This window comes from Strix aluco, chromosome 4, assembly GCF_031877795.1.
Source record: "Strix aluco isolate bStrAlu1 chromosome 4, bStrAlu1.hap1, whole genome shotgun sequence".
Lineage (NCBI taxonomy): Eukaryota > Metazoa > Chordata > Aves > Strigiformes > Strigidae > Strix > Strix aluco.
Window position 1 is genome coordinate 65,041,778 of NC_133934.1, and position 71,165 is coordinate 65,112,942.

The following is a 71,165-nucleotide window of genomic DNA, read 5'->3' on the forward strand; positions in this document are numbered from 1 at the left end:
TCTGCAGCTTTATTCCCTTATCATAATCCTCCCAGCAACGGCACAATAAATTGTACTTGCAACAGATGCTTAAATGAGATGATCCCAGGTCTTTGCAACTTGAAACAAGGGCGGGAAATTCATAGCTTTGTGGTGATCTCCAATTCATTCATTATACGATCAGATCTTAATTGCTTCAAGAATATGATTCTAGTAAATCTGGCCTCTAGTACCACTCATGTTAAATACTTCAGTTGCTAAATCTCCACTGCTATACACAGTCAGTTTATCACTTGTGGTCTTTTTTACTTCAGTGGGGTCTAAAGTATTGAATTATCTGTAGAAACTAATGCTGTGTTTGCCCACCCCATATTTACCCACTGAGTGGATAAGTACCAAACTTAAGTTAGCTGTTTTGAGATAGTGAAGGAGAAGGCATTTCTATAGGGAAATTAATTTAAAATGAGGTACCTAAAATAATCCAGATGAATTATCCACTGGAGATGTTTCTTTCTATTGGCTATAGAGGAGGATAGGCATGAGATGCTTAATTTATGGATTACTGAAGTTGACTCCAATAAAGCCCACCTTATGTGCAGAGACCCAAGTATGAGAATAAACAGAAGGTTGCTTCAGTGTAAGATCTGATGTGAGAAGTGCAAGGGGACTGATGACTCATCCTAACACAAGGGAAGAAGTCTTCAAGTGGGGAGATCAGTATCATTTGCCTGACTGGTAAAAAGTTCTGTGAGTATGCATGGGACAGAAACAGAAATGTGCACATTTCAGCAGCCATGCAATCAATGATCTGCATGACCAGACCAGGAAGCATGCAGCTCTGAGGAGGCACTTTCTAAGTCGAATGAGTTCCTCACAGAGTTAAAAACTTATTTGCGAGAGCTGGAGACACAGGAATTACTCTATGTCTGTGTATGTGTGCGTACTGACAGAGATCAGAGAGAATTCCTGGCGACCAAATGCTTTTAATCTCAAGATTTTGAGAGTGGGGGAGAAAAGCTCTTATTTTCTGATCTTTTCAAATTGTCAAGCATCACTTCAGACAGAACACCGGCATTTAAAGCACAGGAGTGTTTACCCGATCTACTGTGCAGTTGGGTTCCCCAGTATTTCATCTGGAGCGTAACTCTCAGCAGCATTTTTTAATAGCTCCTGTGGAAGCCCCATGTTAGGAACAGGTAACATAGAGTAACATCCTTGGGGTGGTTTTGAAGATGATTCTTTCTTAAAAAGCAAGACCGCATAGAGCAAACCTCAAAGGCAGGTTCAGGTGTCACTGGAGGCAGCTCTGGTGACTCAGTAGGTGGCAGCCTTCCCCTTGACTTTGCAAGGACCTGTCACCCTGCGGAAGGTGTTGGGGTATCGCTGAGCACTGGGGACAAAGGTGCCCCTCTCCTGGCACAAATTGCGGAGCCTGGACAAAGCCAGCTGTGAGACTTCACCCCAGGGTGTGAAGAGCCCCATGACAAAGTGCTAGAATAACTGACCTCCCGGACAACAAGTGGTCTTGTGGGTTGGCTGAGATTTACAAGCCCAGGAGGTACTGCCAGCATCTCCGACTCCAGCACACTCCAAAGGATCTTTATGTACAACCAATGCAATTAAAAAGACAGACTGAATGAGTCTGGCACTTTGGAAGAGGTTTGGATCAGCAGGATTACTGCTCATTCATATGGTAAGCGGGAAGAGGGAGCAGAATAGTTTTTCCCTAGTTTTTTTCCGGGAAATTTGCTACAGGGAAGAAAATGGAGCCTGTGAGAACTGTGTTTTGGGAAAGGGACAGTTTGGGGAGCAAACAGAACCTAGCAGACCTTTATGTGGAAAGAAACTCACATGTCCATGAAGAGGGGAACACTTTCACCATGCAAGTCAACATTCATTCCTCAAGGAAAGTGGAAGGAGAAAGTGGGGGGGTGGAGTCTGGCCACAGAGGAAGCCAGACAGGCTCCTGCTGGTGAATGAAATTGCTGCTTTCAGCCTGCCTTCTCCTGAAGCCAAGATCAGGGACCAGCCCCAAGGGACCAGTTTGGTGGGGGGCAACATCCTCCACCTGGGTGGGAGAGTGTTGAGCAATAGGGGCAGAAGCCTCTTTATGTGGTTCAGCTGCAGCTAGACTGGTCTAGCTAACCCCAGCCTTGGCCTTCACATTGTTTAAAACCCAAAGTATTCCCAAGCATGGTAGTTCTGATTTGAACTATGACACTGGACCCCTTTCCAAAAGTTTCAGGCACTGTCAAGCTGAAATGTTTTGAACTGTTCACCGGAAAATGAGAGGAGGAACCATCCTGGTTCCCTCAGTGGATACTGCTAACACCTACCTTACTACTCAGCATTACGCCTGCCTACCCTTCTCTCTACCTCCAACAAGCTTGAACGAAATAGCAAGGATATTTTCTCCTCTTACTGAGAGGCAGATTTATACTCACACTCCTGACATTCTCTCACAATACCTTACATAAATCACCACTGTTTTTGGAGAGATGCCAAAACAGTTTGAAGGAATGTGTACAGGACCTATCAGAACAGGGTTTCCCCATCTTTCTGACTCTATAATCCCCTTATTCAGAGCTAAACCAATAGGTTCACACCTCCTGCACAGAATACCTTTTCCAACTCCATCGACTGCCTTTAAAAACAAACAAGGAAACCCACAAACTCATGCTCAGCTATTACCATAAAAAACAAGAGACACAAAGCAGAAGAATTTGCTGCATGCAGATCTATAAATGTTAAGTACACGAGGAGACATTTGTTTTCGTTCCACGTAGTCAAACATGTCTTAATCTTTAAAACACCTTAACTCTAAAATTGCAGCTGATTGCTTAGTCACAGGGGATTTGCTATTTATGCAAGGGCCTTTACTGAGGCCCCAAAGTGGTGATAATGCTAGACTATAAATTTAGGCATGGACAATGTTTGGGGAAGAGACTTCTGTGAAAAGCTGCCTAAAGTAAGGGAATCGGCAGGACTTTCCTGGGACTGCCATATTGCCATCATAGATCGCAAAATTCAAAGCCGCAGCTCAGAATCAGCTCTGCGGGGTGAGCGTTAGGTATGGAAAACATTGGGTATTTACTAAATGCATTGGTGACTAGTTTTGTAAGCAGTCCACTGACTGTCAGGAAAGACGCACTGCCCGGAAAAGACCACAAGTTGAGACTTTTGCAGACAAAGAGGGTAAGTGGCCTGCCCAGTTCCACAGAAGAGGACTAATGACAGGGGTGATGTCAGATATAACAGTACCCAAGCATTCTCAGTCAGCTCCTACTAGCTCTATCTGCTGGCCCTTGCACTTTCTGGCAGACTCTCCTGCTCCTTCATTATCAGACTTCCACTTGAAACAACCACAAAGACTGCTTCAAGCTGGCACCCCCTGACTCTGGGAACTGCTGCTCTGAATCCCGTTGCCATTCTCCCGTATGAAGAGGGAGGGTCTCGTTAGTGCAGTTATTCCAAAGGAGCCAGCTGGTGTGAGGATTACTAGGGGAGATGTGATAAAAGTGGGGACTTGCCTTCGCTGTCATCTTTCATCTTCCACAGTCTGCTCCATCCACAATGACACTGTCTTCATCTCTATGTCAGTTGTTTGCCCTGGGAGGAGAAGGTACAGTTAAAACATGAACGTCAGAGCTAATCCCTCTATCTTGTTTCCTTCTTCAGTGATTGCTGGTTCTGGAAAATCCACAGACCTGCTCTTGCATACTTTCTCACAACCCAGGTATTTCCTTGATCACCCACTACCTGAGGAAACACACCGTACAGCCCCAGTGTGTCCATCTGGGTGCAGCCATCTACAACCCAGACTGGAGATGTCAATGATAGCACTGAGTGTGGCGTGACAGGAGCAGACCTGGGTTGAAGTGGTTCGTACAGAAGGCCCTTGCATGTCCTTTATATGCAGCTGGATCCCTGGGCCCAAGGCTTTCTGAAGAGAAGCTGATTGAAAAAAGAGAACCTTTGCTTTTTCAGTGTCAGGCCCCAGCCAGAAGCACTATGCCATCCTTTTGCCTGCCTCGTGGATAACACCAAGATATTGATGCACACACCATGCACAGAAGGCCTCACACAGGAAGGTTTTATTTCTGCCTTTTCTTGTGCTGCTTCTTTGTGACACCAGCATGCCTGCCATCCAACTCCTGTCCGCACCAGTGCTTAGCTGTATAGCTTTAAGAAGTTTGAAGGTTGCCACCAATAAGCCATTATTTGCTAGCACTTCCACAATGAATAGAGCATATTCCCCTAAAATTTAGGACAGGAAACAGTGAAGGTTTTCCCAGCCCTTTGAATAGTAAGTATATGGGCATATGAAACCATCTGAACATGGAGGTTTTCCTGTGGGACCTACAAGTCAAACTCTCCTTTGACAGCTTTTTGTGGAGAGGTAGTTTACTTCAGACCAGAGACATGTGCCTCAGAGCACGTCCATCCCAAGACAACATTGAGCATATGTTTTTTTTGCTGACAATGGGAGCTGGGAATACACATGTAATTCTATATACGCTGACTATGCATAAGTATACAGATCTGGGAATATTTCCCACAGTCATACCCAGCATGGAGGGCTGCAGAGATTCAAAATGGGAACTGAAGGCACATTCCCAGCCCTACAGAAGACTTTCCTCCATTTTCAGTGTCCTCTCTCACTTCTTCCCTTGCAATACTCAAATAGAAGAGTATTTCCAAACAACAAACACCTGTGAACAATGAGTACCTTGTAAAACTGTGCATGCCACACATCTCAGGAAAATAGTACTTGTGGAGAGTCCACAGCCTCCTCTGTGTACACACAGCAATCTCTGTTTTGGGGAGATTCACCTTCCCGGAGCTCAGACTACTGTCCTTGAATAGTCATATGACACAGGGCAATGAACTGCCCTCTGGGTGAACCTACGTCCTTTCCACCGACAGCAGACAACTGGCAGAGACCCGATGTCTCCTCTTCTGACGACTAATGTTAGGTTACCAAGTGTGCACTACACAGCTACGGGGACTGCACTAATGTATACAGACTACCAGAGCTCATGGCTGAAATGGTGGCCTGATCCCTGTCACTGCACACTAGGAAACAACAAGCGAGAGGTGGAAAGATGCTGATGGAGGTAGGGTTCCCTCCATGCTAGCAGCCATCCAGCTCTGACCCCCCCTAAAGTGGAGCTGTCAGTGACACTAATGGTGGCAGAAATTGGCTAACATCAGAAAAGCTTGCCTACATGTCTATAATAACAGCTAAATATCTGCCTGGAAAAGGTTATAATCCCTGTGGGGCCTAAAGGAGGTACTTAGAGAAGGGCAGGCCTGGGGTGGCACGCTTAAGGGATGGCTTTTTGAAGCTGATTCCCCTAACCCAAAGGGAATAGGCAAGCAGCAGTGGATATACTCAGGGAGTCTCCTCTAAGCACCACCTACTATAGCACTGATGTGGCAGACAGCCCTTCATTAAGCCCTGAGTGCTTAACCTGCTCTGGTGCTTCAGAAAATCCCTCAGCTCTCTCTCAGCCCTTCAATCTCTGTAAACACCCCAAAGTAGCACAGGGTCCTTGGGTGTCACAGACCAAGTTAAGTGTAGACAGCTAAATGCACTTCTGCAGGCTGGCTAAGGAAAACAGGATTGCTCAGGCTTGCAAAACAGCGTGAGAACATGTGAATGAAGTCTGCAGACTTCTTCCTTGTTCCCAGTTTACTCTGGAATAATTGTTTACTTTAGCCAAGTTCTTCCTGATCTCTATCCATAGATCAGCATTAGGCTCAGCACTGCAGCCCGTCATGCAGTATCTCCAACATGAAAGCAGACAACAGAGATACGACAGGGCAATTTTCTCCTTCGCACTGCTCTGCGACAGCTTTGAGGATGTCGTGGCTTTTAGGCATGAGGCAGTGAATCGGAGGCTGGTACTGGGTTTGAGTCACTGCCTTTCAAGCCTGAGCATCTGGCCAGCTGTTTGGCCCCAAAAGTGCACTGCCATTTTCCTGAGCAAGTGTGGTTGTTTTGTGGTTTCTATTGTTTACGTGCTCAAGAACCCCAGCTTTTATTCTCTGGTTACTTGCTCGCCTCCCACCAGTCTTTCAGGTCTCGTGTTTGGCCAAGTGCGTCCTGGGAATCTCCAGTTGCATCTGGCTGGTCCCAGTCACGTGGTTGGTCTGGGCTCCTGCCTGCACTTGTTTGATGTGTGACCCATGCACAGGCTGCCCCTTACCTGAGACGCTTTCATGCAAACAAAGGAGTGACCCGTCTCTTGGGGTGCGATACAGGGGAAGGCTGCACTCAGACACCCTGTCCTGATGAGAGGCTCTGATGCTAATCACTTGCCTTTGATCCATTTGCCTTTCAACTAAAACTACAATCTTCTCCCTTGTCTCCCTCCAGGCTCTTCTCCAAATGAAGACCTGCACAGCTGCCAGGGCACATGATAGGAAGTGCCACATCCAAGCAGATCAGAAATCTCAAGCCTTGGCGAGGATTTTCTACAGGTAATTGAGGGTGTTTGCATTTTGCACAAGCAAAATCAGTACCGGTTTGTGCAGCTGAGTACATGGCTGCACCACTGCCTAGTCTGGACATGCAAATAGTCCTTGGTGAGAGCAAATGCAGCCTTTGGAGAGACAATACAAAACTGAGACCTCAATTTCATGTCTGCCAGCCCCAGAAAACTGGCGTTTACTATGCTAGTCCAAAACCAAGTAAGAAGTTCAGTCACTAGAAACCAGTGCCAATTTCTTGACATCAGTGATCTATTAGAGGTGGGTGAAATTACACTCACAGCCCCCATAGATCTTCCTTTTAAAGCAGGAGGCTTCTTCTAAGTGTAATTTCTGTACACCGGTATTAGAAATGTTAACATTTGACAGTTATTTTCATCTTTCTCAAAATAAGGATTACATGAGATTTCCACATCAGGTTATCTTCATGGTCTGGGGGTGAATTTTATTCTGCTCTTTAGCTAATAGGTTTTAAATATTTGCTTTAAAATTTATCCCCTAGATTCACATCTGGTTGAATATCAATCTCATCAGCATTTGGGAGACATTATTCCTAACCAGGATCCAAATTTGACCCTGGACAGAGGCACCTTTTTTCCTTCCCCCCCCCCCCCCCCCGCCCCCCTTTGAAATTCATGGCTGAAGACCAGACCCACGTCTGGGTTTGGAACCAGGTATCCCATAAAGCATCAAAGTACACAGGTCCCCTCTGCTCCATCTAACTCCTCTAACTAGTCCAAAAGAGTGTATTCCCAGGCAGACTGCTTCTAGGAACAGTATCAGTATATTAGCCTTGTAACTCATTAATGCTAATAGCAGTTGCATAACGCACAGCTGAAATGTGGTTGTACAGTAAGCTAAGAACATATTTCAACTATATGAGGTACGATTGCCAGTCAAAGTTTTTAAATGAGTAGCTTTCCTTACCATTACATCTGAATTTATCTTTGATTGTAAATGCTCTGAGGGGGGCCACGTTTCAAGGTATCACAAAGTCATGCCACTAACACTAGCATAATCCTCTGCTTAAATGCTGCACGCTTGGCCATGGTCTGGAAGGAGGTATGAGCTCTCCTTGTCATTGCTCTCCCTGTCCAAAAGCTCAGGAGACCTCCAGAAGGGCCTTGGTCACTCATAACACCTAACTGACAGGGAGCTCAAGCATCAAAGATGGCATGTTGTCCTTGAACCCTCAGGGAGCCCTGAGCATGGAGATTCAAAGCAGGAGATGGTGAAGGGAGATCTAGGTCCAATGATGTGACCAGCTATTCAGAGGGAGTCTCCAAAGCCACACAGGCAGTAAGCCAGCCACTGACGTTAGGCAGCTGCACGGTCACTCGCTTCTGTTAGCCCTGGTAACAAGTGTAAGCAGAACCATGCTAACAAAATGGAACTCTCAACCTTTACAAAAATTGCTAAGGCCTGGTGTGTTGCACACAAGTGCAGAATTATTTTCTTTCATATTCGGCAGATTTGGTCCGTTCTTATGACTCAGTGCAGCTGTCTCATCAGGTTGGCTAATGTCCTCTTCAAGGCCCTGTTTCTCTTCTTTTGTCATAGCCTCATTTAAATGCTCTTTATTGTCTTTAGATAGACAAGCTTTGGACAGTATTTAAAATACAAGGCCAGCTGTATCCTAGGGCCATCAGATAACATCTGATGGAGCTCTGTATGTACAAGCTAGACTGAGCCCCTAGTTTCTATGTTGCATTGAATAGCAAACAGCTCTCTACTGCTTGCTTCCTGTCAGCAAAAGTGTGCAGGGTAATTCCCTCTGGAAACACTTCTCTGTGTCTTGACCCTTGAGCTGCCAGTGGTCAAACTGACCCTAGCAATTTGGTGACAGGCGTCCCAAGAGTTTTCAGCTTTGCTTTCCTTTGAATCCCACTTACCTTGGCTGCTTTGTCAGGTCCCCTGGCTTCCCCTAAAGTACCAGAAAAAAAAGCTTAAAAAGGGAAGTCATCAAGCAAAGAAAAAGGGCAGAATTCTTCATGATGTTTTTCTGAGCTATGTCTGTGTGCTTTCTGGCAGCTGTTCTCACTCTGCGCTTTGCTGCTCCAACAGCCAAGGATTGCCATGCTGCCAGTAAGGGTGGATGGAGCTTCTGTGTGACCAGCTCTCACTCTAGGGAGTGAGTTTTCCTCCCTGGAGAGCGAGCTGCTTTGCTTCAGGTGAAAGCCAAAGTGCCAGGCAGCTTGTAAACAGTACAGATGACAAGCGAGTGAGATGTAGCCTTCAGACACTGATGCAGTGTAGGCAAAGCCAGAGCAACTCCACGTGATGCAGCAACAACACAGACAACAGACTTGGCCGTTCAAGGTTCCTACCCTTTCGCCTGTTTGGGCCAGTTTGGGGGGCTCCTGATGCCACTGTGGTACCCGGGAGGGCCATGCTGGTTCATACTGACCTCTGTCTCTGGCTGGGGGCTGCCCCATGGCAGACTTTGGTGGGGGGTTCCCCCACATGTGTACCCAGAGAAATTGGGGCTCAGCAGGAAGGCAGCTCCCTGGCTCACCAATCTTTCCTGTGTGCTGTGCCCACTAGCTCAACCATGATGCAGTATGTTGCTCTAGATGCCAGGGTTTTGCCCAGAGCCACAGAAAGTAATGTTTAACTGTGCTGAAGGTTGTCCCCTCCCAACATCTGTGCCTGTTGCAGTGTCACTTCCATTTGGGAATGTGTCCCGCTTGTAGCTGAGTGAAATGAACGATGGGGTTGAATTATGAAGACATGGGGTGGTGGGAGGATGAAGAGTGCTGCTGTAACTTGGAAACAATGGAAAATATGAAATAAATTCTAACTCCCTGCTGGCACATATACACACTATAAATAAACATTATAACTATGTAAATAGCACACAGATCCTAGGAGCTGGATCACCTTCTGAAATAGCAGGCAGAGGAGTCTGCTACGCTACAATAGACAAATCATGTTTGGCTAAATTATGCAATTAATTTAAATGCACACTGTACAGTAACATCATTTTTGGAAACCATATTGTTTGGCCCTCCTGAGCGATTCCCAGATGTAATTCCTGCAAGGAGCACACACCCAAGCCAGTCAGAATTTCTGGAATGACATTCCAGTTGCTCAACACCTGGTTATGCAGATAGAAAACAGAGCGACGCCTTAGCCAGTATAATAGATAAGGGTGTGAGAATTCAACTTGCTGGCTAGCACATGAAAGTGTGAATGACCTCGCCCCACGTCCAGGATTGCTCAAGCCATAGGAGATGTCAGTATCAATACACACATCTTCGTTTATAGTCACAGGACAGCTCTCTTCTCAATGTTTGCTTCTGCCCTCAGATCTTAACCCCAGAATGGAGAAAAAGTGTGACGCTTGTTGAACAACGCGCTTGCAAAGTCGTTCGTTTCTGCAAACTGACTGCAGAAAAAGATTAATGAAATTCCCTCTTCTATTATTCCATCTAGCAGAACACCTTCCACCTCTTCAGATAAACTCACATACAATTAGAGGGAGGTCGAAATAACGGGTTCTCTGTTTTCTTCAAATTGAGACTAGTGGCTCCACTATATTATCTTCTATATAATGACTAGGTGACCTTCCCTGTATTAAATAGAAAGAGGCTCCTCTTGATCATAAAATGACTGAGTGTATTCAACTTCTTTTTATAAAGCAACAAGCAGCTTGAAGCAAATGCCATTTTGCAACTGTGTCCTCAGTATCTGTCAGGAACGGGCCAAGAATTCTTATTTTGCATCCATAACCAGAAGAAAAGATGTGTATCATTAGTCAACAACTAATTCACTGACTAGCAGATTTTGGCAGTTTTGGCAGCCCAAACTCACGGGTAAGGTAGGAAGGGTGAGGTGGTGAGGGGAGTTTCATGATGTGAATTCCTCCTTGTCCCAGCTGAGATGCAGAGATGATTTTGCAAGAGCAAGGTGCAAGGAAATAGATGGCAGGTAGAAGTTGGGGATAGGTGCTGGGTGAAGGGGGCACCTAAATCCTCAAGCCAGTGACACCCTGGGAAGTTCTGGAAGGAGTAAGAAACCAAGAAGTCTGGTGCTAATACAACAGGCCCAGCACATGTCCTGCAAAACCACAAGTTGAAATAAAGATAACAGTTAAATGGTTGCAGGGTGGGTGTTCACGTTTCAGGTAAATGTTTTCCCTTGAGCTAGACGGAGACCTTCAGCAGCAGTCAGTGCACCTTGTGTTACAACTAGGTTCCTAACCTGGCTATAATATTGATTAAAGTGATTAATGTAACCCTGTAAAGGCAGCTTTGGTAAACAAAGACCTGTGAGTATGAGTAGGCATGATTAGATGAGAGGAAAACCTGGCAAGCGGTGCCTCTCCCATAGGATGGGAAGATGCTTGTGACAGATGCTAGTACCTGTCCCAAAAGTACTAAGGAGTCCCTCAACTGGGAAGCCAGCTTGCAACTCCTGGTCTTGTTTCTTAGCAATCAATCAAACCCTTCATTCCCGATCCAGGAAATTCCTAAGGCACGTTTTTCTACTGACTTCTCTGTGCTCCAAGGAAGAGACAGTAAAGGTGACAAAATAGGAAAGTAGTCTTCTCTTTCCTTTTTCTTCTTTTCATTTTTTTCAGCCTTTCTAACAGCCCCACAATAACTGACACACAAAAAATTATGGGAGCCTCCTATGACTTGAGACATGAGGTTATATTAGAACACGTTTGGGTGTCTTGAAATTGTAGAAGGCCCAGATTCTCAAAGATAGTAAGACCCTTAATTCTTGCTGGAAGAAAAGGATCTTTGAGTATCTGGACCTGGCTGTCTAATGTCCTCATCCTAAATATATCTGTAACTTGTCACACAGTAAGTGACATTTGCCAAGTCTCTTAGTTTCTCACTAAATTCAGCGGGGCTCAGATTGGCCTGGTATAGACTAGCAAACGGTTCTCTGGAAGCATTTGCCTCAAGCCCCAGTGAGATAACACATGTGAAGTTCCCTCTCCCAGCCTGCTCTGCAGTATTATTGAGGTTGTCACGTCAAGCACTCAAAATTCGTAATGAACTTCACTCTGCCTGCTCACATATTGCTTCACATAAGGCCTTGGAGTATGGGCTACACCAGACCATGCGCACAGTTTTCTTCTTCGATTGAAGCTAATGGCCCAGACTGTTTCTCTGAAGGAAGCCTTGCCTGTTCAGCAGGTAAACACTGGGAAGTCCACAAAGGCATTCAGTGAGAGGGCATTTGAGTATACAAGGTCTGTATTTATGGGTACAAGTATTGGATAAAAAAGGGAAAAGGAGGTGGGAACAAACAATTCTGGGTTCCTTTAAAATATCATCTATCATTTAGCCAAGATAGTGAGTGAGTAAAGGAATGATCTAAGACATTATGACTATAATGGTTAAATAATGACAATGTGGAAGAAGGTGTTAATTGTAAGTACAGCTGTAGTACAGCCAGGGAGTCCCAACATACTCAATTAGAGAGATCCTTAAGCATAGTGGATCCAGCAAGCACTCTCCACCTAGTGCAAAGGTGGGATTTGGCCTTCACCTGAAATTATCCATCTTCTCTTTGAAGAAATGAGCCAGACTTAAACAGACTTCAGCCTCTGAAAGATGCTAGGGCTAGGGCTCTGGCCAGAGAAAATCATGGGTGCACAGAGATGTATTTCCACCAGTTAATGATGGAGTCCACAGGATATTGGACTGAGAATAGACTCACCAGCTCCTCTGCTGTGAAACTCTGATCTTCCCTTTTACATCGCAGCTGCACATGTCACATGCAGTATGGCTACGGCTATAGCTTGTGCCAGAGACCTGCCTTGCCTCTCTCACATGGTCTGAACCCTTTTTATGAGCACTGCTAACTAAGATCAGTTCATACCTGCTAGCAAAGGGGGTTCACTGAGTCTCTCACACCTTCTGCAACACACATGATGGCAATGCAGTTGACATCTAGTTACAGCTGACAGCTTATCTCTGGAGTACCCACTTCCAACCATCCCTTTCTTTTGAAGTTCCACCATTGCCAGCAAGCAGATTGGGATGATCCCTTACTTTTACAAGTGCCACAGAGGCTACTAGAGAATAGGTCTGGGCAACAATGACTCAGAGGTTTGTTTCAAGACAAACACTACTCTTATTTCACACAGATGCAGACGGGTGCCTGGTCATTTGGGCTAGGCACTCAGGGGCAGTTGGCGATAGCCAGCTCACGCTCATGTGTGCTCCTGGCCCAATGTGGTAAGACCATCCAGGTATGAAGCTGTTCAGGTGTCTCTCTTGGGAAGAGGCTGTGGGCCATGGAAACCCATGTTTTTCTGCTTCATGCTACCCATGGGAATGAAACTTGTTCCACCTCAGTTTAGCCATGTTAGAGGTTAAGTAACAACCTTCATTGGTCTGGGTGCCAACCCCAGGCTGCGGGCTGCCTTCCCACCTGAGCTCAGACCTGCCTGATCACCTTGGACTTGCCCAGTGATCTGGACTCTGGGCTGACCCTGGCTGCACTATAACAGAAAGATGTGAGATACCGAACAGCTAAGGAAACCCCCTTGGCCAGGACTAAAAAGCCTACATATAGCTTTTTAATGCTTGTTAGCCAGATCTCTATCCAGAAGGTAGAGCATGGGACAAGTGACCAAAGGTACTCATTTTATCAGATAATTCCACTGAGAACAGAAATATTAAAAACTCCTGTGATTTAAAATTTAATAAAAGATATTAAGTCAGTAAAAAGGTTTGGGTTTACCTCAAAACATTGCTCTGCTTATTAGCTGAATGACTATGCAAGGAAGCGTCACTTTAGTATCGCATTGGTTATATATGCTTTCTGGGAACAGCAATGGTGTCTTGGCAATTAAATATTTGTCTGCACGACCAATGTGTTCTCCCTCCTGCTCACCTCCACTGCTAACGTACTTTCCCCAGGAGATGGAATGTTTGCCATACCAAAATAGCAACTAAATGAATGAAAGTTCAAGTAGAGCTATAAATAGAAAGGGCACCAGGTTTTCACAGTGCGCATATAAGCTACTTCACACCCACTTCCTTTTGTCTGCTATTAACTCTGAGATCTGAAGTGAAATAACCTTTCTGTACTTTGGAAGAACAAACAGCAAAACAATAAAGAGACCAAGCTGTTATGAGGAAGTCACTGAAGTGCTGTGTAGGAAAGATGGACAGACTATTGTATATATATAGTGCTGTGCCCCACAGCTGGAGTTGCCAAATACTAATACCCAGTTTAAATTTTAGCAATACTTATGTGGGAATTTCGGGATGGCTGAATGAAAATGCTTTGAGTGGAATTTCACTCTGCCCGTTCTTCTTTAACAGTCCCTCTGCGTGACATGGAGCCAACTGCTCAGTCTATGGGTAATGCACAGTGGCACCTCCTGGTGGAAACCAGCTTCCAGGGCTGCTGGCAGCAAAACAGGGATAAAAACATATGATGAGAAGTAAAACAAGAAAGAAAAGTTAAAAATACCCCGATTTTTTTTCAGAGGACAAAACCCGCCTGCTTTTCATACCAAAGACAGAGTACACCAGCACTAGCCCAATATTACTTTTCCATGTAAATAAATGCCTTTTCATGTTGCCACAAGGTGTGTTTAGGACAACTATGGGCGGAAGGGAGGGGGTTACAAAGGCAAATGGGGTGGGGAGGTGCTCTAGGAGGCAACCTCCACTTCAAGACTCAGTCCTCATTAACAAAGCTCACAAACCCTCACATTACACAGTATTTTCCCATGTTTCCCCTGGACTGGCACTGTCTAGAAGTTCTCTTGTGGAAGACGGTTAATATTCAATAATGGACATTGAGATAAAAAACAAACCTGGAAGAAAGTAGCTGAGTCAGGCTAGATTAGATTAGGTGGTAATTTACTATTTTTAGTTTTAGCTGTTGGAAATGGATAACAAATAAAATCTCGCTAAAAAGAAACTCCTGCCCAAAATGTAGGCTCATAAAAATGTAACAAGTTCACAGGTTGGGTTTATTATTGTTTCAGTGTGATATGAGATCTGCATGTATAAAGAGATGCCCTTTTCTCTGTTTATGGAGGTTCCTTGGAGGTTGGCATGTGTAACACTTGGCCTCTTCAGAGTTTCATGCTGTTTCTAGGTGCAAACACGATAATGAGTAATAAAAGAAAGTATCACAACATGTTCCAATGTGTCTCACCTTCTGCTGAGAACTCCAGACCATTTCTGCACAGCTGTCTGAACAGAGCTCCTATCTGATCCTTATCGCTTCACTCCTAGCAGTGGAGGTGGCTGTATTTTTTTTTTTTTACTTTAAAAATGTTGAGGAAACTAGACGGAAATGCTGACAAAACAACTTCCTGCCTTTTCTTCAGAGCAACTGGACATGCTAGGTATTTTCTCTATCATCTCATTTACCTCAGTGTGTCTTGTGCTGGGGGCTGGGTGGAGAGGTGCCTGCAGCTCACACGTGCTGAACGGGTCGCTCCTGCAAGCCCCTGTCGAATCACTACTTATTAACCCTAGGACTAGATTTACCAGGTCAGATGGTCACTGTGAGTCTGTTTTCTCTCTCATCCATCCCAAAACACCCCCAAAGGGAAGCAGCCTGGATGAGAAAGGAACTTTAGTTGTGTTTATAAAAGTGCTGCAGCATGAAGCTGCTTATCCCAGGACTTGCACGACTGTACACAATGTGAGCAAGGAAATAATCTGTCTGGGAAGATGTTGCTGTACATGAAAGCATCTGCCTGCAGCTAGATTCCATCAAAGAGCAGATCTGCGGATTGATTTTCCCAGTATGACATCTTCCATCTGCAGAGCATTCAAAGGTTCTTTTATTAGCCCCGCTGTTTTTCGTGATTCAAGCAACATGATGAAACAGCTCATGAAAAGGCACTCGGTCTCACAAACACTGCCCCATAAGCAGTACAGAAAGTCCCAAGCTGGGGTGGTGGCAGAAGCAGAGCCGTGGTAACAGGGGCAAGGGAGGAGCACAGGAAAGGCTATGAGCACTGTGAGGTCCAGCGCTGGCAATGGCATTTCTCAATCTGTCTTTTAACAGAAGCCCACCTCATCTTCCAGGGACAAAGTCCAAGAATCAGCTTGTGCCAGTGCAGCTCACACAAGCAAACAATACCAGGAATGTTGCGACTGCTGTCAGTTAAAACTTGCACATTCATTTCCTATTTCCATCTCTCCGCTTTGGTTCTCTGCATGCATGGGCATGTTTTTATGCATTTTTATTTTATTTGAAATGATGTCACAGGCAACCTTTTGACGACTTATGACCCACAACAGGCTAAGTACCACTGGCTTATGAAACAATGAAGGAAGAAGAAAGTCAGGAACAAAGTTGGAATAACATTAAATAAACTCAGCAACCAAAAGGACAGAAGTGGCACATAATTTCCACAGTGACCTGTCATGGGTATTTCAGGAGAAGCCAGTGAATGAGGGAGGCTTTCAGAATACCTAAGAGATTTGGACACAGCAGAATGCATTCCCTAGGGCTGAGCACCTGAAGTCTGAATAGCCACATCAAACATTTTTGGGGCATAGCACACAGCATGTCAATTTGCTGGGGACTGGGCTCTGCCACAGGATATGCTAATACTACACAAGAGGTCGGAACACATCCCTGGAGTAACCACACAAATTTGCATATCCTTCTTCAGAAATGGATTTTATTAGATGGCCTGAACAATTTATTTAGCACAAGTGTGCTTTTATGTCCTCAACCTATTAGAAAGCTCTATTAGACCATTACGCTGTTGAAATAATAGTTTCTGAGTGTTGGAGGGAAGCTACTCCTGAGCCATTCCTTGTGCTTTTAATTGATGGGAGAGGAATATGTTGTTCCCCAAGAGCATTTCCTACTGATTCACTTCTCCTTATCATCTGATTTACAGGTCTGATCTTGACTTTTCACCACACCCAGATCTCCCATTGACTTCAAGGAACAGGGCTCTGTGGGGGCAGTGTGAAAGTCATCCAATAAAGGTTTTCAAGAGGAAGCTGCTGAATTCATCAACACGAGAATTTACATAGATCTAAAAGATGCTAACAGGTTCACTATGGCAAGTATGACGAGCTGTGTCAACTGAAGTGGCATGATGGAAGGAAGAAGGACCATGCAGAATGGCCCACATATTTGCTGTGACAATCCTTTCCATCCCTTGGCAGAGTGTGGCTTGTCCACTGCATGCACTGTCTGCATCTGGGCGGACCCCTTTCTTTCAGTCCCAGGATGCAAAGGGGCTCTAACATACAATATTTGTGGCTTATGAGGGACTGCGATGTGTACAGATTCACTGTCATTTCCCAAAATGATACCAGAAGCAGTTGTCTCTAAGAGAAGCCTGAACACACTGTGATTATGTTGTTTCCTCCATGAAGAATTTGCCACAGACACTTAGCTAGAGTGGACAAAAACTAGGACAATTATAAAGGGCTATGAGACAGTGCAGAGAACCACACACAGTGTTGCAGCAAGGGAAAGCCTGATCCAGCCCTCCACTCCATGCCGTCCCTGAACTGGCGTTGGAGAGACACTGGGACACAGTGAGGCTTTGCCAGTGGCACCCTTAGTACATGGTACATTCACAGCAGAGTGATCTTGTGTCTGGACAAACCTAATACTGCAGTGATTAACCATAAACACTACTTCTGTAAGATTTGGAGGGGAAGAAATCTTTTCCTTCTGCTGAGGAGAAAGAGAAATGATACCCTTGAACAGCTTCATTTGTATAAATGATTCTGTTTTTTACCCACGGTTCACCTGCCAAGTTTTCTTGTTTGGGAGGAGATGTGTGCGTTTTGATGTGCAAAGTAGGATAATGGATTATCATTATTAAAGGGCTTACAAACTGGGCAGGCAAGGCCCAGGTGAGAGGTCACTCTGACTGTACAAAAGAAAAGGTTTGAGCTGAGTGAGGAAGCTTGGGTTTGACTGAGAGGACAGGCAAAAAAGTTTTGTTCTGCAAGACTGCAGGTCTGTCTGGCTGTCTGAACAAAACTAGCTCACAAGCTCTTTTTTTTTTGATCTGAACTTCTTAGTCTGCCTGTTTGTAGAGTGTGTTGAGCGCATGTGATAACAACACAGCTGATTCCACCCTGCACCTTTAATAAATCCGGCTTCTGCAGAGAGGAATTGAAAACAGGCTCTTCATATTGTGGGGCTGGGGAGGGGTAAGGAGTAGGAGGAAAGCTGTCCGAATGACTAGGAAAGTTGCAGCTGGCCTTCCCAGAGGGTGAAGTCCTGGCATGAAGATGGAGCCTCAGTTTCATTTATTCCAGAGAAGGAGCCCTAGACAGACTGATGGTTTCCCTGGATATTTGGCTGAAGGGTCACATCATAATGACAGCGATGATACTTTTTTAAAGTATGTCAAGTGTTGCAGTTTAAAGGGATGCCGGGTCCTCAGGAAAAAAATGCATCGTTGCTGACAGAGAAGGCAGCCAGAGCTAATGAATACACATTGAGGCACTGTATAATGGGATGTCTGCTTACCAGCTTGGAGCCTATTGCTGCTCCCCCTGATCTCAGGTTGATATTGTCATCAGTTTCAGGGGTGGCAAACAGAGGCTTCAACCACAAAAGAGAAGTCTCGTGAAACAAAACTAGAAAGAGGAATCAACAACTTGGGTTTCCCAGAAAGCTGAGGAGAGGCCTAGTCCAGCACTTCCCAGAAAATAATCTGTAGTACCACCAGCTACGGTGACAACGCTCTTCATCTCAGAGCAATCTTCCCCTTTTACAGCTGCAACTCCTGCAATTATATGAGATTCCCACCTTTGATTTTAAAGAAAGGAAAAAGAACTACCTTTCTAGCCCACAGGGTTACAGAAATATATTAAAATGCTTGACCCCTGAATTCTCAAAGATGATTAGCAAATAAATGCAGTACAAATATGACAGCTAAAATACATTGTCTCATCAAGTTTACACCAACCTTAAGAGTTTTTTGAGGCCTCTACTTGTGATTTCTGAGTACAAGGGTTTAGTTACACTGTGCTGTGTAACAGCAGGCAAGAACGCCCTGCTTTTTGTCCTAGCAATCCCATATCAAATATACTTCATTTACAAATAAAGAAAAGCAAATATAACTTGTGATTTGAGACTCCTGACTGTGTCCATCCCCTTTGTGCACTCTGTAATGCAGACTAATGAAAAACTGCCTTTGCTTATCCCTATGCAACACCATGGACTTTAATTACTGACTTTCAGGAGGCGTTTGCACAAGGACAGTTTAATAGAAACTTGGCGGCAGAAGGAAAAGAAGCTCTTAACAGGAAGGGAGCCACTCCATTTTCTTTTAGCTCTCCAGGACTTAGGCCAAAAGGAATTCAGCACATTCAAAGCAATGGCAATTCTTATAGCAAAAGCAACACGGCAGCAGCTACTCTGCTTGGGCTGCCCATTTCAGAGGGGACCACCGCTCTGAAAAGAGCATCTCAAAAACACTCCAGGCCTGGGGAGAAAAGGTGTCCATGACAATTTACTTAAGTTTATGTAATCCGCTAGCAACAGAAATATCACACTTTATGTATTTTAAGTGCTTGGGAAAAATGTTTGCAGTGACCTCCCTGCAGGGAGCTGCATCAAGTGGCATGAGAAGGATCATTTTCCCTGTGTTCCTGAAGCTGCAGGAAAGGAGACAGTATGTACGTGTCAGGTCCCTCCAGGACATGACACAGTGTGGATCTGACCACCAGAGGTGTGCTGGCAGTCCCGGATCTGACAGTGCTCTTTGGCCCAAGCCGTGCTCTGGCAGCGGTAGTCTAGACAGGACAATTTGGGATGGCAGCTTTATTTAAGGCCTCTGGAGAAGCCTGAGGTACATTCAAGCTTTTGATTCATATTCAAGCTCTTGTGTTCAGCCCTACCTCAGCCCAAACCAAAGAAGCTTTGTTTAGTTTTTTCCTCCTTTCCTTTGTGAACCTCCCACAGATGTCTTCCCAGATCAGAATCCTCTCCACCCCTAGACATCACTGTTCTCCAGGCTGCCAAAAGCTTTGCCTATTCTTTCTTTATAGTCTCATCAGACTGCGGCAGTAAAACTCAAAGACCTTCCTAAAATTGTCCAGCCTGGATGCAGTATGAGTCTTCCTCCTCCTACATAGTGCACTGCAGAGGCCAAAAAAGCCCAGAGGATATTAGAAGGTGTTAAGAAAATACAGCTGTGCCACACCGTACTTTAATAATGCGGTAACATCTTGAATCCACTTACAGTCTTTTTAATCATCCCATTGCTATGACCTCTTTCTTCTTTGGAACTAGGAAAGTCTAAGGTGACACTGTTGATAAGGGACTTAAAATGGCTGTGGCAGCAGGAGAGAAGAAACAGATTAGGCCTCTCACTTGAAAAGACTGAAAGGGAGCATGCTGGAGCTTTGGGGTGAAGCAGAGAACATGATCAGGGAATGATTTTTCACTTCATCCTGTAACACAAGAAGTAGGCAAAAATAATTGTAACTATTAGGCTGCAGGTGTGAAATAGAAGAGCTTTTCCACACAGTGATTGGTTCCAAAGCTGCTACCTGAATGGGCTCACTGGGGCCACTATTCTTTTTCACTTTTTTTGTGCATCTTTTTCCCTTTTTTTGTGCATCATTTACCTGTGGAACTCATTGCCACAGCCTGAAGTGAAAGTCAAAAGTATAAAATGGCTCAAAAATTGCCTAAAAGGATTCAAAAAGGGATCATCAAAGTCTAGTGAACATAATGGTGTGAATGTTACATTATTGTTTCGATTTTCTTTTTTTTTTTCTCATTCTTTCCCTGCCTTCCCCTTTTCCTTTCTTCAACGTATATCCCATTTACTGTGACAGGTAAGTTTTCAGTGTTACTTCTGGGTTTGAAGTGATGGTTTCTTTTGTTCGCCTTTCACCCATAGGGCACAATTACGTGGCACAATTACATTTCACAATAGTAAAGAGCCAACGATGAGGTGTTAGGATGTGATGAGATGTTTTTCTCCAGAAAGTAGATTTCAAGGTACGAGAAAGTTTGGCAGAATCATGCGCTGTCAGCAAGAAAAGGGAATATATTGTCCCGAAAAGATGGGCTCAGCCCCAGAAGTGTTTCTTGGGTGTTGCAAGTTTTCATTCATTGGAGCCTTCTTTATTTTTCAACTTAGTGCATCATCGTAACTTGGATTTCAAGTACTGCTGATCACTAGGAAGGCATGTGACCACGTCACCGTAACATGTTTGGTCCTGGACTCATAAACTAATAAACATTTGACCACCGCCTCTGCACTGACGTGGTCATTACCAGAAATGGTCCGAGATACAAAACGTCAGTGTCCAGCCCAGGAGAGAGCTACTATCTACTGTATGGCAACACAGCTTCCCGTGGGAAGAGGACTCTCACAGACCCACCAAAACCAACAATGATAGTCTATGAAGTTACTCATTTATCTCTATTTCCAGCACCCCCACAGGGTGGTTTATAGTTTGTGAAGTACTACTCAAACACTCAAATACACTGCAGTTTTACACCAGTGACATTAACTCTTCTCTATCCCTTGCTCCCCATCACAGTCCCATGGGTTTGCAAAGAGGGGACTGGCGTTAGTAAGTGGTAAGAGAGTGAGGAGAGAGCACAGAGAGATTGGTTGCCCCAGGGCAAAACTCTAAATCCTCCAGACAGGAGAAGGAAGCAGCATGCCAGAAAACAATTAAACCTTGTAAGACCCTCAAATGTTTTGTCTGAGGCAGTGTTGAAAAGTAATGCTGTTCTTTCCCATAGCAGAAAGAGAAATTGGGGTGGGGGGAAGAGCTCTCCGCCACCAACCAGATGCACGTGATTTGTGAAGGACCAGTTGCAATGCGTTAATAATATACTTGCTTGTTCTGCCTGAATAGCTCGATGTAGCGGACAAGCCTCATCAGTGAGATGAATGCACTGATGCAGTTTCACTCAGATGCTGAAAGACAAGTCTACACTCAGCGCATTTGCAAGAGGTTTCTGCTGTGGCCATAAGGGTAGCTGAGGGTGACTGCAGCCCTGCAGCATTAAGCTCAGTTTTTGACTGGCAAGGAGGTTCTACTGTCTGAAGAGAAAACGTTAAGACGTGGCAGGGAGGTGCCTTGGTGCAGGCCAGAAGGATGAAAAACAGGGGATGCAGTACCAGGCTGTCTGTGCTGGGGCGCTGCTTCCCAGCAGAAATCCAAATGGTCCTCGCAAAAGGCAGAGATCCCTCTGCAAGAGTCCGTGGAGAAGGAAACCTAGCTGAGGGGTGCAATCTTCCTGGCAAGACCTCATGCCTCTGAACTCAGCATGAGCCTGCTTAGCGAGAATGATTGGAGGGGATTAGACAGTGATTTTACCTTGCATTTAATAAACATTCAAACAAACCAACAAACCCTAAAATTATTAATTTCTCTACAAAATTTGAGTGCTCAGGTCTGCAGACACAAGAAACTGCTTTGTTATCATTGGAAGCCCAGTAGAGAATTTTCCACAAACAGGCATACATTAGGTAATGCCAGAGTACAAATTGATCTCTTGTTCTCTTCATTTCTAAGTCTAGCTGCAATCACAGTGAATAACTAGGAAATTTCATGGATAATCTGGGTACTGTGTGTCCAACTCTAGCAGCTTGATGTCTAATTTATTCTGCACTTTCAATGCAAAACCTACACACCGAGACAACAGATAACTTGGTTTTGGGTTGCTATCTGTGTCAATGTATTTTGTTTATGCTCTGTCAGACTTCCCCAATGGTTACAGAGCTGTGTGTATCACCAGTAATATGATACAGAGAATATGGAGACTGCTGAACAGGTTAGAGGTTTCTGATAGAGAAGGTAGTTCTGAAGTATCTTGTTTCACTTGAGAGTCCTGAGACAGAGCTCAAAATTTAATTTGTTCTGTCTCAGTGACAGAGATGTGAGATCCCTTTGCTCCTGGTGGCAAGATGGTGTGTCTATGTAAAAACAAAACTAAACACAGCCCTCTGACACTTTCCACCAGCCCAAACATAAGAATTGCAGAGCCCTTCCATGCTTCACAGCAATTGCTCCCTCGTGAGAAAGAGACAGTCCCATGACTTGTAACACAACCAACACTTACTTTCTGTGGAACGTGATGGTGAAATGTGTGCTTTGATATGACTGAAGTAATTGTAATTCAAAGCTGTACTACATACAGTTAAACGTTGGATTAGCAGCAACAAACTCACTCAGAGGGTCTAAATGATTTGGGGCTTGAGATGATTTCCTGGCATTAAGGTCCAGCCCTTATCCTCTTGGTCTTCAGCAGAAAAGATTTCTGGGCATCACTCTGGTACAAATGGACAGTTAAGTAATTGCACAGGGTCATTGGCTGCAACCTGTGAAATCCTGGCTTGGAAAATATTTGAACAACTAGACGGTTCATATTCAAATGGTTTCAAACAATGAAATCCCTTCAACTTGTGGATGTTAAAGCACTTCCAGAAGCAATAGAGAGAAACTGGCCCTTGAAGTATGCCTGTAGGGTAAAGGCTGCAAGAGTAAATTGCAGCCAGACTTGTCCCATTTTTCCAGCTTATAAAACCAACTCATACAGAGCTGTGTCTGGGTCAAGAGAAGCAGCAACCAAGAAATCCTTCTTCCTATCCCATCCAGAGGAATAAGCTCTAGTAGTGGAGGGGCTTGTGCAGCTTGCAGGAGGTAGCAAAGCTGATGGTGCTCTGCAGGCAGCTGGTGCACCAGTAACTTATTCTACCTCTTTTACCCTCTTTAGCTACAACAGAGAGAAAAAGAGATGTTGCTAGCAGAATTCTAAAGGAGGATGGAAGACTAAAGTTCAAGGTTTTGTCTCCTCTCATGCCAAAGCAAAGATTACAAATCTTCATTTAATCATTCCCCAGGTGAAAACACACTGCAGCAATTATCCCTCTCAATGCACTGTTTGAGGGCCTCTCCCTGTCTGTCAGGACAAAGAGAAATACCTGCTCCTGCTGCCTTGACGCCCTACAGGTGCTGAGAGTTGCAACATGTCTCAGAAGCCAGCACTGAAGGCCTCGGTCCCCTGATGCTATCACTGCACCAAACAGAAGAGCGAGAGGTGATATGGAAGAAGGGGACCACGACCTGGGAGGTCAGCAGCTCCATCACTCTAAGAGATGGCTCTGGGAGAAATTAATCACTTGAGATCAAAAACTAGCAGAACAGGACTTGAAGCAGTGCTTCATCTTAGGCACGTGCCTAGACCAACGAGCTGGAAATTGGGGCTTTTTCTCTCTCCCTCAGACTTTTCCGCTGGAGCTTCCCTTCACCATTAGGTGTTTAGTGGTCTGTTTTACCTTTCTGACCCTACAGTCCCACAGAGCTGTCAGGAGCTAGGCTGCTGTCACAGCCAGCATGCTCCTTGCTCACTAGAAGATAGGAACAACCTGCTCCTCTTACAAACATGGCACTCTCAGGGTAGTATCTTCCAATCTAACTGTTCCTCTCTACTAATATCAAGAAGCAGAGCTTAGGGTAAGAATTCAGATATGTGTGGGCCTGGTTTGAGGGAACACGGCACAGCTATTTATTACCCCAGGGAGTGACCCTGAGCATTGCTCAGATCTTACAAAGAGCTGATGAAACCAAAGTAGAAGCACCTCAACAGGAGAATAAGAGACGTAGAATTGGCTCCTTCTGGGTTAACAGCCTGCTGATAAACATGTTCTCGGCATGAATGACAGGTAGTTCAAGCCTTAGTCTGCACCTCACTAAGAACATTTCAACGTTCGGCAACCCTTGCAGCTACCAGCTGTTCCCTAGATTATGCTGTTCCCTCTCAGTTGCACCAGCATACTTGCTAGCGCAATGGAGACCAGTTATAATAAAATGAAAAAAATGAGATTAACTGCTTTGGAGGCACCAGAAGCAGCACACAGGCAGAAGCGTAGGCCACCAATACTATTGGTTGCAAAGGTCTTTAGATATATAGAACCTGCATCTCCTATGTCTGTAACAACCTTAGTTATCACAAGAACATATACAGGTGGGGTAATTGTATTTTTTTCATGTGCTTTTGTTGTAGCTCTCCTGTTTTGGTCTAAGTGCTCACTCTCTAAAGGCAAAGCACATCTAACTTTGTAGCATCAAAGTGGGCCAGTGGTCTTCGAATTGTTGGGGATGGTGAGGTCCAGGACTGAAATCTAGGAGCAGCCTGCATTGTACAGCAAAGTGGGCTCAGCAGTAGTGCAGAACCCAGAGGAAGATCCTCTGCTATAGCTGCTGTGCTCCAGACACACAAACTAGGTTTAAGAACCAGTGGTTTGGAAGAAGCCTCTTCCAGGACCAACCAAGCTGAGCTGACAGATGTTTTGACTAGTGTCCAGGGCTTTTTCAGTTCTGATCCTCTCCTCTCCCTCTGGGACCAGTCACAGCACCGCTATACAAAGGTGCTGAAGTATGACTACCTAAGGAATGGCTCAGCGGTCTAAGACAACCACTCTCATCCACCATACCCACTCCCGAGCTGTATAGACTGCCAAGTGGTAAGATTCACCCCAGAGCTGGTTAGGTCACAAATCTGTCCAAATAGGGCCATTATAAAGGAAGTAGGAAGCTTCATTTATTTGAGTACCTTTGGAAATAGCATGTCTGTACAACCCTCATTTGGCTGTCTTGTGTGTATGCATTATGAAACAGCCTCATTACACACACAGGTAATATTTTATTTTTGCCTCCTTTCCTACACAGGATAGGGCCTGCTCTAAGGATGAATCAGAGGAGACAACTATTGTCTGTAGCATCCCAGCTTCAACAGCTGCTGAATTTGGACAATAATGTGTAAGTGAAGCAGGGAACTGTAGGAAGAGAAAGGATTAGGCCAGCCAATTGCTGCCCTGAGGACTTGGCAACTATCCTGCCCCTGCTGAGCAAAGTACTGAACTGGAATTTTTCAGGGTTGCTCACTAAGGATGTGTGCACGCACCCCTTTGCTGAATGCTCACCTCCACAGCCTTGCACTAGTCCTGCAGAAAGGCAGGAAACTCAGTCACTGAAAGGAAAGAACATTCTTTTTTTAAGCTTAGTGTTTACCAGTCTCAGTTTAGTCTGTACAATGAGGGCCAACGTCTCTGGGTTTTTCAACAAGAGACTTGCGAAATACATAGGGATGAAGGGCACAGAAAAGCTCAAGGAAAAGATAGATTTGGTCTGCAAGGTACAATTTGAATAGTGGATTGCAGCAAGGCCTAGAGATATGCTCACATGCAAAATGAGAGAACTTACACCAAATGCTGGCTCATAGCACCCTTCTTCCACGACAGTTGTGTCTCTCTCACTAGAGAATGAGAAGCTGCTTCCAGGATCAGGCACAGGGGTGTATCAAAACCACCTATGTTTTAATCTAGCATTTTTCCATCAGGAGATCTCAAAGCACTCTGCAAAGGAGATGCCTGTTACTGCCGCTTTACTGATGTGGAAACTAGGGCACAGGGAGGTGCAAGTCAATTAACAAAATTGGCATCCAATACATCAGGATGGTCTCATTATACTCCAGGCCCTGGGCACTGATGCCCCCTTCTCTCATGGGTGGCTGCAGGGTTTCCAGCTCCCGCAGCACATCTCTCCTTTGCCATTTCACCCCGCAGCCACTATTACTGTGCCCTCTTTCAGCTCTGTTGTTCCCAGTCACTTTTGCCTCTGTTCAATTTCATGAGGCTTCTCCAGGAACCTTTCTCCGTGGCTGTCTGTTCCTGGGCATCAGAAAACTTCCTGCCTCCAGAATTTGTATTCTGGACGATCCACTCCTGCAGAGAGACAATATTGAGCAGACAGCTGGGAAGACAACCTTTTTAAGGCAGGTCTCTGAGCCAAGCAGTCACTGAAGCATCGCAGATGTATAGGACAGGCAGGACCATCCATAATTTAGGTCATTACAATAGCTGAGGAAGGGAGTGTTTTGTTTAGCTGTAGCTATGGTTACAGCAGCCTATAACTGCACGCATTTCCGTTCTGGAGCATTCGTGGGGTAATATAAATTTCCTTGATGCCATGGGCCTGTTAAAACGCAATACAGTTATTTAGTGCATCAGTGACATACTGCTCTTTGGCATGGCAGGCTGTATGTGGGCTAGTGTGCAAAGTGAAGTGTCACCAAAGGTTTATGGGAGGAAGGATTCCTTCTGCTCGCCTACTTAGGAAGGGAATTAGGTAAGAGGTGCTTGACTCTTCAGTTGCCTGAGCATGAGGAGACCTATGTTCTCAACACACTGAAACAAGCAGCCCTGGAAGAGACTGTGTAAAAGCCCTGTAGAGTTAAGGGTGAACCACCCGGTGCCTACAGCACAGAAGTGCAAAGCTAAGCTTTTGTTTTAAATGGGTTTTTGAATTTTTTTTTTAGTTTGGGATCTTAAGCTGGAATTACCTAAAGCCTTAAAAAACACAAAAAAATGACCAGTCTGGTTTGCGGCTTCTGCCTTTAGTCCCTGCATGTCTAAGCTTGCTGTGGAGTTATGCTGAGGTAAACTGCAAAAGCGCAGGGGTGAAGGTTACAGTAAGTAGAATATAACAACTTTATTACATTAATGATACATCCAGGCAATGAAATTGATGCAAGCGGTTAGTACTTTTCAGTATCTTTAAAGGACAACTCCTTGAGCAGGTGCAAGAGAGTGGGCGTAGTCTTTGCCTCACTGATGTCAGTGGGAACGCCCAGTGCCTTCTGAAGCAGCTCCGATGTGGAAATGCTCTTCTGCTCCCCTCCTGGGAGCGTGTGAATTCTCAAGAATCTATGCTGCCTTTTAGCTGCAGAGGTGACTGATTTACACAAAACCGGATAGCAAGAACTTCCTGAGATGACCCTGTTTTGTGAGGAGATTCTAATCTCATGACAAGTTTGTCTAGCCAGATAATGACAGTAATTAGCCAGGAGGCAAGAAGGTGGATCTAGGTATTCTACTTCATGAGTAAGAAGGATGTTTTATGGCAGTGGAATTAGGAGGAGGATGGAAACTGCTAATATCCTTCAAAACGGAGTTGTAACAGCACAGCACAGAGGACTGCTCTTGCGAGAAGATTCCCCAACCTGTTTTCCTCCCAAAGCAGAGAGGCTCAGAAAGAAAGAGGTCCTTTTCCAGAATGAGCCAGTGCTAAGCCAGTACCGGCATTTAACAGTAGCAGCATCACCCTTATCATTCCTCCTGATACGCAACCCAGTTTGTCTGAAACATGGAGTGGGGGACAAAAAGGACTAGTACAACAAATAAATGTCAGCATTTCAGATATTCGAATGCAAAATGCTTACATACTGGGTAGATAACAACCCACAGGAATGGAGAGTACAGAATACTTAATTCAAAAGTGCATGAATTTTTTTTTCACTTGAAAAAAAGGTCTTTATAAACCAAAGGTGAGACATTCCTTGCAAACAGGTAGCTCTGGTGGTATCAAGTGATGCAGTTTTGTCTTTCTGGGGTGCTGCCAGACACCCTGAAATGATAGTGAGGAGAGGAATGTGAGATTTCCCCCTTTCATCATAATGGTTACTTTGAAGCCTAATTACAGCCATTTAAACACCAGCCTATTAGCCATGCTACTGCTGATTGCTGCACCAAAATGCACAGCCTGACGGGGAAGTTCTCTCCTGGAGCTGGCTGGGCAGCTCAGGCATCACATCGGAGTTTGGAAAGGGCATGGAGCAACGGCAGGGGACCTGGGCCTGGCACCTGTGGCTGCTCCAGTGCTATGGGGAGGATGGGAGCACCACGGGACATTCTGCGGTGTGACCCACTGCGTGGCCATACTTCACATGCCACAGAGGCTAAGTGCTAGGAAGGTACACCAGAGAGCTTGGCCACTCCACCTCAGAAATTCTGCAGTTCAAGACTGTGTCAAAAGATGACCACAACAGTAAATATAACCAAGAGGCAGCACATCACCTACGGCTCCTCCTGAAAGACAAGCACCCAGAGCCACTGCTGATCCCTAGCCACTGCAAGATGTAGGCCAATCCCCACCACTTCCAGTAGCTGCCCTGGTCACATTTGGTGTCACTTTGCTGTTGCAAGACTCGTCCCCTCCATTATGTTTTGTATTTCTGTCTCTGCGCACTCCAAAAGCCAGTCAGCTAGCCTTAAATCTTGAGTGTCCAAGCACTCTGACTTTTCCCAAGAGAACTTTAACTGGTAACCTATCTTTAAAATAAAGGCCTAGCACAGTGGTGTCCCTTCAACAGGGGAGAAGGAGCAGAGAGCTGAGAACGCTGACTCTTTTACAATCTCATCTTCTATTATGAGTTACACCAGCTAACTTCTGCTTGGTTCCTAACACTGCTTCTCACAGGTGGGCCACCCAGCACGAGCCAGAGATTCACCTGGTATAACTGGAATAGCTGTGTCTACTTGATGTCTTAGGGGGATATTAATGAGCTAAAGATCTGACACTAATGAAGTTCTTGTGCATCTGGTCACATTGTAAGGTAGGTGAAACCAGTGCGGCTTTACTTTAACTTGTTTGGTTATAAACTGTGGCAGTTCAGCTGCTTCATGACCGACCGAGACACCCCTGCAGCGGAGGCGGTATCCTCTGAGGGCTGGAGCAGAGAGCTCGGGCAGGAATAACAACAGCTGTCCCAATACAAAGTGTTCCCACTTGTGAATCAAAGACCTTACTAAGATTGTGTCATGTCCAGACATGTTTGATACTTATTCTTGCAGACATAATATGAAGGCAAGTATCCATCCTTTTTCAAATGCATCTTTTTTTTTTCCCTTCTGCAATGGGAGAGAAACAAACTGAAACATGCTCTTGCTGAAAGGTTGGAAACAGGAAGTCCTGTTTAATTTGCACATTCCGCGTTTCTGATGAAAAGTAGGAAATATAAATCATGGCCTCTTATTTCAAATTTGGCATAAAAATTTCCCTTCAAGGTGATGTCAAATAACAGACTACACACCGCTTGGAATTAGGCTGATGATATTCAGTGAGAAGTGCAAGGCAAAGGCTTAGTTCTGGGAGCATTTAATTTTGTTACATTCCCTCATTCAAATCGCATCTTTGAGAAACCCACAAAGATAGCAGCAGCAGCAAGATAATAAATAATAGCTATTTTACATGATTTTCACCTTTAAAATTCATCTTCCCTCTTTCTGCCTCACATCTTCTAAGTGCTGGGGAAAAGTTCCTAATTGAAATATTTTTACAGAAAGAAAATCAACTTTTTTTTTTCAATCACTTTTTTCCCCTTGTTTGCTTTCCACCCCTTATGTAATTTCACCTTGTTTTTAATCTTTTCTGGTCTCCTACTATTTCCATCTAGGAACACTTCTGGTTATACTGGAAATTCAGACAAAGACATTCAGCAATCCAGAAGTGTCAAGTGAGTTTATGTTTTGAATCTGAAAGAACAAAAGCAACTTTGAACTATTCAGTGGAACTATAACAAAATCATTCAGTCCTATGTCAGGTGTACACTTAAAAGTTTCCCTGAAAAAAGCATTATTTTGTTACAGGTGTTATCTTTTTTACTAAAGTTATTGTGGACAAAACTGTATCTCATTTATCTGACTTATCCACAGACACAGAGAGATAAATAAAGGATCCTGCAGCAGAATGACAATTTCCACATCTAATGGGAGGAAAAGAGACTACACTGACTTACTGGAGAAATTAAAGGCTACTAGCTTGCGAGCAATGAGCACCTAGATCCCCCCTTATCCACACTGGGATCACAAGTGAAGTTTTACTTCACTCTGGCCTTGAGATTGAGCAGATGAGTGGTTGTGCACAAGCAGCATCTGAGTATAAATGAGTCTGCTGTTCTTACAGGAGGACACGGTGACCTTTTGTCACTTTGCGAGCAGTGTTCACTCCAGAGTGGACTGCTCCTGCCATCTGAAGTTAAATCTCTGCTATATTCCCTGCAGATACAGACCTGATGTTTGTGCAATGACAATAAGTAATTTGGCTTCACGTAAAAACTAGATGAAATTACTCCAAACATGTGACACTGGTATTTAAAAGCAAGTACTTCACATCACTTCTCATTAGTTTCCACTTCATGACTGTAACTGCATTGCATAATTATTTGGGAATCTGTAGTGTTGCAGAAAGGGAAAAAGCCTAGAGACCTGATCATCTACTGTCATGGTAATGGTCATGAACAACTTCGTGGTCTTGAGATGAGAAACTGGTCTGCAATGTGATGTGAACCTCTTTGGAGGAGCTGCAAACTATCAGCAAGCCGTACCTGATAAAAACAGTCTCTTATTCTACATGAACTGCCATATTTTGGCTATTCTACTCACATTCAAAGGCATCTCACTTCAGTTGGCCTGTCCACACAGTGGTCACAGCTACTGTACGCAGGTGTAGACCTTGCTAAAAGGCATGGTTACATGCAGTGTCCTCAGCTGGGAAGGTATCCATCACCATTCAACTGCTCCGGTTCCCCTTTCTCAGCCGTGACAGCCATTTCAGGAAACAGGATTGCTGCATGGTTTTGTGAATACCTGCATCTTCCAAACTGAAAAAGAGGAATATGTGATTTAATCTTGAGGGACGAGGCCTCTGCAAGTTCTGTCTAACTACTAACAGCACTAAGGATCAGCAGTTTCTAAAGATAAAATTGTATTTATGTATGGTTGCCCTATTCTAAAGAACAGACTAGTAGTTCTTCCTGATCTTCCCCCTCTAATCCCTCTGAGCATAACACTTGTAAGAAAGCGCCTCCTCTCTGAATCAGCTCAGGAATTTTCATCTGATTTGGCTTTCCACAATGTAACAAACATGTAAGTGAAAATCTGTTTTGGAAGGTAAATGCAAATGTCCCTGTCCAGCAAACTGAAACAGAGTAATTCCCATGATTTAAGTAAAACATTGTCACAATCACCATATAATTGCAGGAAGGTTTGGGCCCAGTGAAAGAGCATTTCCTGAGGTTAATTCCAAACAGGCTGTTCTTTGAGCAGTGCAATTAATGAGTCCTAGTTCACCAGGTACCTCTGTCCTTTGTCCCTTAATCTCCCCACCACAAAAACCTCTATCCCTGTGTCAAATGTAGATGAAATTAGTCAATGCCTTCAAAAGTTATTAAGAGGAGACTGACAAATGATGAGACAGATAATATACTCATGCAGGCTCACCTCCTCCAGAATCCAAGCTGAAAATGACCCATACAGCTTCTGCCCAGCCCAGCAATTATCATCGCTCACAGTAAATAGCAACACAATATAAACAACGTAAATTCATTTGTATGCAAATATTACATTGGTGTTCCATGCACAAGTATAATTCATGTTGTTGGGGCTATAATAATTCCATGATTGATTTTAATAACTATTCCTCTTAGCGATACATGATCTATTAATACCTGCATTGTTAAGCCTAATAAAGGAGATTATGGACAAAGGAAACAGTGACACAAATTTTAAACAACAGAAGAGTTCCTGTGTCTGGCCATCTGTAAATAACACAATGAAACTCTTGACACAAGCAGCAAGTGGCTCTTCCCTTGTCTCATACCTAGGCTCTATATGAACAGCTAAGTGAGAAGGAGTCCCATGGTAGTCTTACCTAGGAACTGTTCCCTCTGTGAAACCCCAACTAAAAAAAAACACCCAAAAAGAGATTTTTCCTGAAGAATTTGCCCAACTCATGTGCAGGAAACATCTAGATCATGAGCACTGCAATACAAGTATGTTGGTAGGGAGTAACTTTAATGATCTGACTTGGCAGACCCACAAAAGCCTGAATATATCTGAAAAAGTTTGCTCCTAAGCCATGATTCCACCTACTGAATGGGAAACCACCCTTTTGCGTTTCTTTTCTACTGGTGGTTGCTCAGAGGGCTTGTTTCACAGAATTTGTTTTAAAAAAAACTGTGTTCATAGTCTTCCCTTTTAACATGAATCTATTAACCCTCATTTATACATTGCTATGGAAATGGTTGTCATGAACAGAGAATCGTGACTTCAAGAAGAGGATATGTATGAGCAGATGGCCATCAGTCTGTCCTTTCCTTAATCATTACACAAGCAAATTTCTAAGATTTTTGCCATGGTTTCAGAGTTCTGGACAAGGTTTCTACAGCTGAATTTGCTGAACGGTCAATTTATCAAGGGGCTGATTTAAAAGTGCATTCCAAGCTCCTGAGCTATGGAAAATATCCCCTTCTGCATAGATTCCAAATGAAGACCCTGGGTTTTTGTTCTACTTGATTCTAGCCACAAAGACTGGTATCGCTAATCACCTCCCTACTGCTCACACTAGCAGAAACTTCTGCCCAGGTACAAGTACAGGCAAATCTTGGGGCTGTGCACAGTGCAGCTGGCCTTGGCCTTTCCTGCTGTAAGGCCCTGCCACATGCTGCAATCAGGCCTGAGCCAAAGCCCTTTGATTAAAACAGGGCTTCCTGAGGCATGCTTTAGGTGTGTGTGTCCTCTGCCTGCCAAAGAGAATCCAAACAAAATTCGATTCCCAGTACCAAGTCAGATCAGCCTGTGTGCATTCAGAATTAAAGCAAGATGGGCCATCAGTCCTCCTCCAAGCCTCCTTTGTTGGCTTAGGTGTTGTAATTCCCTTTTCATGTCACCCATGCAAATTTTTATTCTGATGGTTTAAGTAAAGGCATGCCAGAATAAAGGGACTGTTTACAAGAACAGCTCTCAGTGCTCAGTTGGGAGAGCCCTGAGGATGAAGGTAAAGAAATACTAAGGTTTATGAAAAGAAAGAGCACAAAGTGAGGAATGGTGATGTGGACCATTTTCACCTGTGCAAGCACTTACATGTGTTTGCAGAGGGGAAAACAGTCTTTCCAGTGCAAGTGAGCAAAAAGGGCAGTTCTAGAGGTAATTCAGCTACGGATCTGAAACCAACACTTGGAAGCACAGGTAATCTGCTCCTGTTTCTCAGTACAGACTCTGTGAGTAACAGTCTCCTTGGCACACAGGCATTAGAAACACCAGGTGTGTTGGTCTAGCACCTAAGCCTCTTTCCACTCTCATCCTTTTCCTCTTCCAGGAAAGAGCTTACAGGACAAAGATTATTACTCTGGTTTTTCAGATGGGGAAATTGAGGCAGCAGACAAGGAAGCTGAAAGGAAACCTGCTGCCCTGAGTAGCAATCCCTATGCCAGCCACTGGGTCTGGCAGTCTTGTTTTCTCTCCTCCAGAAGGGTTTTGTGCACGGGAAATCATGAGCACGAACAGGAAGCACTCTTCCAAGTCCCAGGAGAGAGGATGCTTGGATTTTTCACTCCCAGACGATGGTGCAGCCCAAAGACACACAGCCAAAGAGACCCAGCAGTCTTTGGAAGAAGCATAACAAAGTTAATGAAGCCGGCTACATCTGCGATCTTTATCTGAGTCCTTCTGATCTCCCCATACAGCTGCAAGGCCAAGACAGCCCTGTCTGTGGGGATGCTGTGCTCCTCCACCGTGTCCTCTGTGGGCCAGCCCCCACCTGCCAGCCAGCAGAGGGCAAGGAGCAGGAAAGTGTATCACACCCTGCCACGGCAGCTGCCTCTGAAGAGCCCAAATCCAACATCAAACCATGCTGGACTTGCAGTCATTACAAATGGAAACATTAGCATTGCTAGCTCAGACTACACTCTGACACCAAGGCAAGAGGTCTGTAAACTTCAGCTTCTCTCCATTTCCCTTCATACCCTTTGTTCCAAAATTCTTAGCAGATACATTTAAAATCCTAAACTTCTTGCAGTCACTGTTGCAAATGTAGTTTCTGCAGATTCATAAGTTTCCATTTTTCCAAGAAAAACATGAGCTGATTAGTTCAGGAAAAACAAACTGATTTTTTTCCCTTCTGAACTTCTAACCAACAGAGCAAAATACACCACTGGATTTCCCTGCTGGACTTTGTTTTAATTGAGTAACAGATTAGGTCCTCATTCCCCTCTTTGAACTCCATCAGCTGTATAATACACCCCTGAGGGCAAGGTCCCCCACCGTGCCCTGCCACCTCCCTCAGCAAGGTCCTGCCGGGGAACACATGGCTTTGGGTACCTTACGACTGATGTGGTCAGTGACTTGGTTCAGGGAGGATAACAAGCTGGCAAGCAACGCTCAGAAAGCAATGTACTGCTGTGGGAAAACCTGGCCTAATATTGATCTGACTTGCACTGAAGTATTTCAGGTTGGTGTAAGCTAGACAGAGTAGTCTTGAGTTGCATTCCCACATTCTTCTCATGCTATAGTTTGTTGGAAATTTGTATTAAATAAATAAACAGCAGCTGTTGGACTTGATTTGGGACAAGAAAAGTACAATTATTTTTTGAGGGAGAAAGACCTGCTTGTCAAAGCATCCTCCCAAGTCACATCTCCACGCAGGCCCACGCAGGCCCACGCAGGCCCAAGCAGACCAGGACACCCGCATCAGTTTGTTCCAGCTCAGGATGGGGTGTTAAGTCTCTGGAAGCCTGAACAGAGCTGGACTGATAGAGGTGTTCACAAAAATTGCTGCACCTTTTTTTCCCTTGAGGAGCTGGACACCCATGTTTACCCAGACCTCCTATGCTAAGGCACCTGGCCTGCAGAGTCCTTTGAGGGTACAGCTGCAGATTGTATCTTGCTAGCATCGTTTTGATTGCCTCTCCCATTTCTGAGTCTCCAGCTCACATTACACCACAGGTACAACATCTGATCCTACAATAAATTCCCTGCAGACAGACCCTCTGAGCTTTCACAGTATCACACAGTATGTTTACAGGGCTCCAATTTGCCAGAGAACCCAGAGCAGGACTGTGAATACACACTAGAGAGGCCATACAGCCGAGAGGATAACCTGCCTCCAAAAGCTGCATCTGAAGGAAACAAGTGGGTTCGCACAAGAGGCACCCCGATCCCAAATGGGGCTTCAGGAGATGATCCTAATAAAAAGATGAGATAGCACGTAACATCTATAAATACAAACACAGACGCAAGCACTTGGGTAGGGATGCAGGAGCTGATGGAAAAAATAAAAATGGAAAAATGCGGTTTCTTCAGGCTGAAGTGAGAGAGAAGCAGCTCTTGTCTTTCCTGTGCTAACAGTGCTGAGCTGTGCCTTACAGCATGTCCCAGCTGAGGATCCACTGAGCAGCTCAGCCAGCGTGCTTAACCAGATTTTCCACCACACCTTTGGGCTGCAGCACACTGTCATTATATCATGCATGCCTGAAATATCTCAGTAAAGCCAGGTTAAAGGAACCAAGGGACCTGTTTCTCACTTTGCTTGCTCAAGCTTGAAACAGCTCTGTGTGGTTTCGGGGGGGGGGGTGGGGGGGGTGGGGGGGGGGTGGGGGGTGCTGTTCTGGAGGGGTGAGGCCAGCCAGTCCCAAGCATGCAGGAAGACAGACTGACATCCTAGGGGGGTAGCATCTCCTCGCTGTCTCTCTCTGTAAGCAAGCCCAAGCACCTCTGCAGAAAAACTGAACCATTATAGGGCAAGAAAGTGTCCACGTCATTATGGTGCACACAGGGCTTTTCCTTAACTGGGTTTGGCCTGCGACACAGATGAGCCACATTGGCACACGTGTGTGGGAGAGTGTATATAAGCGTACTAAGATACACGGGTACTACTGCTTAAGTCCCTTGCAGACAGATTTCAGATGCAGAAGAAGGAAAAAACCCCAGACCCAGACAAATGCAGAGTCCTTGGCCAGTGCAGAATCTACTGGGCTTGGGGAAGTAAAACCAACACAAAAAATGTATGGTGACTTGTGTGCAACTTGAGAGTTAGCCTTCAGAAGCAATGGGTACTCTGCATGCATTGGCTAAGTTCCAGTGAGGCCAAGGCCACCTCCTGTACACATGCCTGCATTAAAACAAGAACACACGGCCTGCCTGCTCCATCACCTGTGTTCGGAATGACCTGCACTGCACAACACTTTTCCATCATTTCTGAAAAATTTCCAGTTCTTCCCATGCATGGAGAAAGGGGCTGGGTATTTCAGAGCTCATTCTTTGCCAAGCCCAAGCCATGATTATTAACTTGTCTTATTCTCCCAAGATCCACACAACCACCTTGATGGAAGAGCATGAGTCTTTCTACAGGATGGGCCCTGTCACTTATATCAGGAGATAATGTCTTGCACTTTCCTCATTCCTTTCTTCTGAGTAATGCCTTCTCCTGTAAATAGACCAGGGAGGGAGGGAAAAAAGGAAGCCAAGCAATTCCTTCACTGCCTCACAAAATGTTAATATTCCCAGAATATTTCTTCAGGGCTAGTTTGAGCCAAATCAAATGGTTTTGCTTGACCAGGACCAAAGCTTTATTTCAACCTTCAGCTGGGCTGTCACAGTGCCTTTTGCAGGACATTCAGACCACTTGTAGCTGTCTGGATGCAGCACTGTAAGAAACACGGCCCGGCTGCATAGCTCACCCCTTAGAGCAGAGGAAGGTCAGGCAGCACCACAGCAACACTGCCACAGCCAGATTAGTCCAGCATTAACTAAATGCTTTGGCATCTCCAAGTGGAAGTTGCTGGTGCACAAAGCATCATTCCCCCTCCCGTTTCTTAGAGTTTAAACCAGCACAAAAGCACAATTTATGGGACCAAAATCATCTGCCCTAGATGCAGACAGCACTACAGCAGCCTTGCGCTGACATGCAGAGGTATCATTCTTGACTCTGCCCATCTCTTTAGTTGCTGCTTCTCCACTATCATATTCCTTTTCTGTGGGCTGGCCTTACACTGCTTGTTATTGCTCCACCTCAGATGTACTTGTCAAGTGGCTTCACCAAGACCCTACCAACTCTATTCCTGCTTTCCCTGCTTTTCAGTGCCATCACACCCTGGCTCAGATTCTTGACATACTTCCTCCACACCCAGACTGACAGCAGTTCCTCACTGTCTCCTACTGAAATCAAGAGCCCATCTGTATCCTGGTTCTGTCCTCTCAGCAGAGCTTGCTCCTCTCACTCACCTCACTCCTGGAGTACACCTTATGAAAACCCCAGAGATTTGCACACAAACACGATCACAGGGGAAACAAAGAACAAATGAACATCAGGGCTCTGTACATTGCAAACTGCCCAGGCAAACCTAAACTGCTCCAACATGAGTGCAGTTATATACCTGTACTTTCCTGCCTCCACAACAGAGAAAAATAACTGCATAAAACTTTGACAACACTTGTTATTAAGAGCTTTGGCCTCTTCAGCCATTATGCTGCACATTTAGTTACTAAATGGTATCTGTTAAGCACTTACACTGGAGATGAGTAGAGCTGCCAGACCTTGCTGTCTCTTACAGTGGTGAAAAACTACTGAGTTCGCAAGAGGTGATGGGACCAGATCCACAGTTGCAGAGCAGTGTTTTCAAAAGTCTTCAGCATGGGCCCAACTCTGCCCTGTTGATATCAGCGGGAAAACACCACAGTTAGCGACTTCAGGGTGTGCTCCAGGCTTCTGAAAATTAACCGTAGATTTCAGTATGACTTCTTCTGTCATCCATGAAACTTGGACCAAACGGTGTGGTTACACTGCACCTGTGTTTTGTCTTAAAGGATCCCAAACTATTTATAGTCACTTGCATTTTACTTTGAGGTGTGTTCGGGTGGATAAGCAGCAAGGACAAAGCCACACACCTAGGTCACTTTACTGTAAACAAAGACATCTTCAAATCATGTGCAGCACTGAGTGAATGAGCAGTAGGTACCTGTGCATACCTGTTTTGTGTTCTGTCCCCATTGAGCAGCCTGGAGAACTCTCACTTCACAGTGGATATTCCCCTGCATTCTCACCCAAATGAAAACACACCCAAAGACAAAACTCCAGGTCAAACAAAATGTCATCTTCTACTCAGAACAAAACATTCTGTTTCTTTGAGTGTGTTCTTGATTTTACAAGAAATGAAAAAAATACTTTTTTGGTAACAATCAAATGATCATTTTTAGAATAAATAAAAGATTTTTGGATTGAAAAGGGTGAAATTAGACCTTTCTGCAATATTTTTTTCTTCCTGGACTAGTTTCATGGATCTGCTAGACAACCATTCTGATCAGAAGAAAGAAAAGCAGTATGCTCCCTGAGATACCTCCTACCTGTAATCATGGTCAGAGATTGGCAGCTGGGCCCTTTACCAAGAAACCTGTTTGCTGATCCTAGGGCAGAATTTTCCCCGTAGAGTCTCCCCGTGTGAGATTGTATGTTAATCAAAGGAGAGCACTTGAAGTATTAAACTGTGTTTCTTCACCTCTAAAACAAACACACAAGCCTTCAGATCACACCCGTTGTTTCGCATACCTGAACCTTCTCACGTGAACTTCAGTATCTTCTGCAGTTGCATGTGTTAATGGCAGGAAGGTCATTCGGGGTCCTGGCTGCTAACCTGTGTGCTGCACATCACACTGGCTGTATGCAGTGCGGGGCTCACGGCAGGCAGGTAAGGAAGACCAGCAAAGTCCGGAGCAAAGCATCCCTTTGTTGACATCAACGGTTGCTGTTTTGCAAGCTCCTAATGAGAGCCCTCACACTGAGAAGTTCCCCCCGTCTAAGGGCAGAGGTCAGTGAAAAAAGAATGGCAATAACCATGCACAGTTTATGCATGCAGGAACAAGTTCCTGGTAACATGGTCTCAGTCAGGCTGCGGTTCCTTACTGCCCAGCCAGAAGCTGGTAAGTGCCACAGCAAATTAAACTTTCTAATTTTGCTCCATGTCCCACCAATTAGAAAAGGTGAGAAGTCCCAAATGGTACCTCTAATATTGTACAGCCAAGGGAAAACCAAACAAGAAGCCCCCAACCCATTCCCTCTCCATCAGAGGCTTTCCAGAGTGGTTCTCAAGCACCTCTTAGATCCCTCTACATTCAACATCCGAACAACTGCTCTTAAAGCAAAATCCATTCCAAAAGGTGCCCTGGATCTCAGATATATTGCTATATGACAGTGGAGAGAGAATTTTTGTTTTGTTATTTACACTAAAAGACTATGAAGAACCAGAAGGGCAAAGTCAGCTCTATGTCTGTTAACTAAGGCAAAGTGACAGCCAGAGCAGCCACAGGTCAGATCTGCGTGCAGGACACAGTAGATTCCACAAATTGCCAGGGCTTTTCTAGTTTGTTCTTCTTTTTCTGCCAGGAAATGGTGTCCAGATAGAATGTGAGGCCTCTGGATATTTGCCCAGGATTTCTAGATGTCCTACAGATGAGTCAGGGCATTAGATCTCCAGAAATCACAGCCATGTCTGCAACACACATACAAACTGCCAGCCAGACTATCCATTTCTGAGTCACGGTGAGAGACAGTATCTGTTTTATTTATTTGGCTCTCATTTGGGTGCTATGATCTTTAAAAAAGGCAGACTGCTCAGAGGACTGGCTAGACCCCAAAGATAAGAAAGAGAGGTTTTGCTCTTCCTGTGGGGCAGAAAGACTGTGCAGTTACTGCAATCCAGAGCCACTGAGTTAGCAGAAAGCAAGCCCCTGCAAGGTGTGTAGTGGGGAGGTGTTATTGCCAATAACAGCTCCTATTTTCAACCTGCTCTTTGTACTTTTGGTTCTACTCAAGAAGTTAATTATTCTCATTTACATTCTAATATAACAGGCTTTGGAGTTTTAAAGCCTTGTTGGTCTTCTTTGGAGAGCTGGTGATACAGAGAAGGCCTAGACAGAGCCACCTCAAAGCTCTGGATAACCTGGGATCCTGCCACAGTTGCAGAAAGTCTGTGTAAGCCTACACAGAGCATTTGGAGATGTCTTGCTTTTGCTGCACTGCAGAGACCCAGGGCATCCCAGAGGGACACAGAGGCCATCACTTCCCCTGCCTGTATGGCATGCTACGAACATGGGATGTCTCAAACCAGCAGCAATGCCGAGTATTTTGAAATCTCTGTTTCTCCTCTGAAGACGCATTTCAAGCAAATACGGGCTCCCAGGCTTTGGACCATTTAGTCCTGCACTGGGGAGATGATGGTGGGAGCAGGAAGAAGGGCTCTGGAGTGCAAGGCACAGAGGGGCAGCAGGGGGAGCAGAGCTTGACGGAGTTGGCTTTTAACAGCTGTGTTGAGAACAGCTTGGGATGGGAATGGCTGTTTGACCCAACTACCTCTGGCACAGCCCTGACTTATGGCACTGCACTTCAGCAACCCATGTGGTGGCATTGCTTTCCACACAGACAGTATTTGCATAGTAATAACAATTCAACAGCTTCAGCTGTGGCTGTTGCTGGATCAATACAGGTAGCTGACCCTTTCCAGCCACCACCCACAGGAAATAGGGTATGTCACAGTCTTTCCAAGGCAAACCTCTTCTCCCAGAGAAAGAAGGAAACTTCTGCAGCACTCCTCTCAGTCTGTTTCCTGCCTTGAGTAAACTGGGCCTTACAAAGACTGCAGCTGTTATAACACAACACGTGTTGGCAAACATCCTGTTGCCCCCTCCAGAATTAGCCAACTGTGAAACACACTTGACACCCAAAGGACAATAATTTGCTTACAATGATACAAGCATTGCAAACCATTTCATAGCAGCACTGGCCGCTGTTCCTGCGTGACTTAATTTTCTAAGTAGCTCAGGATGCAAAAGTTGCTAGGCACTACTTTCCTTCAGTGCCAGCAACTCAGCAGGCATGACGCGACTGAATCCTTTGGAGTATCCAGCATGGAGTGCATTGGAAAATTTTACCACAGTGCTTCCCCTCCATATTTAATTCACTGATGGAAACAAAAGATGGGATTGCTGTCCTTCTTCCCCTTGGAGGCAAGCTAGATCCCACACAAGGACAGGAATCCACTTTTTTGCATAGGTCTGCTGCTTGATGTCTCGTCATGCCTCTATCTCCCCAGCTGGATGAAGAGGAGTCCCTGACATTAATGGGTGCTTGCAGAGAGCAGGGACCGAAAGCCCAGGATCCTGCCTCTAACGGTGCCTGAAAGGAAGGGGAGTGGGACAGTGCGAGTACAGAGCACTGGGCCAAAGAGCCTACACTGCTGGGTTTCTGCCATCACGTGTCTCGGGGTCATCTTCAGAGGGAGGCTGTACTTTTATCTTTGCAGTCAGCATCTTTCACTGGAGTTCTCCTTTCACTGGCTCTTTGATTTTAAAGCCATTTATATTCCAAGCCAATCCGTACTAAAAATAGGATTCCTTACTAAGAATGGCACTGGCATTACTCACTTTCTGCTACGTTCTCATCTCACTGTATGTTGCCACACCTCCGGCTGGAGGAGTGTGCTGCAGTAATCATCCACAACTATGTGCTTCTGTGAGCAGGTTTTGAACCTTTGCCATCCTTTGGAAGCTCCCACTGTTTTTTCTTTCATGTGCTAATACAGTTCAGTGGCTTATCTCCTTTCACATCCTTGGGGCACACCTCTTCGAAGACTGTATACTGACAACCCTACCAAGTGGGAAAAAACACAGGAGATACAGCCGTCCCCCTTCCTCTCCCTTGCAATTCAGGCCAATCTGCAGTTCTCAGCTGAAAGGGATGCTGTTCTTACTTGCATTCAGGAAGAAACAATTTGCTCACCCTGGAAGCTACTGCATCCTTTGGATTTGACTGTCAGCTGCTCCACTCAAACTGCTCATCAATTAATAGCAAGGAGGCTTTTGGGCTTTCCTAGTAGGAGGTACACTTTTCCAGCTCAGTTTCGCCAGATGCTAATCATTTCTGCAGGGTATCGCTCCTCCTCAACATGCCTGGAAACTGAAGGGTGTGGGAGGTGGGACATACCTCTGGCCAGGTCTAGCTGCGTAGTTAAATGAAGCCCGTATGGGGTTTTGTTTTCTTTTTCAGCATTCTTTTGAGTTTTGCACACCACTTTCAAGTGCAGGAATGTGTTTCCTCCTACCGTCCATGTCAGAGGTGCAGCCAGTGCCAGAGCTGACTGTCATTTATTTGCTCTGATAAGGGGTTAAATATGCACAGGTAAACCTGGGCGTATGTTCATAATGCAGGTGGCAGTGATACTTTAAAGGAGGCACCTTTCTTTGTTCCCTTAATGATTCATTCATTGGGAGTGTGGGAATTAACCTATATAAATTTTTGCTACTAAGTAGATACACCTAGATCCTGAAATAGTGGATGGGTGAGAACCAGTTACAGAGACTCTACACATTGTCCTGGTAGCACAGAAACAAACCCACAGTGGTAGGCTGGGAATAAATGACTGCATGGCATTTCTCACGGCAAATTCTCTTTACCTCCTGTTTTCCGGTGACTCATCAAAAATCCTACAGGGCTACCTCTGAGAAAGGCCTGACTTAACTGAGACCTTCAACAGGGCCCTCTCTTCTGGTGGCTAAACTCTGACAGCTGGAACTATGCACAGGTGTAACTGATATGGCTTAGACTCAGCAGCAAGCACAGGATCCACACTTTGGTTGCAGCAGCACTGGCAGGCAGGTGTGAGATTGCATCAGGAAGCCAATATGAAAAGGGAGGCTGGCTTTCCCAAGCCTGGCTCGGTGCCCCCTTTGTAAGCTGTAGCTTACACCTCATCAGCTGGGAGGTGGAGAAGAAGCAGGTTTGTATTTAGGGCACCTCACTAACAGATAATTTGTCTCCCTTCTGCCTAGCTAGAGGAGGAAACAAACCTTTCTGGGAGGATGCAAAGAGTGGGCTGAAATCTCCAGACTAACTCTTGTACTCCTAGTATTTTCTGACTTTCTTGGAACAACCTTTAAGGCTCAATGGACAAGAGTTGATTAGTCTAAGATTCTTTACAGAGGACAGATCAATTCTGGTTTATCCCCTGGAAGTTATAACCTCCATTTGCATCTGAGGCGCTGTGTGGGCTGACGGAAGCACGAGGCAATGGTCAATGCTCTGCTGCTGGTTTCCTACAGCTTCAAAAGGAGGTCACATAGTGCTATTGTTGCCAGTGTGATGAGATCTTGGTTGCTTAATCTCTTCAAGGTAGGCTCCATAGGCTGAAGTAACACCCCAGACACTGCAAAACCTGCCTGCATCTTGCCAGCACCTCCAGCCAACCTCCCCCTCGCAGCAATAGCCAAGAGCACACCGCTTTGGACAAAACATGGGGAAGAGCTTAGAGAGCACAAGCCTGAAGGAGACAGCAAAGATGCCCAGGAGAGGCATCACCATCCCACTATAGTTGGGCCAGGATATCAGAGCAGTGCTATTACGCTAATGGGACCCTTAATGGTCACAAGTGAATCACAGAAGTTAGAAATGCACCACAGAGCTGAGACTCAGGCGAGATCCTGCAACTGTCAGGTCTTTGTTCATGCCAGGGATGAACTCCCCACTTAGCTGTGCTGATTCTCTGAGAAGTCACAGTACACTTCACAGATCTGACAAAGGGTGGTGAGAAAAGGGTGCTTAAAGGTGTGAAGCACCACCAATCTCAGCTTCCTAAGGAAGGGAAAGCAGACGTTGGGGTTCCTGGGGAAACACACTGGAACTCACAGCTCAGAAGGGCACACGCACGCTATTCACACACACAGTAGTACCACACTGCCTGCAGAAGAGAGACTACAGCAAGGAGGAACAAGAGGTACCAGGAGGCCATATTCGAGGCAGGATGAACCCTTCCTGGCAGAGCAGCACAGAGGAAAAAAACACCTCCAGTGGCTCTCACCTGCACAGTTTTCTGTCATTGTGCTCAGTGGCCCCAATCACATCGGCCAGGCCTCTGAGCTGCAATTAGCCATGTGAGCCACAGCAGTGTATCTGTGGGCTGTGAATGAGTGTCCTCTGGGAGGCCAGGCAGACAGGCCATGGCAGAAGGTGTGTGGGTATAGCAACCCAATGCAAAGCACTCTGTTGTGTGGCATATCCTGTTTCTCCCCAAGACATGTACAAGGTCACTGGCTTAGCCGTGCTCGTGGGTGATACCATCTATTTAATCAGTGTTCTCTGTGCTACGAAGTCATCCCAGACGCTTTGCATTGGAGACAGCTTTTACAAGAGTCTCTAGCAAGGTTGGGGGGGGGGGGGGAAGAAGCAATTGTCAGGTTTCTTTCTGCATAGGTCATGGCATTAGTAGCAAACTGCCTCTCCCCAACATCTGCTTCCTTCTCTCCTGGTAACTGTAAGCCTCCCTACACTTCACTTTGGGAACTACTGCATAGGAATATTTCATAAACAAGCCTGAGGGTTTGTCTGCTGCCTGTCCTACTTCCTTCAGAGCACCTGAGATCAGCTGGGCTGGAATGTCTGCCCATATCACACTCTCGTGCTGACTGGATGGGCGATGGAAACTTACCTACTGAGGTTCAAGATGGCTTCTCACTCATGGTCTCGGGCTCCCAGCTTAAGCCATGTTAAAGCTGGCAGACGGCCCTCACAGATCGTGATGTCGACTCTAAAAATCAGGAGAGGAAATAAAGTAAGTCTTGCTATTTTCAGAAGTCTTTAGGGTAAAATTTAGGTCATACATTGAACTTCATCCCTTCTGATTCTAGGGGTCATAAATGTCCTTGTCCAAAATAGGTGTGTGAAAATTTAGGCTCTCAGGCCATGCCTCCACGTCAGGAGCCAGTCCTTTGTGCAATACACCATTAAGCATCTCCAGGGACTGGGGCCCTGAAGGGACTGCCTTGTCTAGTCCTCCACAGTACCAGGCAATTGTGGATATTTACATCTGATGTGCATGTGTACAAATACATGTACAAAATACTTTAAGCTACTCCAAAGTTTCAAACTCAAACACAGTTAATGTAAAAGATCAAAAACTACAACTGTTTCCTCCTTGAAGCACCATCGCTGATGGAAAGGTTCACAGTGAAGTCACGAGCGTTGATTACCCCGCACAAAGCAGTTGGTCTGAGACATCCTTTCTGAAAGGCTAGAATGCTTTCCATAAAGTTATCTGTATCATCAGCTGTTAATCAGCACAGACCAATTGATTTCATCTTCCACTAAACAAGGGCCTGGCTCATCCTTGTTTTGGTAGATGTTCATCTGTGATAGTTCTGTAGCTGTGACGGTGAAAGGTAGTATGGCTTGGTAGCATCTTTGGTGCTGTTTCGCTTATCATTTCACTCTGTCACTGGGCTTGGAGCCCAGGGAAGGGTTAATCCCTTCCATGCTTTTGCCAGCTAACAGCTGTTCTACTTTCAGGATCCCTGGATCACCCAGGTTTTGGTGAGGTAAGTGGATGTCCTCGCAGGAGCTCCTGTGGGAGGAGCTTTGCAAAAACCAGTCTGGACTGGTCCTGCCAGCCCCGGGAGCATTCCTGCTCCCATGCTGATGCAACTGGATCCAATCTCCTGGCAGAGCAGCTGGCTGCTTTCCAAAGGGCTCCCTCCAGACTGGCTCACACACTGAGCCCAGACCGGGGATGGCTATGATGAAATTTAAGCAAGGGGACAAAAGGCTTTTGGCCTTCATTAAAGTTGGGAACACTTGATGAAGATAATGCTTGTTATTAATTGGCTCCTCCCAAAAAAACACAAGCTGCCTTGTTCTGCTGTGAGTTTACCATTCTGTGGAGCATCTCCCTAGCACCAGCGAGACCATGGATGTTGAATCATAGTGTTGAACCGTAGCGCAATCACTTGGGATGTATGAGTGGGATTCATTTAGAGACTGTTGTGCAACATCGCTGTGAGACGGTAAAGCACAGAGATATTTCAGTGGCAACACTCATCCTACTCCCACCTGGGATTCAGTGTGTAACAGCTTTATGTGACAGACTCTGCAGCAGAGCGTGGACTTAAACGCATCCTGGAGATGAAATAGCTGAACGGTGAGCGTGGCTTAAGTACACTCCAGAACCAGGTAAAACCAGGACCAGGGTTGTAACAGAGAGAAAGATGTAAATTCAAACCATGTGCTTAAACTATATTCCAGATGGACCGGGAAGGCTTCAGTTACCTATGTATGCCTTCTGAATGAAAGCAGCTATTAGCACAAGCCAAGATAATCTCAACAAAGAGAGTTATGAAATGCTTTAATCATCTTAAAGCAGAATTTTTCAGACTCCTGCAAAAGGATGGGATCTTCTGAACACTGCTGTTTTCCTTGAGCTCCTGCTAAATCAGTGACAAAACTCATACCGAAGCAACTAGGACTGAGATTAGACAGCGCTGATGGCTAACGTGCTCCCCACCATCACCGTTCACCACTCCTTCTCAACTTTTCTTGCAGTATTTTTGCTAACAGACACACATTGTTGAGTCTTGCACTGCTTGCTCATTAGCACTGCAGTAAGTGATTTCTTATGCAAATTGTGCCAGCCCACAGAAAAACCAGTTCAATTCCAGTCTGCACTGCTGGGATGGACATAGAACAGAGGAGAAGAAGTGCCAATGATCTTTTTTTTCTTTTTTTTTTTTTTAAATAGAAAACCAAGGACCAGCCATGAAAGCAGTCATTGCTTACCTTCCACTGAAAGCAGAATTACCTTCATATCTGCAGAGAGACTCCTCCAAATACAAAATTCCCCTGGCTACCTATTTGCAAGTGCTGTCACCAAGCCTGTACGTACAACAGCAGTTTCTGTGCACCCAATTAGAGATTTCAAACTGATGAGCATTTTTGTCTGTGGACCTCATGTCTTCTTTCAAATCTGAACTTTAGCTTTTAAAGGCATGGCTACATAGCTAATGGCAACATATATTTTCTGTGACCAAGAAAAATAATGTGCAGCCATGCTCAGGGGTTCCTTTTCTTCTTACTGCTGCTGCTAATACAAGCTCCTCAAAGGCCTGAAAAAGCTTTCTGTTTTTATCCACATCAGAGTGTGCATCACTGCGTCAGTATCCTGTCCAGCCTCTACCCCACCACAGACAGGTAAGAGGTGCTTACTGCTGAGCCTACAAAGGCACTGGAATGCCAGCACTATGGTACACACTTAGGAAGCACAGGGGCCATTCCTTAATATGCCTTACTATTCCTTGCTATGCCTTTCCTTAACATTTGTAGTGATATTAGAGAGGTATTGGTTGAATTTAGCACTTTAAGAGCTCCTTCATAGGTGACAGCAGAGGTCATGGGAATTATCCTACATGAGTCTTTAAACTGAAAGGGAAGTTACTGTTTCTCCATGGCAGGGGTATTTGTTGGGGAGTTACAATGTAAAATCCTGTACTTAGTCTGGCCCATTTTGCTCTACTCTGCTAACTCCATCCTTCCACCTCACTCCCCCTTCTAGCTGACATCCCAACTACTGCTGTCTTTTTCAGGCAATGTCCTACCGCTTGTGTAGAACATCTAAACAGGATTAAGATACATACCTACTGTTCATGTTCTTGAAAAGCTTTCATCATAAATGAGAGGGACTAGGACCTGACAGGACACTTGTTGCCCTAAGCCCTGGTTTGGTTTTGCTCTCTTCTGCTCCACCCAAGAGGTGTCTGCCTTTCATCCCTGACAGTAATCATGTCCAGGCATAGGACAGGAAAGCGACTTTTAACTGGAAGGAGCCAGATTCACAGGAGGCAGAGTATGAAAGCAATGCAGACAGATATCAACGGGAGCCACACTGATTCTGTGCCCATGGAAATTACATTTGAAAGTTTCATTTGCAACTCTTTCTACCTGCATTTTTTGTGTGCACCTTTAATCATTTCTGAACATAAAGCAGCCTGCTTAGAAATGTGAGGGCAAAGGATGCAAGAGGAAGGGAAGTCCTGTGCCTAGAGCTTGGGACAGCTACCGGGTTCAGCTCTTGTTCAACCACCAACAATTTACCTTACCATCCCAACAGTGAAATAAGCAGTAGAATGCAGAGCTGACAGCACATCATACAATCTGGATAATTTCTGAGGTGCCCAGACCCTACACTGACAGGAGCTGCCCATGCTCTAATAGAGACATTTTAAAATATATTCATCACTTCAGATACCTCAAAGTTACTTCTGTATCCACCGTTTCTTAACTAGTGACCTGTAGTGCTGGAGAGATTTCCTCTCCTAGGCAAAAAGAACTTAACTGATGCTAAAACATGTAGTTCCTTATCTTCTGGATACTAGGTTTCAAGCACCAGCCGTGAACTAATTCAGTCTGCAAGTGACTGCTGTCTGATACCCTAATACAAATTCATTGCCAGCTGTGTAAGGAATACCACACTCAAAGAAGGAAGCTATTTTCCGAGGTCTGGACCAAAGTGTGCATGGCACTGGAAAAGAGGCTATGCCATCTAGGTTAAGACATATTGGAAATGCTGGATTAGATCAGACTCTCAGACTAGCTTTGCGTTTTGTCCCAAAATGTAAAGAGAACAGGCTGCATTATTTCAGACAAAAAATGTTGAGCTGAGAAGTGGATCTTTCCTGAATTATATGCAAAAAGATATGTCTTTCTGACACAGTAAGTGTATGAATGAAAATTTAGTTTTTCTCAAGAAAAACTGCTACTGTCCTTACTAGGAAAATGTATTTTGAAAGCATTTCTTTACCTTGGACTTAATATGTCCCACCTCACAGGTCTCCTTTGGTTGAAAAAGGCACAAATCCTGCTTCCTTGGCTTTGGGCCTAGATCCACAGTAAGCAAACAATAGCTGATTCCCTCCGACATTCGCAGGCGTAGTTGTCTCAACCAAGCAAACTCACGAGTCATAGGCAAAGCCAGACCTGCAGTGAACGAGGATTACTTGCTCAAGGAAGGTGTAACTGGCAGAGGAACGATAGGTATGTACAGCTTTGTTCACAAAATGAGAAGGAATCAAGGTTTGCTTATTAAAGGCTGTCTGACCCTTCTGTCATGAGAACAGACTCCAACACCGACACTGGCAACTGGCCCGTACTCCTCGAGCAGCTCAATCACTGCATTCAGCTGTCACTGAGAACGCAACACCATCACTTCCTATCAAAGATAATGCCTCAAGAGCCAAACGATTGCAGGATTGTTCACTGAAGTGAGACATACCGTTAGTGCATCAAGAAAACCTCTTCCAAAAGAGGCAAGCATTTGTCCCAGTTAACAACCTTGCTTTCAGATCTGTTTGCTCAGGTAGTTTACTGAAGTATTTGTAGCGCTAACAGGCTAGTTAAGTATATTGATATAAAAAACACCCACAGTTATTTTAAGAACTAAAAACTTTATACCAGTCACTGGAAATGGCATCAAACAACACAAAGGCGGATTTAGGGAAACCACTGCACAACATTTATTTGCAGCCACTGTCAGTACAAACACCTTCACAGATGTCTGTGTATATCTGGATTTACCAAGGAAAAGAAAACATCTTAAACTCGTATCTTTTCACTGCCACAGAGAAGTGGCCTTCCTGTAATATCCAGCAGGCCAAGATTCAAAGTAACATCTGCTACTGCTCTGAGAGAACAGGGGCATACTGGGAGGAAGGCAGGAGGAGGGAAGCAAAGTCCAGAAGTAGACAGGAAGCTACTTTGGTCATGGACAACTGCAAACACTCAAAAGCTCCATAAATACACAACAGAGAAAAACACCATGAGGAGCTATCATTTTTTCTACAAAATGCAGTAAAATCATGGAGAACAAAACATTCGGGAAAGAGGAAGGAATTGTACAAGCAGATGTGACCCTCATATTACCAGAATTCCTGGACACTGATCTGGCTATCAAAAATACCCTGCAAAATCAGCCATGCATGCAGAAAATCGTGCAAGAACATCAGGCTACTCTTCCAGGTCTCAGCTGAGGCAGCTATAAGTGACAAGGATGCAGAAGCTCTCCTGTCAAAGTAACATTGCCACTGGAAGGTCAAGAAAAATCTGAAGGCATAACTTACTAATAAGATGTGGGACCAGAAATCCAGGCATGCTTAGTGGAACTAAGGGAACTCCACAGTGAGGGCAGCAGGTTAAAAGCCAGATGATGTATGTATCCTGAAAAGCAGACCTGGCTGTGCAGGATCAACAATAAAAATTATCTTTGGCCTTGCCCTGCAGCAGATCAGATTTGCTTGTCGCACGAGAGTAGCACCCTTGGACAGCAAGAGACTTGCAGATGTATAGTTCCACCCATCAGTTGTGGGGGTTTTTTTAAGCAACCAACCCACTGGAGGACAGTGTAGGTCTTGATGGTGCTTGTGCACCAAATTTACATTAGGAAGCTGGTAGCAAGCTGTTATTAGTCAGGGCCACAGCTCAAGTAGAAAAAAACATTACTGCTTGCTAGAAGTTATAATCGATTAAGAACATAATTAAGGGAATTAATTTTTTTTAAATGCAAAGCTGTATATCAGTTCTGAATCTACAATTATGTATGTCATTCCTGGACAGGGAGATTTGCCCTCAACTCCCTGCACTAAATTTCTCAAAAATAATTCCCTCAGCAAACACAGAAAATATTTTACAGTGCTCAGCAAGCCACCACAGGGAACACGGAAAGGGCCTCGCCTAGTACAAGACAGCAATCATCTCTTGGGCACAGAAAGGCTCTGCTCTGCTAGCAAGCATCATAGCAATGCTGGATGTGACTAACTCAGCAAAAGTCGTCTCTACAAGGGAGTTGCTGGCTGCCCTACCTCTCAGAAAATCTGGCTGTAACCTAAATCCTTAGAGGACCAAGTCTTCTATGAAGCCTGACCTCGACTGTTTCCAAACTTTCAGCTAAGGAGACTCAACAATGATTTTCCTTTCTGATTATTGATACAAGTTCAAGTCCAAGCCAGGACAACGCCAGCTGACGCTTAAATTTTCAAGTCCAACCTCCCAGAAATAGCTCAGTTAGGCCTCTCCAGTTCCTAACCTACCTCTTTTTGGAAAATACCCTCCAGTCCACTCAGTGATCAGAGTATGAAAAATACACAACAGATGGAATTTACAAGTTATACTCATAGCCTCACTCCTGCTAGGCTTTCAAGCTGGGAAGGTAAGAGGGAAAACAGCTCAGTTTTCTATGCTAGCATTGGTTTAGCATATCAAGTAAAAAACCTGGTATTTGTTCCAGAAAGAAGACTAGAGATAGAAGAATTTCTGGAAGAGGAGTCCCATGGCTTTCAAAGAGGAGTTGTAATTCATTCCCAGTCTCACTAAGCTACAGCTCAGTTACCACTGAGATTGAGCTTGTTTATTCCAAAGCAAAAAGTTTGGCATGACTGACAGAAACAGTTTTTTGTGCCAGAGCTCTAATAGCAAATTATCTGTGGAAAAGCCACTTGGAGAAGTGCTGTTTACTTTGGTAATGAAGCAAGTTCCCTGGAATGAAGGCTTGCAATCTTCCCATGAGATGTTGCAATACATTTACCTGTACCTCAGCTACATACTCTACAGGGTGCTCTCAGGGTCTGATAACTGCTTGGCTAACTCAGGAGGCCAAGGCAAATGCATCTCAGCTACTCTGGACAGGACTATGCTCTGCTCCTACACTGGATACAGAGCTCAGATCCTAATTAAAACTGGCTGTCTTCTGTTTTTTTGTTTTTGTTTTGTTTTTGGTTTTTTTTTGTTTGTTTTTTTTCCTTTTCTGCTTCAAGCTAAGCCACAGCCAGCAACACCTCTGGAATATACTTTTGAGAAAAGGGCCTCAAAACAAGGTTCTCAATCATCTTAACTGTGGCTTTAAAGCCCAACTCACCCCCTTGACACTTGTATTTTCAGGCAACTCTGAACTTAGACCCCAGCTCACTGTTAGAAGTGTTTAGAAGGAATGTGGAATGTCAGCACACGGTTGAACTATTAAGTACCTGGGGATGAAAAGACATTCAAGGTAGGCTGTGGAGGCCAAGGCTCCCCCTTCTGTTTAGGGAGTCACTGGCCTCAGGCTATTCTGCTTTTCCTCATTTAAGACCAAGTTTCAAGCCACTGTTCAATTTCTCTCTGACCACATGGAAATGAAAGGCTCTCCTCTCTTCAATACTCCCAGATCTTGAGTCTCATACAAACAGGTACTCCTTTCCTTCCAACAAGGTCGTTCACTTAACCCCTCCCTAATCCAGGAACTAAGATTCCTTTGTAGTTGAATTAAATGTACTTCCTATTGAAACAGGTACTTGCATTTGCACATTTTGTTTACAAACAACATGCACTCTTGTGAGAGCACCAAGCTCAGACTTCACACATGGCTGTAGTACCTTCACAGCCACACTTTGTGCTCTTCAGTGTTGAAATTCCTGCTTTGAGGAGAAACCAAGCTCTAATTTCAAGTGTTTACATGTACTCCCGAGAGCAAGAAAAAAATCTTACCATGATTAGATTATGTAAAAAGTTTAATTATAAAATAAATAAGTTTGTTATGGAAACATTAAATATTAAATACAGTAATAAATATTTACACATTTACAGATAGGACTTGACAATTAATGGTGTTTCTCTGCTACCAGAAGAATTCTGCTCTGTTTATACAGAACACATTCACTCTTTCAAGAAGAAACTGAACTCAAATAATACTCTGTGCTCAAGACTGCATGGACAGTTCAAGAAACCAAGGACACTTGGGTCAGAAAAGTTTGAGGTAAGTCAAGTTCTTCGCACCAGAAGGTAGAGCACAAGAGACCACTGCTTGCAGAGTGCCAGTGCATGAATTTAATTCTTCAAAGGAACAGGTTCTTGGTCAAGTTCAACTGACTGGATCTGATGGGAAGCATTTTATACTTTAAGTGCTGCTTAAAGCAGCACTGAGTACCTAGGTAACAGAAGTAGCTCTGTATTTATAACAGATGGGTCCAGGCTTATCAGCTTGTTTGAGCATGGCTCTTTTCCTTCAGATACAGAGCTTCAGATCTTGCATTTATTGTTTCAGCATCCCGAGAAGACTAATTTTAACTCAGGCTAGCACACACACCAACGGATAGCTCCACTCACACGAGTCCTACTGAGTTCAGAGGGATTACTTTCCACATACAGTAACAGAACCCAGGTGTGGCTGACAAAGATCTGTCACCAACACCCTGCAAGTCAGAACTAGAGATGAAGTTCTTTGAAGCTGATATCAACAGGGAGCACAGTGACAGCAGAACTAGGTTTTCCATCCACTGAGGTCTAGGGATAGAAGCCATCCAGAACTCTTCCTTTTTTGCTTTGGCGGATGGAAGGAAATTTTTTCCCCTCCACCTATTCCTGAAAGCTGCAACAAGCTCTCTCCCTTAGAGTCAGAGCAGCCAAAGGAGACTCGCTAACAGAAGAAAGTCCATCCACACAACAGCAGAGACTGGAGCTCCAGCACTGATAGAGAGGGCTCAGTAGCAATAGTCTCTAGCAGGTCTTGATAGCAGGTCCTCTACCCCATAGTGGCAGCTCCTGCCACATCGCTGTGCCAAGATGTAGCGGTAACTGTCCTCCCCAGCAAGCAATTCAGCAGCAAGTGGCATGGTGACATCTCCTTGCAGCAGCCTCTGTCTTGATGAATCGGGACTTAGTGGCAACAGCTCCAGCCCACAGTGTCCAGGTGGATGTGTCAGGCAGCCAGAGGTACCCTGCAGCTTGGCAGCGGCCACATCAGAATTGTTCTGTAAGGGGCAGACCAGGTACGTTAATCACCACCCATGACATAAGCACATTGTGCTAGAACCACATCAAACCTACATCCGAGGCAGGTAGGTCAAGGATGTGCACACACCTGAGGACATTCTGCTAGATACTCTTCAGCTTCAAATAAGCTTTGAGCAAAATACTCCAATTGTCACTGGAAAAGCTGGACAAAGTCTGCAGCTGCCATGTGGCAAAGCAAAACTTCTGAGTTCTGCCGGAACTTCTCAGGACTATCCTTTATAGTTTCCTCCTTCAGCTTGTAGTATAACTCCTATTTTTGAGTCTGCCGTCAGGTACACTTTTGCTCAGAAAGGACCAACTTGCTTGCTCATTAAAATACACTAGATTTCTCCCAGGAGTGGTCCATCTAGGGCACAGAGCTTTAGCACTCAGTTGCTGTGACAGTATGACACTTGACTGAGAGGCTATCTATGGTGCTTTGAATTGACAGCTTTTTCTTGGTCTACAGCCTCTAAGCACTAGAAACTTCCTGATGCCTTGCAGAGAAGACATGAAAATGTTCAGTACTTCTCTTATGAGAGGTGATGATTCACTTGGCTGCTGCACCATCTTCCATGATGGAACTTCACCATGGTGTCTTGCACCAAACCTGCCTCTGCCCAGATACTGGAGATTCTTCCTTCATAAGTCCACTTATCTCAGTACATCTTTCTATCCTCATTATTTCTTTAAGACAGCAGCCAGAAAGTTAACAGAGCTGTTGAAGAACTTGTACAACTTGGGTGGTTTAGGGAAACCAGAAAACCAAGCCAGTCATTCACATGTAACCTATGTGTTTCAAGGCCCTTCAAGTGTTAAAAGCAAACACTAGCTTTGCAAAACATGCATGCAATTCTCATATGGGTAATTTCAGCCTGGAAGGACTGAAAGGCTTTTCAAATCAGCTCTCATACCTGCTTTCTCCTCATTTACACACCAACATGGCCATTTCTGTTTTCTTGTCGAAGTTTTTTCCTTTCTTCTTTCTCTTCATACTGAGGACACTTTTTCCTGACCCTGAGAAATTACAGCGTGTTAGAGGTCATTTTGAACCCTGGCATACATCCTGTTGTTACCAGTCCCCACAGCCTCTGCAGCATTTAGGCATACGTCCTTTGAATCCTCAAGCAGCTCCTCAGAACCAGGAAGTTTCAAGCAAGACAGTTTTTAAACATTCAGCATCAAGCAGTATCTGATGATAAAATCAAGGAGCCCCTAAGTTAGGCACTGCCAGTTTTCCCTCACAGGCTTCTTGGTTTAAGGCCAATTAGGTGGCAAGATGAAGAGGGTTTCTTATTGGAACTGAGCAAAGCACCGGGAGACTTTGAGGGACAGATTTCCTGATGGCTTTAGCAAACAGCTGCAGAGACCAGACTTCCTTCCTCCTCCCCACAGCAGAGCCCTGTGGACTTCAAGTATCTGAAATCCCTGTCCCCTTGATGTGTCCCTTGAACACATCATAAGCAAGCTGCTTACCAATTTTATCCCAATTTCTCCAGTCTTTTCTAGTGACTGTTCCAAACATAGCATCAAGCTTCTCTGGTTGAAGGTACAGATTAATGAACCACATGCTTCAAGATCATGAGGGTTCAGACCATGAAACAAATGCAATCCTATTCCATGGCTCACTCCAGAAACTAACTATGATCATTTGTTCTTACAGCACAATGCTGATTATCTCTCCTAGCAGCAAGGAATGAGGCAGTGTTCAGAGAACAAGTGTTCATCCCAGCATTCCTCAAGTTCAGATCTAAGTATGAAGCAACAGTGAAATGACAAATGCACACCTTGTTTCCTGAATTGCAGGAAAGGGTACAGCATGTACCCAATTCAGCTGATGTGCTTCATCAAGATCTAAAATTAGTCTGAACTTTTGCATTTCACCAACATCCCAAGCCCTACTGTGGTGGAGCTGCAGTGTCAGAACTGGAGGACTGCTCCAACACTAATGCTGGAGTCAGGCTTCCCACGCTGACTATCTAACCTCAGCACACATTCCTGGAGAACACAGTAAGAAGCAAAGGCACAGGTAGGCACACGCTGCTCACATACTGCTTTTGAGCAGGTATAAAGAAGAGTTTGATACATGGCTTGAAACATGTACCCAGAAAAGCTCTTTTAATTTATTCACAGCAGGACCCCAGATTCCGATTACCCACCACACTGAACTGGCAGCAGTTGGTTAAGCTGGAATGGTTGTTCCCTCCATCTGAATGGCATATACAGTATTTGGGACTGACAGCATCTCTTTCCCCATTTGCTTCCCCCTCAGTGTAAGTATTTAAGCTCAGCAACCTCCATTAATAAACAGACAGTTGGAGCACCATTTCCTTCCCTCCAGCTGTGTACCCAACTGTTGGATAATAACCATGCACAAGGCTGTTACGTTACTGCTTGCAGGCTTCTTCAGAATGATTAGGGAAGGCACTGCCATGTCAGCATTAATGCTCCTCCTCCCCTTCCTGCTGATGTTCTGCAGCACTAACTATCCTGGTTGCAGCAAGAGCAGAAAGGCTCTTGTTTTAAAATCAGGGTCACAGTTGCCCACAGCCAATAGTAAGAGAGGATTAAGTGAACACTGAGTCACCTGTGAACTTCTCAGACCTTGCTTCTACCCTCAAGACATATTCAAGCTGGGATAAGAACTCAGCCCTTTCAAATGCCTTCCACACAGGCAATTCAGCTCAGCCAGGCACATTTTAAGGCTACTGGACACAAGCCCTGTTCACACTTAAGCTAGACAGACACCAAAGTGTATAATACTTACTGCACTATCACAATGATAAGTACAGTAATGAAGCTGATGCTTGAGAGCAGGACAGCTACCACTACCAACACAGTCTTCGAGTAGTCTGCCACATCATTCTTCCTTTGAGTCTTCATGAACTGTTCACCACAGCGCTCACCAAAAAAATCCTGATGACACCTGCAAGTAAACATTAACACAAGTTCTTATCAGCTCCGGTGCTGTCTGGAGCCAAGGACACCCACACACATTCAAACCTGACTTAGACATCTTCAGAGTTTCCCATGAATCTCAAGATGCTCACTTTAGAGCGTGTTCATGAAATGCAGTCACTGCTCTAGCACAAGGTTTGTCAGCATTTCAACAAGTCGAGATTAGTTTGGGCGTGATGTTCCAGGACGACACGCCTTTTCATTCTTTTGGTTTGAGTTTATGACCAACTGATGAGTTCAGTGGCTTGTTATGTATCTCAGATTCCATCATCACTTAATTTACATGGCAGAAAGATTCTCAGTCAAAATACGGCAGGTGATGGCTCTATGCCAAGTTGACACCGATTTTTCCTCTGAGCCCTCATACGCCACCAGCTCATGCCAATCACACCTAACTCACAAGGTACAAGTAACTTACTTGCAGGTCACCATCTGGAGATGTTCTAGGTATATGCATTCACCATGGATGCAAAAGTTTTTGTATTCCATTTCACAGGGAGTCCCTTTCTTTTTGTTTTTCCCTTTGTTTTTCTTCCTTCTTGATTTGCTGGCATTCTTCTCACCCCCCCTCTTTGTTGGCTTGGGTTTAACCACAGGTTCAACTGAAAAAAGGACAAGATGACTCAGTCTAGCAATGCTAAAAAGCTAGATTCTGTGAAAACTGAATTACAGAATTTGGTGAGGGGTAAGGGGATGGTCACTGCAGGAGAACCTGTGACCAGGGTGCAAGTAAGCATGCAGCTGGGCATTTCACATCCAGCACAAAAGCAGCAAGCTTCAAAGCTCCTTAAGCACAACTCTGCCACCATTAAGTCCTGTGCAGTGCAGATCAAAAGCAGTATGAGCAGATGAGCTGTGAGCGCCACTAGAGATGAAGAGCAGCAGAGCTGAATGACTGCAGCATTTCGCAACATAAGATATTTGAGTGAAACTGCACAGGTTCAAGCAAAGACCTGTAAAGAACACAGTTCACGCTGAGCCAAGGCATCCACTACTTTCATATCAGCTCAGATACAAGGCTAACAGCCTTCTTCGCTCTAAACTCTCCATTTGCATCAGTGATGAAAGGCATTATAACTCACTAGATAGTCCTGGGCACTTACAGAGGCAAGACAGCTTGCTATCCCAGTTAGCATACTTGTTTCTCCCAAATAACCTGCAGTACTGTCTTCAGCATAAGATAGTTCATTTCCAGTTCTCCTACTTCGAGAGAAATGCCGAGTGCACTGGAGGAGTGAAGGCAGGATAGTCCGCAAGAGTCAGGTTATTTGTTCTGCTGCTTACTGTTGCCCCTCATTACCTCAATTAAGACAAACCTCTAGAAGAGTGTGGTTTAAAACGCTGGTGACTTAGTAGCCTTTGGACTTAAGCAAGGGCAATCATCTTCCTTTCATTGAAGAGAATAAGCTAAAGCTAGTTACTCTGCAGCTGCTCCACACAGCAGTCAAAGCTTGATAGCATTGTTTTAGATCAAGTTGGTAAAACACTGGTTCTCTGAAAAAGCTATCCCTTTACTGATAGCCATAAAGCAATCCTTCTCACTGCAACACTGTGCTATTCAGGAGTTAACCAGGTGAGTCTGAACAGGTCTTAAGGACAAGTCTTATTTACAACACTCTTGAATTTTGCTATTGTGCTCTGCAGACCTAATGAAAATAATTTTTAGAGTATTAATATTTTACCCAGAGCACTATGCATATAGGCAATCACCACAATAGGATGCAGCTGGATCCAACTAATGCATAACCCTGTATTTCTAGTGACAAGAAGAAAGCCAGCACAAAGAAACAAGGTGTAGTTCACTGTTGTCTAGACAGCTGATCGTTTTAACTTCTAGAGCAACAAGCCTAGCTTGAAGTTACTTAAAAGCAAAAATGCCTTCAGCAACCAGAAGTCTGATTCAAATGGTATAAGCTATATTAATATGTAAATGAGAAACCCTGTTCCTGCAGAAAGGTTTCCTGTCCCTAGAAGTGTGAGCTTACTACAAGAGTGGCTGAGGCCCCTGTTCTGTCCAGTTTAACTTGATATTTAGGTTAGCACTTTCATAATTGAGGCTGTTTCCATTCTTCCTTCTTCAAGGCTCAGCTTGTCAGTTTGATCTCTGTGTCCCTGTCTGCAAGCTGCACAGCCAGGAAAGTGATCCGCAGTTGAATCATAACAGCTTGAAGGCTCCACAGATAAATCTCACGCCAAGCAGAAGAGCTGGTCTACAAACCAACCACCTTTGGTAACAATTCTGGTTTCTGTGCAGTTATACAACACTTAAACCACCAAGCCAGTAGTTTTACAGGCCGAACTGCTCAATAACTCTGTTTCCCCTGGAGGTGTTCAACTAATGAAAAACTTCAGCAGGGTCCACAAATTTCCTAGACTGAGCATCTGGAGCATGGCCCCCTTCACTTAAAAAGTCCTTTAGTCTCATTCAAGTCTCAAGGTGTTTCCACACAAAAAATAGTAGCCAGATCCATCCTAGAGGGCAACAATACCAACCTACTACCATCTACTGGGTTCAAATCACCTGTAAGTACCTAGCTTGTATCACAACCACACTTAGGCCAGAACCAACAAAATCTCCCATCCCCATAGTCAGGGTAGTCATATTTGATCTCCTCACAGCTTAACAAGCAGACAAATTACAATAAATTCACACAATAGCTATTGACAGTTAAGTATTGCCTGAAAGATACTTAACAAGCTTTGCTGCTGCCACTTAAGGGGTTGAAGTGTTTGCTTTCCCAGGAAATTTTAGTCAACTCCAATTTAAATAAGCCATCATGAGAAAACAGCCAGAAAATCCTTGACACAAGAGAGACAAGCTTATGTAAAACCCATCTTTAGGGGCAAACAGCACCCATAAACCTCACTGAAGCTTCCATGCTAAGTAGATGGTAGCTACCCCATCGCAGCCCGCCTGTCAGGTTTATCAGGAGAGCAGTACAGCAGGCAATCAGCTAGCCTGCAGTTCCCACACACCCTAGTCGCACTCACGCTAAGTTTTCATCCCTGACAGCCTATTTTTAATGCCAACAGTTTCAAGCAGAAGCACGCATTTGCTCCGTACTCCACCAGCAAAGCGCAGCAGCCTTACAAAAGGTACATCGGAAAGAAATGGGTGCTCAGAAGTGGAGAACCCCCAGGTCCGGCACTGCCGAGCCGACGAGGCCACCTCATCCCTAGCCGCGTCCCCCGACTCACCCCGGATCAAGTCATCCACGATGTACTGGTGGACGGGCAGCGCCTCCTCGTACTCCTCATCCTCCTCGTAGTCGGGACCCGACACGGACTCGGGCTCCCGCTGGCCGGTGCCCCCATGCCGCTCCGGCTCCGTGGCGTTAGGCGAGGACCCGGCGGCAGGCCGGCACGCTGTGAGGGGAAATGGCGCCGTGGGCAGGGGGCAAACCCACCGCCGCCGCCACCACCCCCTCCCTCCGCGCCCCTCCCCACCAACGGCCCCAACCGTCGCCTCGCGCCGTCCCCTCAGCCGCGCCGCCGGCCCCGCACCCACCTGCCAGCACGGCCAGTGCGGCGATGAACGCCACAGCGCGCATTGGCGGTCCCGGGGCGGGCGGCGGCGGCAGAACGACGGTTGTCACGGCGCGAGGTGCCGGTGCGCAGCGCTCCATGAGGAGCCGCCCGCCGCCGCCGCCCGCTTTATAGGCGGGCGCCGCTCGCGCTCCCGGACGTGGAGCGGCGTCAGCGGGGCGGGGCGCGGCGCGGCAGGCAGGTGAGGGCGGGGGGCGGCGCAGGCGCGCGGCGGGGGGATCCGAGGAGAGCCCGGTACAACGGGGAGGGGACACCCCCCCCCTCCACCTTCGGGGATCGCGTCGGGCAGACACACCTCCCGGATCGCTCTGCGCCCCCCTCGCTCCTCAGGGAGGAAGCGGGCGAGCTGCGGCAGAAGTATTTTTCAGCAGTAAATGCGGCGATCGCCCTCCGCCGCAGTCCGCGGGGTGTTCGCTTGAGCGGCGCATGAGTAACGGCTGAGTAACTCATGGGGAGGAGGGTGGGCACGCATCCAGGCCGAGGCAAATGTGCTCCTCGGGGGCACTTTGGCTCCTAATTGCCACGGTAGCCCTTAGCGGAGGGTGCCTGACCACGGCTGCCACTCCTGAGGTGTTGCGTAAAGAAAGCGTGAAGTAGACCTACTTTTAGGGGAGAAAAATGAGGGCAGGGGGTTGTAACGTGCTGGTGTAGGGTGGGAACCCAGAAAAGCCCTGCGAGGGGGCGAGGGTGAAGGGACAGGTACCACTCTGCTCCAGTCTCCGAGACAGCTCTTCACGGCTGGGCGGGAGGGGCAGTGCTACTGCGCATTGGGAAAGGAGGATCTGGGCGACCTTCTCTTCTAACTGAGAGGGGCTGGAATGCTACTCACAGCTCAGGAAGCTGACAGAGCCTTTGCTCGTGGTGGCTGGGATCCAAGTGGCTCAGTCATTAAACCTTCTCCACTCTTCCACATATGCTGGTGAAGGATACACGGCTCCCGGTGCCGTCTTTGCCAGGTCAGGGCAATCCCAACAAGTGATGCCAGAGAGCTCTAAAAAAGAAGTTGCCAAATCAGTCACTCAGACATTAACCTGCGACAGACAGCCCTGGCAAACCTCCTCTTTGCACATGGTGCAATTAAAACTGATTGTCATTAGCAGATGGCTTTACTGTTAGGTTTTTTTATCATTGCATTTCCCCTCATTTCCCATGCCTTTTCTCATAGTGTCTACAACAGAGAAAAGACAAATCCTGCTCTGCCGCTGCAGCCCTGGGACAGAGAGCGCTCGGTCCAGCTGCAGCACCGTCAGGCAGTCGCTGAGCAGCTCCCGTGCTACAGCTCAGTCATCATGTGGGGGCAGCTGGGGGCTCCTCAGGGCCCCTCCTTTCCCCCTTGGACCGGACTTCCCCTCCCACAAGACCCCCGTACGTCTCAGGGCCTGGCATTAGCAAGTGCATGTGAGTGGAATTTCTCCAAAGGGAGAGACTCTGGGGTTTGGGGTCTCTTCCATCAAAACGTGGGGTTGGTTGTGTGAGAATAGAGGTTTGTCAACTGGGAGTTTTCCTTCCCCCCCACCTGCCGTGCTCAAGGCCAGCTTCCTCAGCGAGGCACCGCAGCTTCCCTCCTCATTTTTCTTTTCTGCAGCTGTTAAAATGAAGTATTTTTCCCAGTTTTTTTTATCAGAGCTTCATTGGAAACATTTTCAATTGTTTTTTTAAGTTCAGTCTGAGGAATATACTGAGCATGGAAAATTTCAGCCCGGTGCACTACGCTTGGCAAACTGCTAAGCAGCTGAAAGGAGCAGCTTAGGAGGGGAAAGGTTGAATGACCCGAGTGCAATTGCCCGTGTTACCTGCGCTGTTTAGAGACCAAACACGGCATATCCAGGGCCTGACTCACTACGTTCCCTCTCTCCTCCAATCTCCAGCCGATGACTCTGTCTCACTGACGGGCAGCAGTGAGGAATTTGGCTTGGCATGCTTAAAATTTGTCAGGCATTTTGTCGACTTCCTCCTGCCGCTCCTGCTTCTTTGAAGAAGAAGAGGCAGCCTGACATCAACCAGAACCGCTCCTCAGCGTGCAGAAAATGCAGCAAGGTGGTGATGGCCACCAGTTGTGCATGAATAGGTCCAGGTGGGATATCAAGGCAGCTCTTCCCAAACAATGGTGTCCTGGCAAAGCCCTGTTTGGCTGCTTCTCTGAGAGGACACCCTCCAGAGGCCAGGTGTTTCAGGACATTCAGAGTGGGATCCCGCCACTAGCCCCAGTTTTGCTGTGTGCTGCTGGGGAGGAGGCACTAAGCTTGGCCAGGACTAGAAGGGCAGTTGGATTCTGCCCCCAGGCTGAGCTCCCGGAGGATGCCCCGGGAGCTGTGAAAGGAGGAGAAGCCTCGAGGGGGCTGCAAGGCTCACCCCCATGGGCTGCCTCACTGCAGCTGGGCCAGTGGGGCAGGCTGCTGGGCCAGCAAGGGCAGGGCTCGCCTTTGGGAAGGTGCTGGCTCCCCGTGGATGCAGAGTGCCACCTACTGAGACACCGCTCCAGGCAGCACCCGGGGTTTTCCCACAGGACACCTAGGCTGGGGCTGCTGCTCCAAGTGTCCTTGGCCGCTCTGGCTGGTCCATCATGTCAGTCCCAGAGCTTCCCCAAAGGCTGGCAGCCCCAACAGGGTGCACCTTTGAGATTATCAGGGAACCTGTGCAGGGAGCTGCACACACGGGCACAGCCAGAGTCTTTCCTTGGCATCTGCCCTGAGCCAGACCCTGTTTTCCATGGGCCGGCGGCACAGGGGCAGGAGACGGGCCAGTGGTATGCTGGCTGCCCCACTCTTGGTGGTAGAAATGAACACCTCGGGAGCCACGTGGGTCCTTCCCATGCCTCGACTGTCTTTTTGCTAGCCCTGAAAACCTTCAGTGCAGCCCAGGCTCAGAGAGCACCCAACAGCACCTGGCACAGGTGGCCTTGGTGCCAAATTTTTCCCCTCTGGTCTCTGTCTGCATCTGTGGAATACGGCCACATCAGTGAGAAGGTTTCTCTCTGTCGGTCTGCCTCCTCTCTGAGGCTCATCTCCAGAAAACATCCCAGGCGTGAAGACTGTGGCTGTGTTTCCCGCATCACCTTGCTACCTGCAGCCCCAAGGCCCCAAGGCCACCCTGGCAAGGATCTGATGTCCCGAGGCAGCGGTTCAGCATCTCCCGCTCTTGGTGAATCCCAGCAAATTTTGCTGACTTGACATTAATGTGTGCTCTCCTTTTGCCTGACAGCTCCTGGGACCTGCTGTCCTCCTCGCTGACCATGGCCTGTCCCCTTGAGATGACTAAAAAGGAAGGATGTGCCCAGGACATGAAATTGCACATTGTCAACTCTGGTTTGCGCTGGGAGCCCCCGGATTGGCAGAGTATTTGAATTCTACTTCCTTCTGCTCTGACCCCAGGGACCGGGGTGAAAAGCCACCCTGCTCTCACTCCGGACGGGGTGGCCAGCACACAGCCCCGTCCCTTCCCCAGCTGTGCTGTGGCAATCAGGGGCATAGGCAGGGTCTTGCGGAGGCAAAGCGACATCGATGCTGACAGCTGCCTGGCCTTGGAGGAGCGCACTTGGGCATCGTGTCTCCCAGAAGAGTCCGAGTGCCAACTGCAATCTTGTTATTCACTCTCTTTACTTTTGATAAAACCCCCAAGAAATGCATTGAAGGGAAAGGAAGTATGTGAAATACCTGCCCATTAATTTTCTTCACTGACATCAAATGTTTATTTTGCAAGGGCGGGCACAGCTGACCTGGGTGTTTGAACATGAGTTATCTTTTCTCATCCATCCAGTTGAGAACAGGTGGAAAAGGGTAATGACTCAAACCGGAGTGGTGTCTGTCTGGGCAGCTCACCAGACTTTCACTTCACTTGTGATCTGCAGACGCCAGTATCTTCTGCTATCAGCAGCTCCCTCATAGGCAGGTAGGGAGCTTTGAAGTCAGGCATGTGTGACTCCGGTTCCTGCTGATGTAAATCAAGATTGCTGTAATAAAAAGGATGTAGATGTGTAGCTGGGGTGTTGGGGAGGAGGGAAGGAGAAAGGCCTGAATACTGCCTTCCTGGAAATTGGTACAGATATTGCTAGCCTCGGAGATATGCAGGCGTTCAGATGGCTGTGCATCCCTGCTGTGAAAGCCCTCAGCAGGTAATTTTTTTCTAAGATGGTGATGTTCTTCCTGTGCTCCACTCCTTTCTCCAAGACTTAGGCTGAAGCAGGGATTGCATGAGCGAAAGCTGTCCAGAAAGGGAATAATTTGCGCACTTGTACTGCATCAGCTGTTCACCCTGGGGAAGTCAGACCAGTGGCATGTGTTTTCAGTCACTCCGCATTTGACTGCAACATCTTTCAGAGTATGTCTAAAGAAAAAACCAAAAAGGACAGAATCTGCTGCCATGATGACAAGATCTGGATTTTTCTCTCATTTATATCAATACAAATGAAAAATAGTCCCCCTTAAAATCTAAGAGGTACCTTCTCAGACAGCATAAACTCCAGCAACCCCAAGCTTAATCTAATGAAACATGCAGTGGTGCTACCAAATTGCAGTGGTGAAATTTTACACTTGCTTTCCACAGATTTTCATGAATGACAGGCAATGGGGAAAAAGGCCTGATAGTTTGCAGAATATCCTGGGCTACGTGGTGGCTCCTGTTGTTGCCTGCTCACTGGCTTTAGACACAGGTGAGCAGGACCTGCCGGGCTCAGTTTTGCTTCGGTGGTAGGGAACATGTTGCCTTTCTGGGACAGCAGTTCTGCCACATGCTAGGAGTTTTTTTGGGAAGCTGCCTGCTGTTAGCATGCTGCCCTGGGCTTTGACTGCTCTATTTTCTACACACCATGCACTGAGCAGCTCTCATTTGACCAAACACATCCTCCAGTGCTCACCCACTCGTTTTTGTGCAATGGCTCAATTTGCAAATGCTCAGGGGCAGATCCTGGCCCCAGCAGTAATTGTAAGGGCCTAAATCTGGGAGCTGAGTGAAGCAATACTGGATTTACACTAGCATGAGGAGCTGTCCCTCAGCTAACAATCTCCTTCTGTAATACCATGTCCTGCCATGCTGGAGACACAGAAAATTCCTGCCCTTTCTTCCATTCCTTGGGCAATTTGCAGAAACTTCCCCCAGGACTCTGGCAGAGTGGGCTTGGGGCCCTATCCGTGTCCCCTGCCCGAGGCAGGCTCCCCACGGTACCCCAGAGCAAAACCACCCTCCTGACAATGCCTGCCTGGCCCCACAGGACACAAAAGGGCAGGTGCTTTAGATAGGAATCCCTAAGGAAACGGAGGCTATAGCTCAGCTGTTGCAGTTAGTGCCATTACACTGATTTACCCAGTAACATTACTGGGGCCCTTTACCTTCAGCATGATAGTGTTTCACCTGCACTGCACATTATTTTATATATTCATCGTACCATATCATTGTTAGATGGACAAAATCATCAGATCATCTCTCTTCTCTATAATGTTTCCAGGACTGCGGCTCAGCATGGTCCCTACAGAGGAGAACACCCAGCTCATTGCTTTCCAAAGGTGTATGTAGCTACTGGATCATTCTGCAATTGTTCCTTCTAAAAAGAAGAGAAAAAAATGTTTAAATGTGAAACTGCACTCAAGGTAGCAAAAGCTGTATGGCTGCTGTTCATTGAGTTTTGGTGGTCTCCCAGCTCAATCACAGAATGCACTGGACTTTGAGAATGTGTGTAATTATGTGCACAGTGTGGCTGTTGGAAAAATGATGTCTGTACTTGGGAAAATGTAGGCTTTTTTCCCTTCTAGTGTCTTTTAGAGTTTGAGCTGAAAAAAAGACAGAGCAGAAATCTTCATGTTAAAAAAAAGCCTTCACAAACCAAAATGTCACTGCATGGTGGTTTTAAAAGCTAAAACATGGTTACCTCTAATACCTGGAACGTTAGCTATGAATCTTCTTTCTTCTTCACTCCATGCAACTTCTGGACAACCACTTTTTTGCTTACTGTAATAAAGTCACTTTCTGTAGGCACAGGTGGTTTTTAGTTATCAAGTGCTGACTGCAGCCTTCTTTTTAAGGAGCACTGCGTACTACAATCAGGACAAATACAACAGCTAGTTTTAACAGTGGAGGAACAATCTCTTATAGTCACAAGGCAAGGCAAACTTCCTTGAGATGGTCTCATACAAATGCGTTGGGAACAATTTGGGGTCACCTTTAAGGATCCCCTAAGAGGATCTTGCCCATGAAAGTCTGGCTGACCTAAAGTGTGTTGGTGCCAATACAAGTTGCAGTGGGTAGTTCGATTAACTGAGTTGGTTACATATCCCTTTCCTCATGTTGGAGGCTTGGGTATGAAGTCACCTTGGAGATGTGTATCACAATTCATTTGAAAGCGCATAGCATGCGAGTAAATTATACGGTGCCGTACATTTTGAGGGATTGGAGCCTCACATAAGGACTGGGAACATGTGACAGAAATAGCATGATGTTTTCCTTCTGTGTTGCACGTTATTTCCAATAGCATCCAGAGTAATAGATAAATAAAGGATATGTGAGGATTGTTTGGGAATTTTCTCCTGGAAATGCAGCTAAAGTCTTAGCTTTTTACTTTATAATCTTCCTTGCGCAATGTTTTTTTCAACCTGGTTCCCAAGTTGGGCAGCTGGTGAGGCAGGTAAATGCACACGGACAAACAGAGTGTGGATGACCTCCTGTGTGAAAGGATTTTACCTCAGCAGGAAAATGCTGTGAGCTGCCTGGATCCGTCCCCTGCAGGAACCCAGGGAAACCCTCTTGGCCTAGAAGGGTCCTCTCCCATCCAAACTGAATGCTTTTTGTCTCAGCATCTTTACAAAGAGACATACAGTCCAAGACACAAGAGGGGTGCTGCTGTTCTGTTGCTGGATGCCTGTTTTTCCTCTCCGCTGCGTTTGTTGGTTTGTTAGTTCTCAAGTCCTATCATCTGACGTGATAATCAAACACAAATTTTAGAAATGAACACATGTCCCTGCTCTCATGTCCACTGCAGTCATTGGGGGTCACACACTCTGTCCACCTCCTGCCTGACAGCAAGTGGATCTAGAGCCCCCAACTCTCTGATTTTAGATTAACAGGAGCAGGATGAGGCAAAGGTCAAATTCAGGCCCGGTAGGGGCAAACTGAGCAGAAATGGTGCACAAAGAATCACAGAATCATTCAGGTTGGAAAAGACCCTTGGGATCATCAAGTCCAACCATCAGTCCTACTCTACAAAGTTCTCCCCTACACCATATCCCCCAGCATCTCATCTAAACGACCCTTAAACACATCCAGGGATGGTGACTCCACCACCTCCCTGGGCAGCCTATTCCACTGTCTGACCACTCTTTCTGTGCAAAATTTTTTCCTAATGTCCGGTCTGAACCTCCCCTGTTGCAGTTTAAAGCCATTCCCTCTTGTTCTATCGCTAATTACCTGTGAGAAGAGACGAGCACCAACCTCTCTACAATGTCCTTGAAGTTCTTGTTTCTTCTCTGAGCCAATACAACTTTTATCTGGGGCTGATCACTGGCTCTCCATGAAAAGCCCTTTGCCTGGCTGTTGGAGGGATCCTTTACCGTCAGCCCAAGCCGTGCGCAGGTTTGTGCTGCTGAGCTCCCTGCAGGTGGAGCACAGCAAAGGGGCTTCAGCATAAGTGAGACTCACAGTATTTCCCCTGATGTGAATGGTTTTCCTTCTGATTCACCCCATCATCAGGAGAAGAGGAGAACATCTGGTACTGCCTTACCCCAGCTGAGTTTTTGCCTAGTGTCTTCCCATCAGTGCATCAGGTGGTAAATTTTCTTTACCTATTTGAAGTCATTTCATATGTGAAGAAACAATGAATCACAAAGAGAAGCCTACAGCAATTAGGAACTCCTTTCCTCTCACCTTTGCCAAAGCTAGATTTTTTCCCTAGAACAAAGCCCAGGCAAGCCTTCCTACGCACAACAATGATTACGTAGATCACTCTGGATTTTGTTTTTTTCACAGGCCATGAGCAAGCAAAGAAGCTCAGGAGAACACTCCATTTCACGGGCATGTTTGTTATGCTTCCTTGGAAATCCCATTGTTTGCTGGTAGTGCCTGGTTTTGGCTACAAGTGCTGTGCCCTCATGACGTTGGCTGCCTTTAATTGTGCCAGGGTGCTAACAAATAAGCATGAAATTTGGCAAACTAAAAAGGTGCCGCTGGAATAAGTCAGTCCTGGGAGTTCGAGTATACATTTCAGTGTGCTGAAGTGGGATCACTGAGCAAGTGTTTTGCGAGGCTGCTCCCAGTCACACACGTCCATCCGTCAGCAAAACCCATGCAGGCAGTGGACCTTGTGTCCCCTCTTCCTTGCATGCTGCATCTGTCCCTGGCAAGCTGGAGCGTGGGGCCAGTGCTTTCCCAGGAGAGGACTGCTGAGACACACCGTATGAGTAAGGTCTCGTTTGCATAAAGATTGCACACTCACGCTGTGAAGGAGGTTTCCTAGGCACAGTCTCATTTCCTTCTGTAAGTAGGTTTGGCTTCATGTAGGAAAAACCCTATTCTTGAAGTCCTTGGACAGAAACCGGTTTACACTGTCATGCCACAATGCCGTGCTGGCATGTTTGGGTCCACCCAACCCTGGCTGCATGAAGGCATACTCTGCCCCTCTGAAGCAAAACTGAGTCTCCACTTTTAGTTGGATTCAGGTATCCTGCTTGCATGAGCTTGGCTGACAAGAGGTCTCATTCTGCTCCTAAAAGGCTTTTCAGTGTCACTGATGCACCAGCATCTGCATAGCTGCTTCTCTCCTTGTGGGCTTCACCCCGGAGGTTTCAGTGGAGCAGAGCGCTGCTTTGAATGGTGAGGGAGGAACCTGGAGGTGGCAAATGCAGGGCTGAGCACTTTGGTCTCTACCACCCAAGGCTTTCCTCAAAGCGTAGACCTCAGCTCTGTTCCCTTGCCATGGTGAGAGGTAACTCAGCTACAGCAGGTGAAGTAGACTGGTTTTGGACTAGTGCCAGAGAGCAGATGCTACAAGGAGATCCTAATAATGAGAGGGATTTATACCAAAACCAGCTGCCTGGCAGGGAAAGGGATTGTTGTCTCTATTTCATCTCACCTGTTCCTCTGCTCTTCTGAGTTACAGAAGGGCAGGATGGATTTACCTGCCCCAAGGACCCCTTTAATGTACAAACTTTTGGTAACAGAATTTGTGCTCCTCTGCTCCCGCCCAGGGTGTTCTGAAATCTTTATTCAAGATTTACCTGCATCACTCATAATGAACAATGTCATTCATTCTTAACTCTGGAAAGTTATTCCCAAGCTTGCTCAAGTTGCCTGGAACTAATGTATTTCTGTGAGAAAAGAGAAAGAAAATTCAATGGCATTTGACTAAAATTATTTTAGGATTTAAGGACATATTTTCTTAATGTGCATGAAAGAGGCCACTAAGCGTTGCAGCCAGAAATTGATTTTCCCCCCATGTTAGCAAAGTGGTGGCAAATAAAATAAAAAACATTTAAAAGAAGGAGCTGAGCTGAAAAAAATGCACAAGACTTTGTATGAAAATTCAGAAATGGTTGTACAGTGTCAATTCAAGAGTCACGTTTCAAGTGTCCTGACCCCTATAGATGCCAAATTCAGGCAGGTGTTACGTGCTATACATTAAGCAACACGGTAAGTAAACACATTAAATATTTTGGAAGAAACTGAAAGGAGGAGAGCTGAGGCTGCTCGGAGCCCTACTAACCTACAACAACAAGCAGCCTTGCATACAACTTTAGAAGTGCCTCTGCAAAGGTGATTTTCACACAGGTTCTATCCCATTGCCACTGCTAAATGCAGAATCAATATTTTCCTGGTGTGCACCCACAGAGGCAGAGTCGTCATGCCTGTGCCCTTAGCCTGGCTGGGGTGGTCGCTGTCATCCCCATGGCCCAACCGGGGTCTCTGCAGGGTTTTTCAGACTGATTGGGCTTTGACAGGCCGATGTGCCAGGTGCCATGTACCCATCTTGCTGTCCCTGTGCTCCATGGCACTGCCAAACCAGCTGTCCCTCACCTGGCAATCCCAGAAGCCAGGCCTTCGGTGCAGCAAGTGGCACATAAAGGCAGCCTCTCCACGACCCCTGAGCTCTGCTGCTGGAAACGGTGACTCCCTGCTGCACCACAGGTGAAAATCTGCAAGGGAGACAGACAGGTAAAGCACCACTTCATCAGCAAAGAGAGGGGAGTCCAAGGGACAGCTTTCTCTGACACAGCTCTGCACCCCACACTAGGAGTGCCATAAACTGCACACGTGCCATTTCCTTGCCACCCATGACTGCCAAATTACCACTGCGGCAATCAGAGATCTTGCCATCCTGGGTGTTCGTTGGTGGGCGAAATACATCAGGGCTGAGGTCATTGCCAAATCCCTGGGAGGACATGGTGACTCGGGCATTCTCAGACCATGAGCTTGAGCAGCTCATTTTGAAGTTGATGAATTTTCAGGAAGGGCAGCTTTGGGGTGAATAAAACCTGTCATATCACTTGGCATTGCTTCCAGGCTCTGCCAAAGGCAGGCTGAGGTTCAGGGTACCCACGGCTGTGAGGGACAAGGCTGACAAAATACTCTTGGTGGCTGCATAGCTCTTCAGCAGCTGATGCTAGCTTTGGTTTGGAAAGAAAGGAAGACTTTGCTGGTAAATTTCAGGAAACTGAGCCTTGCAGTAATGATTAATGACTCCAAGGACAGCACGCACAAGGAATCGTGAGAGCCTTCTAGAAATGTCATGCATTTCAGATCAGGACTGACCAAAAGCACATGTCTGCCCCTTTGGGGAAGTCTGGCTTTCCAGCTTCCATTTCTATTCCAGAACACAGTATTATGCCAAAAATGTCATAATTACTTTTTCCATGTTGGTGTTGGCAATGCTCCAAATTTTGCACTAAGATGTTGAAAGCCTTAATTTCCACTTTTTTTTGATGCATACAAAAATTTCACATTTCATAAGCTCAGAATGTTCTCTGCTGTTTTGAGGATGAGCACAAAACGCTGCTTTTCCACAGGAAATTTCCAAGCTAACTCCCCATGGCA

At 45.8% G+C, this 71,165-nt stretch overlaps 1 protein-coding gene across 1 annotated transcript; it reads right to left on the reverse strand.

The window, feature by feature from the left end:
• Positions 1-52,372: 52,372 nt before the first annotated feature.
• Positions 52,373-60,212, reverse strand: AREG (amphiregulin). The gene is made up of 6 exons (XM_074821459.1): positions 60,118-60,212; positions 59,808-59,975; positions 57,028-57,211; positions 56,419-56,577; positions 54,566-54,668; positions 52,373-53,629 (listed from the first exon to the last, which is right to left on the reverse strand). Exons 1-5 carry the CDS (start codon positions 60,158-60,160, stop codon positions 54,581-54,583), a joined length of 642 nt encoding a protein of 213 aa, XP_074677560.1. The 5' UTR covers positions 60,161-60,212; the 3' UTR covers positions 52,373-53,629; positions 54,566-54,580.
• Between the last annotated feature and the right edge of the window lie 10,953 nt (positions 60,213-71,165).

What these genes read in the sequence shown, in the direction of transcription:
- AREG (XM_074821459.1), bottom strand. Translation starts at nt 60,160, where the DNA reads ATGCGCGCTGTGGCGTTCATCGCCGCACTGGCCGTGCTGGCAG. An exon ending in CGCACTGGCCGTGCTGGCAG is followed by an intron (nt 59,976 to 60,117) that starts GTGGGTGCGGGG and finishes TTCCCCTCACAG; the next exon opens with CGTGCCGGCCTGCCGCCGGG. An exon ending in CTTATCATTGTGATAGTGCA is followed by an intron (nt 54,669 to 56,418) that starts GTAAGTATTATA and finishes GTAATTTCTCAG; the next exon opens with GGTCAGGAAAAAGTGTCCTC.